This window comes from Scyliorhinus canicula, chromosome 12, assembly GCF_902713615.1.
Source record: "Scyliorhinus canicula chromosome 12, sScyCan1.1, whole genome shotgun sequence".
In the NCBI taxonomy this organism is placed as follows: domain Eukaryota; kingdom Metazoa; phylum Chordata; class Chondrichthyes; order Carcharhiniformes; family Scyliorhinidae; genus Scyliorhinus; species Scyliorhinus canicula.
The window spans coordinates 54,567,597-54,639,317 of NC_052157.1; the positions used below are offsets into that span (position 1 = coordinate 54,567,597).

General features: G+C 52.2%; 1 protein-coding gene across 2 annotated transcripts; it reads right to left on the bottom strand.

Annotated features, from left to right (window-relative positions):
• Positions 1-17,165: 17,165 nt before the first annotated feature.
• Positions 17,166-38,066, bottom strand: gapdhs (glyceraldehyde-3-phosphate dehydrogenase, spermatogenic). 2 transcript variants are annotated; one of them, XM_038813379.1, is made up of 11 exons: positions 37,910-38,066; positions 33,083-33,140; positions 32,681-32,777; positions 32,075-32,181; positions 28,023-28,113; positions 27,582-27,700; positions 24,703-24,784; positions 23,063-23,214; positions 22,449-22,611; positions 18,801-18,898; positions 17,166-17,596 (listed from the first exon to the last, which is right to left on the bottom strand). In XM_038813379.1, the coding sequence occupies exons 2-11, from the start codon at positions 33,109-33,111 to the stop codon at positions 17,524-17,526; spliced, it is 1,011 nt and encodes a 336-aa protein (XP_038669307.1). In that variant the 5' UTR covers positions 33,112-33,140; positions 37,910-38,066; the 3' UTR covers positions 17,166-17,523. The 2 variants fall into 2 exon arrangements, with proteins under 2 accessions (XP_038669307.1, XP_038669308.1); XM_038813380.1 differs by lacking the exon at positions 37,910-38,066 and adding an exon at positions 34,357-34,438.
• Between the last annotated feature and the right edge of the window lie 33,655 nt (positions 38,067-71,721).

The window sequence follows — 71,721 nt, forward strand, 5'->3', positions numbered from 1 at the left end:
TTGATGTATTGTTGATGCCATTGCTTCCCTGCCTCTCTCTGTCAGTCTCCCCCCTGCCCTATCGCTCTCTCTATATATATTATGCTGTCAGTTTTAAAATTTATTTCACTGGATATGGGTGTCACTGGCTGAGCCCAGCATTTATTGCCCATCCCTAATTGCCCCGAGGAGAAGGTGGTGGGTGAGCTGCCTTCTTCAACCGCTGCAGTCCCGCGCGGTGTAAGTACTCCCACAGTGCTGTTAGGGTGGGAGTACCAGGGTTGTGACCCAGCGACAGTGATGGAACGGCTGGTATACTTCCAAGCCGGGGTAGTGAGTGATTTGGAGGGGAACATCCATGCCGTTCCCAGGTACCTGTTGCTCTTGTCCTTCTGGATGGTAGTGGTCGTGGGTTTGGAAGGTGCTGTCTAAGGAGCTCAGTGAGTTCCTGCAGTGCATAATGTAGATGGTACCATCAGCTGCCAGTGTTAGTCGAAGGTGGAGGGAGTGAATGTTTCTGGATTGGGTGCCAATCAAGCGGGCTTCTTTGTCCTGGCCTTACTCCTCGAGTGTTGCTCAAGCTGCACTCATCCAGGCAAGTGGAGAGTATTCCATCAAACTCCTGCCTTGTGTCCTTGTGGATGGTGGATCGGCTTTGGGGGGTGGGGAGGTGAGTTACTCACCTACCCTTGTAGCCACAGTCTTTATATGGCTGGGTCCAGTTCAATTTCTAGAATGTTGACTGTGGGGGATTCAGTGATGGTAATGCCATTGAACATCAAGGGACGGTAGTTAGATCCTCTCTTTTTGGAGATGGGTATTACCTGGTACTTGTGTGGCGCGAATGTAATTTGCCACATGTCAGCCCAAACTTGGATATTGTCCAGGTCTTGCTGCATTTAGACATGGACTGCTTCATTACCTGAGGAGTTGCGAATGGTGCTGAACATTGTGCAGTCATCCACAAACATCCCCACTTCTGACCTTATGATGGATGGGTGGTCATTGATGAAGCAGCTGAAGATGGTTGGGCCGTGGACGGTACCCTGAGGAACTCCTTCAGGGATGCCCTGCAGTTGAGATGATTAACCTCCAGCCACCATAACCACTAATTGTCCTCGGGTCAAACCAGTATTCTCCTACTGAGCTGCTCCTATTTGCATATTCTCTTACTGTGAGCGTGGCGGGGGCTCATGCTGCTTTTGCCATGTTCCAGACACAGTTGTTGACTGGATCAAATAAAAGGTTGTGGGAGCTCATAAAGTCGATTCCTAAAATGTGTTCTGCTGTGTGGGGCAGATCAACTAACACAATGGGGTGCTTTGTGGTTATTGCCGATTTGTATGGATACAGGGGCTGTGATGTTGGCATCATCCACCTCTCTGTCTTTTGCTGCTAACTTCCCTCTTAGCTCTCTGTTCTCTCTCTCTATCTCGCTCACAGCTATCTTACTCGTTCTATCTCTCTCCCCTATCTCTCTAACGACCTCCTAACGTCCTAACCAGAGCGTCCTAACGACCTCCTCTGTGCCTCACAATTGTGCCAGACAGGACACGATTGCCATCGGCTTGCGAGCTTTTCACAAGCTCTTCCTGTGAATCCCTATCAGGTTCTCCCACCAAGTATGTCCTATACTCCCGAGACCTGTTTCTTCAGTCGCACAAAATTTGCTCCAAAGGGGCCATCCTTTCCCTTTGAGGTACTTTCTTATTTCATCTTCCCAAACAGGACACTGTCCTACTCTGCTGGTCGCTGCGACCTCAAATTCCTGTGGGTTCATAAGGCGTTCCATTGCCTTCATTGCCATTTTTCTCTCTATCTCTGGGTTCTCTATTAAATTTGGAACAGGTGGTGATAAAGCGGTGATGTAAACACGGTACGGCTCACGCTATTTTCCAGCCTACAAAACTCACGACAGTTTTACTCAACAAAATCTCTCAGGTTTACCTTATATCCCTGTTAGTACGCATGCATTAACACACTTCCAAATTCTGGAGGATTGACCAGTATTGCTTAAACTCTTGTGGTTCTTCTGTTTCCAATTGGATTTCTGATTCAAAATTTGGGTTCTCTCGGAGTAGGGGGGGGGGGGGGGGGGGGGGGCGGCGGGGGGGGGGGGGGGGGGGGCACTTCTAAGTCGAGTCCCGGCGGAGTCGCCAGTAAATGTTGCTCGTTATGCTTTCCCTTAATTTGGTCTGTTTTAATTACCTTTGCTCAAGAGTCGCCAGGTATCTTTCTGATACCACCACAGGGTTTAAAGCCAAGTACTGATCAATGACTCAATACACCAGTTAGTAAGTTTGAAATCAATACACGTTTATTTACACACACAATCAATTATTACTCATGCTTAAACTCTACTCGCTAAACTACAACTACTACTAAAAGCCTATACTTAGCTTCGGCCGCCCAGTCAGTCAGAGGAACAATGGCCGTTGTCCGATTCTGATACTGCTGGCTTTGAACTGGTATAGAATAGTAGCTAGGAGCGCCTATCTCGTAACGTGCGTTGACCTTAGACTTACTTGGTTAGTGCTTGGCAGTCTCTCGTCGCAGAGAGCAAAATGCCAAGGTGAAGGTGAAGAGGAGTCAGAGTAAGAGATCTTCCAAGAACTTCCAAGAGAGCGAACTGACCTTGGGGACTCTGTTTGATAGCCCCCAGGGGTTACGCGCCCTTCTGGGCGGACCCCGGACTTGGCCCCAATTAATTGGACCAGGTCCCAATCGTCCGTATTGATTTTCTCCAATACCGGAGTTGTTCCCTGATCGTTGGGCAGGCCCTATGTAATCGTTGGCCTGCCTTTGTTTTAGCTTCGACTGGCGCCGGGAAGTCTGTCCTGGCACCGATTGTTTCAATGTTTCCTTTTTGTCCCCGGAGATAGCTCATTACTCTGCTAATGGCTATTGGTTTCAGTTCTATCTGGGTTCTGCAAGTCTTAATACACAGGAAACCTTGCACCTGCTTGTTTTCTCTAGTGCTGTCCATTTTTCCCTGCGCTCTTTGCGAGTGTCAATTTTGGAATCGGGACGTGGCCACCCCAGGTGGCTACACTCTCTTCTCTCTCTCTTTACCTGTCCTTCCCTCCCTCTCCCTCTCCCCTGCCCCCTCTCTCTCTCTCTCTGCCTGCCCTGTGGTGAACTGTGTCTTTGCCAGCTGTAAGTGTGAACACGCTCGGACTGTGAACTGCTGTTATTTCCTGTGGTCTTAATGGACACTCGTTTCCTGGAAAGATGACTTCACACCTACACACATGACCCAATTAGAAACATTCTTCCGACATCGGTCTGACATTTAACCTTTCTTTAAATTCCATGCTCGGAGGCCAGCAGTGACCGCACGGCAGAGGCGGCTTAGGTTTGTGACGGGGAGAATACCCCACCCCTCCCTTTACCCAGTCTGCAGTAAGGAGTGGTCGCCCTGTCCCAGGAACACCCAGCCCACAGTCCAGCTTGCAGAGGGGCAGGAGGCCTGGTCGTTCTGGAGGGTTGGCTGACAGGAACACCCTCTCCGGGGAAATTGCAAAACGCAAGAACTTGAGACAACAATTAGCCAACACACTGCGTTCCTGATCTAACCACATGACTGCCGGCTCACACACACACAAACTGCCGGTTGGATTCATGCCCACAGAAAGGGCTTGGCTTTACATGCCAGTGACACCCACAAATTAAATAAACTCCCCACACACGCTGAGAGTGAATATACACAAATATGATGGAACTGCCTGGCCACCATGTGTACATGTTGGGCCCCATTCTCCAGAAAGAATTCTATTTTTTTAAATTTAGAGTGTCCATTTTTTTTCCCAATTAAGGGGAAATTTAGCGTGGCCAATTTACATCTTTTTGGGTTGTGTGGGGGTGAGACCCACGCAGACAAGTGGAGAATGTGCAGAAAGAATTCTAAGTGTGGTAGCAAGCGGGAACTGCCACAAACGTCTCGGAGCTCGGCCTGGTGAGGTCAGCAGCAGAGTAAAACGTTCATTGGACCACTTAACGAAGCCCCATGGACGTCACGCCGCAAATGAAGGCTCACCACCCACTCCGCCGGGACCGCGCTCGCCAGCCCCCGGCTAACAAGGTCGAGCAGCACTCAAACAGCACTTGCACAGCCAACCCCTTTCAGCTCGCAGCCATGGTGCCGGGGCATCCGGCCCCAAGGTTTGGGGATGCAGACCTGGGGAGGCAACCTAGATGCGGTGGAGGCCTGGAGGGATGTCCTGTTCCCCGAGGGTCCCGGAAGGTGAGCCACAGGGTAGCCAGTGCAGCTGGGATGAAGTGGCAACGGCAGTCAGCTCGGGCAGTGGGACCAAGAGGACTGGTCCAAAGAGGAGTAGTCCAACAGTGCAAAGATGCGTAGGTTAGGTGGATAGGACTTAATAAATAGCGACTAGGGGCCAATAAGCGATTTTCATTATTTTCATTATCACCATGGTGTCCCCCTGCACTGTAAATTCTATGAGATAATTCTATAAGCCTTCCTTCACCCCCCCCCCCAACACCCCCAACCACTGTGAACCACGCGTGGGGCTAACGATGCTCTCTGTGTGTCTCCGCAGGAGAAACTCTCTCACAATCACAGGAGAGAGTCCAGACCGGCGGAGGGGTGACGGACATAAGAATCCTCATGACCTTTAAGAAACGGACCGTGGAGGAGGCGGGGTGGCCGAGGGCAGAGTGGTCACCAATGCGGAGGTTGGCGCACGCTGCAGAGGTGAAGATCCACCGGGCCCCACCGGAGGACCTGTCAAACCTTAATTGCTAATGTCTTACTGACTGACCCACCTCTCTCCCACTGACCACATGTCCATTCTCCTGCAGCTTCTCAAGCCAACGGCTCCGGCCCATCCAGGGTGGCCCCATCCTCTGCTTCCCGTCAGACCACCTCGGAGGGGAGCCTTCAGGGTACCACAATCGATGTGTCACAGCTGTCACCCCCACCCTCCACCAGCGCAGAGACACAGGGCGTGATCTTCCTTCCTCGTTACACTCACCCTCAAGTGTAACGAGGCTGGTGAATAGTGGGAGAGGCCAAAAACGAGAACTGCGCCAGGCACCAAACAGTTTGCAATGTACCACAGGCAAAATCGGGATCATGCCGTAGCTTGGCGAGAAACCAATTATCACCACTTAAGCCCCATTTCCATACAATCAACGGGAGCCACTCTTTATCCAATGGCCTCTCGTCATTCATTGGCCTCCCCAGCAGGTGGTCACGCTGGGGCCGATTAGTACTCCTTTTGAAAAACGTGAACCTGGCGGAAGAGCTTCCATGGGCAGCAGAAGAGGTGAGTAGCCGTCTTTGCTCACAGGCAAAGTGCCCGGGGGCGCTGGGCCTGGCACGCCAGTGCTCGGCGGGGGCATGGGGGACCCTCCGCTGGGGTAGGCCGCCATGTGAGGGTGGCGGGGGAGGCGCTGGGTGGGGTGGGGAATAGGGGGTCAATCGCTCGTGGCACCACCATGCCAATCCCTAGATCCCAACCCCATTCCGGGGACAACCCTTGTCCCTGCCCATCTGCCCCACCGATCACCCACAGCCCCCACTGACTGATGTGGCTGTGCGGCTGAAGGCAATCGCTAATAGGGAATTGGCAATCGTGGTTAAGTGAGCACTTCACACATGCCAAGTGGTTTCCCGTGGGTGGGCCATGTAGCATGTGGGAGTTAATGCCTCACATCCCAACCAGACCGCGATGCCTGCCCAGTGTACCTGATCACTGCGGGAGGTAACTCCACATGGGCAGCAGCCAACTTCCAGAAACCCAGGAGATGGGACACAGGTGATGTCACCCAATGCCAGGCTGGCCTTGATGAGTTTCTGTGGGACATGTCCCGCTCTCAGATGGGAATGGCCGAGGCGCTGCAGAGCATGGCCCAGTCACTGAGGAGCATCGCTGAGGGCATTGGCAATCTGGAGCAGACATTGGGGCCGCCAGGGCTGGCAGAGCCAGATGATGCAGGGGCAGCCAGGGCTGGCAGAGCCAGATGATGCAGGGGCAGCCAGGGCTGGCAGAGCCAGATGATGCAGGGGCAGCCAGGGCTGGCAGAGCCAGATGATGCAGGGGCAGCCAGGGCTGGCAGAGCCAGATGATGCAGGGGCAGCCAGGGCTGGCAGAGCCAGATGATGCAGGGGCCGCCAGGGCTGGCAGAGCCAGATGATGCAGGGGCAGCCAGGGCTGGCAGAGCCAGATGATGCAGGGGCAGCCAGGGCTGGCAGAGCCAGATGATGCAGGGGCCGCCAGGGCTGGCAGAGCCAGATGATGCAGGGGCAGCCAGGGCTGGCAGAGTCAGATAATGCAGGGGCCTTCAGGGCTGGCAGAGCCAGATGATGCAGGGGCAGCCAGGGCTGGCAGAGCCAGATGATGCAGGGGCAGCCAGGGCTGGCAGAGCCAGATAGAACATAGAACATAGAACAGTACAGCACAGAACAGGCCCTTCGGCCCTCGATGTTGTGCCGAGCAATGATCACCCTACTCAAACCCACGTACACTACGGGCAATTTAGCACGGCCAATCCACCTAACCCGCACATCTTTGGACTGTGGGAGGAAACCGGAGCACCCGGAGGAAACCCACGCACACATGGGGAGGACGTGCAGACTCCACACAGACAGTGACCCAGCCGGGAATCGAACCTGGGACCCTGGAGCTGTGAAGCATTTATGCTAACCACCATGCTACCGTGCTGCCCCCAGATGATGCAGGGGCCGCCAGGGCTGGCAGATCCAGATGATGCAGGGGCAGCCAGGGCTGGCAGAGCCAGATGATGCAGGGGCAGCCAGGGCTGGCAGAGCCAGATGATGCAGGGGCCGCCAGGGCTGGCAGTGCCAGATGATGCAGGGGCAGCCAGGGCTGGCAGAGCCAGATGATGCAGGGGCAGCTGGGTCTCGAACCAGCTGCCACTCCGCCCCGTGGACCTATGGACACCGACCGGGAGTAGGGGGCGCTGGGTGCTAACCCAGACCCATACCATGGAATGGGGATGCTGGCCACCAGCTCTCATGAGTTCCACCCCTCTGATGAGGCCGTGTCTTGCAGTGATCACTAGATGGCAGCACTAGAAAGGGGTATATAAGCAGACTCAATCCAAGTTCCCGCCTCTTCGTGTGTACTGTGACCAGTGACAAGAGGTAGAGAGAGTTAGCTCAAAGTGCAAGTGTAGTTATTCTTATTCAATCATGTCTATTTGATATCTAGTAAAAGTATTAGGGAGAGAACAAACTCACAGTTTATTTGTTTAAGTTACTCAATGGATTATTTGCTTTCATTGGAAGGCTACGCGTATTAATCAATGAGTTTAAGAGCATCTTGGTAAGAAGCAAATGAATAACATATATTAACATGATACCAGGGAATTGACTTCAAGAAAGCTTTCTAGATAGATTAGATAAGAATTAGCAAGGAAAAAAAGAAATTTTGTATCGACTATTCGACTTTGCAAGGCTTCACAGCATTCAGATCCCTCGGAGAACAATCGACTTCATGGACCTCGTTCAAGCTCCATGTCAAATAAAACCTACCGATAATCTTAACTCAAATTGGAAATTTTTCAAACAGCAATTCCAAATTGATCTTGAGGCATATGATTTGACAGCCGCCGCTACTGAAGGTAGAAAAATAGCACTGCTATTATCCACGGCAGGACGGCAGGCTAGTGAAATCTACAACTCTTTCATTTATTCTGAAGACAAAAGCAAATTTAATTTGATCATTGCAAAACTTGACGACCACCGCAAAATGCAGACAAATGAGATCTTGGAAAGATTTAGATTTCACGAAAGGCTGCAGAAACATGGCGAACCGATCACCAACTTTAAATTGCTAACACAGACATGTAACTACATAGATTTGCATGATTCGCTGACAAGGGATCCGATTGTATCTGGACTAAACGATTTAACCCTTAAAATCGTGATTGAGAAATGTATATCTCACAAACAAAGCAAGAATCAATATCTAGAATTTTATCATCGTGGAAAGGGCACAAAAGTCAACCACGAGGTCGAGAGTTGATGTTCTTTTGTCTTGGTGTCGAAGATTGATATTGCTGTGTGGATCTGCACTGTGATGCATAGTGATTAAGTCTGGAACATTTCAGACATCTTTTCCCCTGAGCAGGGCATTTATTAAAATGGTGTCACAGGTCTGCACAGTGGTTAGCATTGCTGCCTCACGGCGCTAAGGTCCCAGGTTCGATTCTGGCTCTGGGTCACTGTCCATGTGGAGTTTGCACATTCTCCCCGTGTTTGCATGGGTTTCGCCCCCCACACACACAAAGATATGCAGGGCAGGCGGATTGAACAAGCTAAATTGCCCCTTATTTAGAAAAAATGAATCGGGTACTTTAAAATTTTAAAAATAAAAATGGTGTCACTGACAGCAAAGAAGTACGTTTTGGACGCAGCTATCTTATGCGTGCACACTCCAGCCCGGGACATGCGCACTTCACTCGAAAATGCAAGATTCAAGAAAAGAAGTCTGCGCATGCGCGAACGTGTCTCATACGTCAGAGAGACAACATCATGATGTGCTATTGATGTGGTACCGCCCACTTAAAGGGCAAATGCCCTGCTCAAGGGAAAAGATGTCTGAAATGTTCCAGACTCAATCACTATGCATCGCAGTGCAGATCCACACAGCAATATCAATCTCCGACACCAATACCAAAGAACATCAATGTTCGCAGCATAGATACAATGGAGAATAACAAATCTGAAGAAAATGTTTCAACCGAAGAGGATCAATTTTCCTTAGAGAACACTTTCTTTGTAAGTCTTATTGACAAGACTGAGGAACTTCAAGCAACAACCAACGCTCCTCAACAGATCAACATGATCAACTCCAACACTGAATGGACCTCAACAGTGCAAGTCAACAACTATCCAATTCTGTTCAAGCTTGACACTGGGGCTTCAGCCAACCTAACGACAAGCAAAGATCTCGACTCGAATCCAGGGGAACGCGAGATGATGTAGGCTGCATGTAGGCTGAAACCAGATTGCATCAAAAGGATTGTGCCACTTAAAGGTTGCAAATAAGACGGTCAAGAAGGCACTATGGTTTGAGATCGTGGACAACCAGAAATCTTCACTGCTAGGTGCTCAGGCCTGCAAGGACTTGTGGTTTGTTCAGAGAATCTTTATGAATACTCAGGATACATCATGCATGGAAGATGAGATCCAGCAGATACCTCAAGAATACCCTGACGTATTTGGAGGTATGGGTACTTTACCTAACCAATGTAAGATTTTGCTGATAAAAGATGCAAAACTTGTAATTCGCCCGCCCAGGAATGTTCCAGCTCCTTTGCGCGAGAGGCTAAAATTAGAGCTAGAAAGGCTACAGTCACAGGGGATCATCTCCAGGTTCACGCAACAGACTGACTGGGTCAGTTCAATCGTTTGTGTTAAGAAACCATATGGACATCTCAGAATCTGTTTAGATCCAAAGGATCTGAACAAAAATATTCGTAGGGAAATTAACCTATCCCTAAGCATGAAGAGATAACATGGGAGATGGCGAATGCTTGCATTGTTACTAAACTTGACGCTGCGCAAAGATTCTGGCAGATGCAGCTTGATGATTCAAGTAAATTGCTCTGCACATTCAACACTCCATTTGGACACTTCTGTTTTAACTGCATGCCTTTTGGGATCATCTCCGCTTCAGAAATTTTCCACAGAGTAATGGAGCAGATGGCTGAGCGTATCGATGGTATAAGCGTATATGTCGATGACACAATAATATGGTCAACAACAGGTGACCATGAAAAAGGTGTTTCAAAGAATTCAACAGTGTGGAATGAAACTAAACCATTCAAAGTGGACGTTTGCACAAACATCTTTAAACTTCTTGGGAGATACAATATCAGCTCAAGGTGTCGGACCAGATGATGCTAAAATTTCTGCAATCCAGAACATGAAACAAACACAGGGTAAAAAGGCTGTGTTAAGATTTCTGGGCTTCGTAAACTTCACGTGAAAGTTTATATCCAAGCTGTCGACGAGGGCGTCAGCTTACGCAATTTGATAAGGAAGACCACTGAATTTGAAGGAAACAGCGTCACTAAGATGAACGGGTGGATCCAATTGACAGCTCCAATTCTTACTTTCTTTGACCCAACTAGAACTACCAAGGTCTCCATCGACGCCAGTCAAGACAGGATAGGTGCAATGCTTCTTCAACAAAACGATCAATCAGATTGGGTTCCAGTTACATATGCATCTAGGGTTATGACTACCACGGAGTGCAGGTATGCACAGCTCGAAAAGAAATGTCTGGGACTGCTCACAGGAATAATAAAAATCCATGACTATGTGCATGGGCTTCCTATATTTATAATGGAAACGGATCACAGACCGTTTGTTCACATGATAGATACGAATCTGAATGACATGACCCCCTCACCTACAATGCATTATGATGAAGTTAAGAAGGTATGACTTCACCTTGGTCTACACTCCAAGAAAAGAACTCATCATGGCTGATACACTATCAAGATCAATTGACATTGCAAGTTCACCACCAGAATATATCGGACATATCGAGGCTCAAACACAGTGATGCACGGAGAATCTTCTCATCATCTGATGAGAAGCTACAACTGATTCGTCAAGAAACAAAGGAAGATGCAACTTTGCTAAGAGTGATGCACCATCTCCAGCATGGTTGGCCAAAGGATGATGTTCACAATATCAGAATATATAGACAGAGTTAACAGCAGTTCACGGACTATTGTTACGCAATGACCAAATTGTCATTCCACTGAGTCTACGCTCAGAGATGCTATTCATTCGGGACATCTCGGAATCTAGAAATGCAAGAGGAGAGCACGACAGGCAGTTTACTGGCCTGGCATCAAGAAAGAAATAACTGACATGATCATGACATGTGACACTGGTCAGAAACGGCACAGTGTAAAGTGACGCTTCAGCAACATGAGTTAACAATGTCACCGTGGACAAAAGTAGGCATCGATTTGTTTCATGCTATGGGTCGTGACTATGTTCTCATCATAGACTACTACTCAAATTTTCCTGATGTTGTGAAACTTCCGGATCTTACGTCTTCATCCATAATAAGGGTTTGTAAGGAAACATTTTCAAGACATGGGATTACACACACGGTAATGTCAGACAATGGACCTTGCTTCACGAGCTGGGAATGGACAGAGTTTTCCAATCATTACAATGTTCGTCATGTGACTTTGAATCCACTTTCCATTGTCCAATGAGAAAGTTGAGAAAGGTGTTCACATCATCAAGTATATCATAAGCAAGGCAAATGACTCACAATCTGACATTCACTTAACTTTGCTATTGTACCGAGCAACACCATTAAGCTCAGGACTATCACCAATTCAGATGCTCTTTAACAGAGACGTTAGAATAACGTTACCTGTAATTCGATTCAAGGATCCTGATCATTCGTATGTTCTCAACAAAATCAACGTACTAAACAAAGGCAGTATTATGATCAGCACGCGATTCAGTTCAAAGCAGTGACGAAAGATGGCACCGTCAGACTGAGAAATGCAGAAGGATGATGGTCTGCTCCAGCCACAGTACTCAGGCAAGCAGCACTGCAATCCTACATCGGAAAGTCTGCAGAGGGAGTGCTTTTTCAACGTAATCGGCAAGGCCTACTGAAGGTACAACTTCAAACACCAGTCTTTCCTACATTGAATCTGAATGAATCACTTACTCCACAAACCTTAACTCACAACAAAATACCAGACGACATTCACAAGAACATCAAAACATCCACAACACCACTTCAGCTAAGAAGATCCAATCAAAGAAGAAAACCCAACCATTTAAATTATAAAGATTGGACTCATTAATAAAATATTAATTGGCTTTGTATAATCATCAGTATCACTACAACTTGTACAAATATTCACATCATTGTTTCTTATTGTACAATTTTCTTTAAACAGTCCAGAAAACATGTTAAAGAAAAGGGGGGATGTAGTGATCTGTATATCTGTATATACACAAGGGGTTAATGTATAGTCATAATAGCTAGGTGATCACTAGATGGCAGCACTAGAAAGTGTATATAAAACAGACTCAATCCAGGTTCCCGCCTCTTCGTAGTGACCAGAGGGCGAGAGAGTTAGCTCAGAGTATAGTTAATCATGGTTATTCTTATTCAATCTTGATTATTTAATATCTAGTAAAGTATTGGAGAGAGAGAATGAACTCACAGTTTATTTGTTTAAGTTACTTAATAAATTATTTGCTTTCATTGGAAGACGAGTGTTAATGAGTTTAAGAGCACGTGGTAAGAAGCAAATGAGTAACATGTATTGCAGCAAGTAATATAACAGGTATAAAGAACCCATGATTGGTTCCTGCATGGGTGCAGATGGCTCTGATTTTTGAAGAGTAGGTTGCTTTGCATCATTGAGAGCCTCGGGAGTTGAGCGTGCCAAACATGATGTGGAGAATTTATCTTGAACTCTGGTGGTAACCGTGCTCAATTACCGGGGGAGAAAGGCGAGCACTATCTTACCACATTTTCAAAGCCTTATCCTGCCTCCTCTGGTGGGGCTATCTAGTTATGTCCTGTCAGGATCATCCCCTTCAAACCTGGTTTCCCTTGTATGTTGCCTTTATTTTCTGTTTAAATTTGCATGCTTGGACAGATGCTGGGACTTGGATTTGGGTTGGATTTGTTTATTGTCACGTGTACTGAGGTGCAGTGAAAGGTATTTTTCTGCGAGCAGCTCAAACAGATCATTCACTACATGAAAATAAAATAAAATGAAAATCCATAAAAGGGCAACATAAGGTACACAATGAAAAAACATAGACACCTGCATCGGGTGAAGCTACAGGAGTGTAGTATTAATTTGGACAGTCCATAAGAGGGCGCCTAGGAGTCTGGTAACAACGGGGAAGAAGCTGTTTTCGAGTCTATGCCTTTCAGATGGACTGCACTTTAAGCAAAATTGGACAGAATAGCAGAGGTGCTATATGGTCTGACCTTGGGACATCTGGGCAGATGTGCTGTTTAGTTTGGTCCAGTGATGCCACATTTCGATAGACTTGGCTGTTAGCCAATAGGCTACCTATTTTCCCTGGTCTTGGCCCATAGTCTGTGCTTGTATTCCTGAATGTTCTGCCAAATGAAGGCTACATTTTGCAGAGTGAAGTTCACTTTTTAATTGGAGAGGCGTAGTTCTCATTTCTCTCTCTCTCTCTCTCTCGCTTCACAGCCAGTTAAATCTGCAGGATGATCCAGGTCAGCCCAGCTGCAGGGAGGGTGGGTTATTTGAAAACCTCCTTTTAAAATCTGACAATTGGAGAACTCTAATCTTACCTCAGGCGAGGCTGATAATTGCAAATTGTGACTGAATACACATGCCAGAATGTCCAGTCCGACTGGTAGCTTCCAACACTCCTCGGCCTGAGAAGGGAACAGACTCCAAAGACTTGCACATCAGCAATAAGAGCTGACTTCCATATTTTAAACCCTATAATTTTACCCCTTTCCCTTCCTCTGTGTGCGTTTGGGTGAATGGTCAAGGGGGAAAATAATAAGATTAGCAGCCAATTATTCTAGATTAATTACCTTTTGTGTTTTATTTACAAATCTGGTGCTTGTAAGTTATTGGGGCAGTCAAGGGCCCAAGATCGAGAATGCTTTATAAGAATTATTGGTTAATTCAGTGATGTTAAGACTCTGGGTCAAAGGGTGCTGGAACTCACGACACCTAACCCAGGGTGTCGTACCAGTAACGGCTAGTTACACTGCTGTTCTCCTGTGTATTGAACTACCGTTCCTTGCTTCTCTGTACTGTATTACATACATGTATTTGGGGCAGCACGGTAGCATGGTGGTTAGCATAAATGCTTCACAGCTCCAGGGTCCCAGGTTCGATTCCCGGCTGGGTCACTGTCTGTGCGGAGTCTGCACGTCCTCCCCATGTCTGCGTGGGTTTCCGCCGGGTGCTCCGGTTTCCTCCCACAAGTTCCGAAACACGTGCTTGTTGGGTGAATTGAACATTCGGAATTCTCCCTCTGTGTACCCGGCAGGCGCCAGAATGTGGCGACTCGGGGGTTTTCACAGTAACTTCATTGCAGTGTTAATGTAAGCTTCCATGTGACAATAGATTATATCAAAAAATATATTTGTTGCACTGTTAGTTAAAATGTAGCAGCTCAGGTACTTTTTTTAAAAACATGGTGGCCACAAAATCCTTCGCCTCTGCCCAAGTGGGCAGATGTTTAGTGGGCTGGATTCTCTGATTTCCCCCCAGCTGCACGCTTCTTGGCGATACGCTGTTGGCTGGCAGCGGAATGGTCTCTTCCCGCCACTCGGCAATGGGATTTCCTACTGACACCACGGGAAAACCACGGGCAGGAACAGAGAATCCCAAAGGCCGGAGAATTCCGGCCAATATCGCTCCCGAAAGACTGCCTGCTGACCTTCTACCGCCACACGGTACCCACTCCAAAATCCTGGAAATCCCTCCCTAACAGCACTGTGGGTATACCTACATCACACTGACGGCAGCGGTTTAAGGCAGCAGCACCCACCCCTAAATCCTGGAGATCCCTAACAGCACTGTGGGTATACCTACATCACACAGTTGGTAGCGGTTTAAGGCAGCAGCACCCACCGCTAAATCCTGGAGATCCCTAACAGCACTGTGGGTATATCTACATCACACAGTTGGTAGCGGTTTAAGGCAGCAGCATCCACCGCTAAATCCCAGAAATCCCTCCCTAACAGCATGGTGGGTATACCTACACCACACTGACGGCAGCACCCTCTCCGAACTCCTGAAAATCCCTCCCTAACAGCACTGTGGGTATGCCTACACCACATAAGATTTCATAGAATTTACAGTGTAGAAGGAGGCCATTCGACCCATCGAGTCAGCACCAGCCCTTGGGAAGAGCCCTCTACCCAAACCCACACACTATTCTCGTAAGCTAGTAACCCCATCCAACCTTCTTGGACACCAAGGACAATTTAGCATGGCCAATCCACCTTACCCACAAATCTTTAGATGGTGGGAGGAAACCGGAGCACCTGGAGGAAACCCACAGAGACACGGGGAGAACGTGCAGACTTTGCACAGACAGTGACTCAAGGATGGTAGCTGGGTCTGGCCATTGACACCCACAAACTGAGACTCAAACGGATTTGATGACTGTTGGGATAAGACATCCCATAAGGGGCTGGTTTAGCTCACTGAGCTAAATCGCTGGCTTTTCAAGCAGACCAAGCAGGCCAGCAGCACGATTCGATTCCCGTACCAGACTCCCCGGACAGGCGCCGGAATGTGGCGACTAGGGGCTTTTCACAGTAACTTCATTGAAGCCTACTCGTGACAATAAGCGATTTTCATTTCACATCCCCGTTAGGTTCTGTGGCAGAACCCACGATGTCATCAGCTTGTTTGACATCTGGGCTTTGGACCGATTCTCGTTTGGGATTGGTGGGGAATAGGAGAAGCCAGCTCCATTTGGTCAGCTCGAACAGCCCTGATGCAGCTTGAAGGTTTTCTCTGTTCTCTCTCCCTGCCAGGGGCTCAGAAGCTACCAGTCAAACATGTGAAAGCTCTCTGGTCTAAAAGACAGTAAGAAGTCTTACAACACCAGGTTAAAGTCCAACAGGTTTGTTTCAAACACCAGTACACACACGGTGGGCAACATTAGTGGGCAGGCTTCTCGGCCATATTCTGGTGAGCACCACACAGTTGCTGATGGACATCAGGTGGAGGCCGGAACATCCAAGGGTGCCAGCTGCAAAGGCTATGGGCACTGGAGGTGATGCCAACAATGTGTGGCACCGAGGCCAACACTGCCAGGGTGGCAACCGCAACGGAAAGCCTGCAGCACAAGGTCGGCATCATGGGTAGTGGTGTCCAAGGCATGGCTCAGTCTGTGAGTCACGGGCTGGTTTAGCTCAGTTTTACCTTCGTAAAAGGGTAAAGTCGCCATAGTCCCAGATGACCACAGGCTGCTTTACCCTTTGAGGGGGGCATTTAACTTGAGGTTCACCACACCTCAGGCGAGGGATAAGGTTGAGAAGGCAGGGCCTTCATGAATAACCTCAGCCGGTACGGGGATTGAACCCTCGCTGTTGGCCTCGCTCTGCATCACAAACCAGCTGTCTAGCCAACTGAGCTAAACCGGCCCGTGACTCACAGACTGAGCTATGCCTTGGACACCACTACCCATGATGCCGACCTTGTGCTGCAGGCTTTCCGTTGCGTTTGCCACCCTGGCCGTGTTGGCCTCGGTGCCACGCATTGTTGGCATCACCTCCAGTGCCCATAGCTTTTGCAGCTGGCACCCTTGGATGTTCCGGCCTCCACCTGATGTCCATCAGCAACTGTGTGGTGCTCACCAGAATATGGCCGAGAAGCCTGCCCACTAATGTTGCCCACCGAGTGTGTGTACTGGTGTTTGAAACAAACCTGTTGGACTTTAACCTGGTGTTGTAAGACTTCTTACTGTGCTCACCCCAGTCCAACGCCGGCATCTCCACATCATCTCTAAAAGACAGACAGCAAGCCGAACTGTGAAAGAGATCACTGAAATGGGAAAGTCGTGTCTGTAACATTACTTCTCTGTCCGAGGGGTTGGGAAGAGCTCAAATTGAAGCTTAAACTGAGAGCATTGTTTATGATACAGCTAGACTTTCTGTTCAATAATCAGGCAAAAAGGTCTGCAAATGTTCGGATTTAAAGCCCAGTAATATCTCAGGGAGCAGAGGCTCCATCTGGTGGTACAGGGTTGGAATTGCATCTACCTGAATCCTGTGTAAAATGCCACCCGGTGGTTGAAGGTTGGAACTGCACCGATCCGAATCTCTTGAATGCATTCCTGGAGGCCACAACCACAGCAGCGAAGATGGATCTCAAACCTTTTCTCTTAATTCCCATTTCTTAAAACCCTCTCCATCCCGTAAAATGTTTCTGCCTTGGGGGTCTGGGTGGGACAGTGTTTTGGGGCTAGGTAGACCATTGCCCTGTTAAAACAGTTTCTTAATGTTTTACTTATAAATTCTGTGTCTGTAACTGAGCAGTTAGGGGTTAAATCTCAGGAACACATGAATTATTGATTCATTCACTGATGTTGGTACTCTGAGGCTAGAGCTCACCGTGCACTTGCCCTGGGTGTTGTAATAAGATGCAGAGCCACATTCAACCAAAACAATTAAGAATAGAGTTCATGAGGAGCTTTTTATTTAGAGACATATACGGTTACCCATCTCCGGAATGTTTGTGATAGAATACAATATTTTATTTTCACACACATACACACATGAATGCAGACACACACACACACACACACACACACACACACAAACACAAACTGCAAAGGAACTTGTGAGCTGACATCACAGAGTAAAGGTGGTGATTTAAATTGGGAGCTAAGCAGCCTCCTGACAGCTTTGGTCTGGTTCATCTACACGGGACGCTACACAGAGCTGGAATGAAAGTTCCGCACTTTCCTGTCCTACTAACCCCCTCTCCCTCCACCCCACCTGGGGGACACCCCCACCTCGGCATTGCCCCAGCTCAGTTTTCCTTGTTGAACATGTAGTTGAGGAGGTCGACCACACGATTGCTGTATGCAAACTCGTTATCATACCTGTGGAGAAGTGAAACAAAAAACCCGGTTAATCGTCCTCTCAAAATCTTCCTGTGCACCTTCGCAAGCGCCTATACCTCCTTTTTGTAATATGGAGAACAGAACAGTGCTCCCAGTGCAGTCTAACAGAGATATGGAGACAGGAACTGTACACAGTGCTCCCAGTGTGGTGTAACCGAGAGATATGGAGACAGGAACTGTGCACAGTGCTTCCAGTGTGGTCTAACTGAGAGATATGGAGACCAGAACTGTGCACAGTGCTCCAAGTGTGGTGTAACCGAGAGATATGGAGACAGGAACTGTGCACAGCGCTTCCAGTGTGGTCTAACTGAGAGATATGGAGACCAGAACTGTGAACAGTGCTCCCAGTGCGGTCTAACCGAAAGATATGGAGACAGGAACTGTGTACGTGCTTCCAGTGTGGTCGAACCAAGGGACATGGAGACCAGACAGTGCACAGTGCTCCCAGTGTGGTCTAACCGAGAGATATGGAGACCGGAACTGTGCACACTGCTCCTAGTGTGGTCTGAGGGATATGGAGACCGGAACTGTTCACAGTGCTCCCAGTGTGGTCTAACCGAGAGATATGGAGACCGGAACTGTGCACACTGCTCCTAGTGTGGTCTGAGGGATATGGAGACCGGAACTGTGCGCACTGCTCCCAGTGTGGTCTAACTGAGGGATATGGAGACCGGAACTGTGCGCACTGCTCCCAGTGTGGTCTAACTGAGGGATATGGAGACCGGAACTTACACAGATGGATATTCACAGTGACAGCTGTAGAATGGGAGATGGGATAATTTGTGGGTTGCACAAGCCCCAGGAAGGGCCAGGTTCTTGGATCGGGTGTTGGTTTTAAGTCAGCTCTCGGCAGCTGTTTGAACAGAAACAAGCGGCAACAGTCCCATCCACCATTGTATAGCAGAATGAACGATTCCCTTACCCCGCTTCCTGCAATTGAAGTATTTTACAGCGAGGAGAGCAGGCACGCATAGCAGGAGCCAAGTGGAGTCACACTTGGTGCCGAGCAAAGTCTTACAGAGGGGAGGGGGTGTGGGTGGGTGTGTGTGTGTGTGTGTGTGTGTGTGTGTGTGTGTGTGTGTGTGTGTGTGGTGTGTGTGTGTGTGTGTGTGTGTGTGTGTGTGTGTGTGTGTGTGCGCGCGCGTGCGGGGGGGGGGGGGGGGGGGGGAGAGCTGGAACTCACCAGGAAATGAGCTTTACAAAGTTGTCATTGAGAGAGATCCCGGCGCCAGCATCAAAGATGGAGGAGTGAGTATCTCCCACAAAGTCAGAGGAAACCACCTGGATTTAGAACACAAATATCATAATTAACGAATCGCTTCACAAACCACTCGCCACCTCCCCTCACTCCCACCAACTATCCCCCTCCCACTACAACACCACCCCTGACCTCTGCCCCAAACCCCACCCCTGACCTCTGCACATCCCAAAAGCCATCCACAGCCAATGAAGGACTGTTTCTGAATGAGGAACTTCCTATTATGGGTCCCCCCCCCCCCCCCCCCCCCCCCCATGTTCCCCCTGCTTCACACACATATACATAGAATCCCTAGTGTAGGAGGCCATTCAGCCCGTCAAGTCTGCACCAACACCCCACCCTCAACCTCTCAATCTTCCACCCTGACCCCGTAACCCCATCTAACCTGCACATCTTTCAACACCAAGGGCAGGGAATTCCACAGATTTACAACCCTTTGGGTGAAGTTCCTCCTCGAATCAGTCCCAAATCTTCTCCCCCTTTGAGGCTATGCCCTAGTTCTAGGTTCATCCGCCAAAATAGAAACAACTTTCCTGCTTTGATGTTATCCATTTCCTTCATAATTTTATATGTTTCTATCAGGTTCCCTCCCATTCGTCTAAATTCCAATGAGTACAGTCCCAGTCTACTCATTAGCCAACCCTCTCAACTCCGGAATCAACCTAGTGAATCTCCTCTGCACCCCCTCCAGTGCCAGTACACCCTTTCTCAATAAGGCGACCAAAACTGTACACAGTACTCCAGGAGTGGCCTCACCAACACCGGATAGAGCTTTTAAAAAAAAAAAAATTTGTTCATGGGACGTGGGCGTCGCAGGCTGTGCCACCATTTATTGCCCATCCCTAATTGCCCTCGAGGGGGCAGTCAAGAGTCAACCACATTGCTGCGGGCTTGGAGTCACATGTCGGCCAGACTGGGTAAGGACGGCAGATTTCCTTTCCCAAAGGACATTAGTGAACCAGATGGGTTTTTACAACAACCTCGGCAATGGTTTCATGGTCACCATTAGACATTTAATTCCATCACCAACGTGGTGTGATTCGCACCCGGGTCCCCAGATCATCACCCTGGGCCTCTGGATTATTAGTCCAGCAACAATATCACCAAAACCAACATAACCAACATCCTCCCTGTTTTTGAACTCTATCCCTCTAGCAAATAGCAATGAAGGTCACAAAGTCCATTTGCCGCCTTAATTACCTGCTGCACAAAACCACACCAACTTTCTGTGATTCCACACACAAGGACACCCAGGTCCCTCTGCACAGCAGCATGCTGTAATTATTTACCATTTAAATAATAGTCCATTTTGCTGTTGTTCCTACCAAAATGGATGATCTCACATTTACCAACATTGTACACCATCTGTCAGATTCTTGCCCACTCTCTCTTAAACTATCTATATCTCTCTGCAGATTGTGTCCTTAGTGACATCTGCGAGCTGTGACACGTTACACTTGGTCCCCAACTCCAAATCATCTTTGTAAATTGTAAATAATTGCAGTCCAAACGTATTGGGTCACGGGGATAGGGTGGAAGTGAGGGTATAAGTGGGTCGGTGCAGACTCGATGGGCCAAGTGGCCCCCTTCTGCACTGTATGTTCTATGTTCTATGAGCCCTGAGGCACACCACTAGCCAGTGATCGCCAACTAGAAAAACACCCCTTTATCCCCACTCTTTGCTTTCTGTGAGTTAACCAAAGAGTGGGGATAAATGTGTTTTTCTTGTTGGCGATGGTATCCCGGCTAAATTGCCCCAGTGAAGCAGTTGGCTACCTCGTTGAATGTTTTTAAAGCAAAGATAGATAGATATTTGAACAGTCAAGGAATTAAGGGTTATGGTGAGCGGGTGGGTAAGTGGAGCCGAGTCCACAAAACGTTCAGCCATGATCTTACTGAATGATGTGTGGGCAGCACAGTAGCACACAGTGGTTTGCACAATTGCTTCACAGCCCCAGGGTCCCAGGTTCGATTCCCGGCTTGGGTCACTATCTGTGCGGAGTCTGCACGCTCTCCCAGTGTCTGCGTGGGTTTCCTCCGGGTGCTCCGGTTTCCTCCCACAGTCCAAAGATGCGTGGGTTAGGTGGATTGGCCATGCTAAATTGCCCTTAGTGTTGGGTGGGGTTATGGGGATAGGGTGGGGGTGTGGGCTTGGGTAGCCGGTGCAGACCCGATGGGCCAAATGGCCTCCTTCTGCACTGTAAATCCTTTTTAGAACAGTACAGCACAGAACAGGCCCTTCAGCCCTCGATGTTGTGCCGAGCAATGATCACCCTACTCAAACCCACGTATCCACCCTATACCCGTAACCCAACAACCCCCCCCAACCTTACTTTTTTTTTAGGACACTACGGGCAATTTAGCATGGCCAATCCACCTAACCCGCACATCTTTGGACTGTGGGAGGAAACCGGAGCACCCGGAGGAAACCCACGCACACACGGGGAGGATGTGCAGACTCCGCACAGATAGTGACCCAGCCGGGAACCGAACCTGGGACCCTGGAGCTGTGAAGCATTTATGCTAACCACCATGCTACGGAGCAGGCTTGAAGGACCAGATGACCTACTCCTGCTCCGAGTTCTTGTGTTCTTATAATGCTTATGCCAGTACTGAATGTTTAAACTTTGCCTTTTCGAGTGTTAATAAAACCAAGGTTCCGGTTGGCTTTTACAACCTTCTGAACCGGTCTGGTTACCTTCAATGTTTTGGTACAAACACTAATTGCAGGTGTCTCAACCCCTGCCTCCCTGTCAGAAACAGGCCTCATCCACATTGCAGCTCTTGTCCCACACAAAGGATTAACGTCCCCCATAAAAGATCAACTTCTGTCACAGCCTGTTAGACGATAGCAAAATACTATACTATACTGATGACTCCTATATAGAGTGCATTTGCTTTCAAAGATACTGAAAACGGAATCTAAACATTGTTAATAACTTCATTCCCCACACTCAGGCTGCATTCTCGTGAGAGCTCAGGAGGAGACTAGCCCGTCTGTACATCCCCTACCCAATCCCCAGCTCAAAGGTCAGGCCCCTCTGCACATCCCCTACCCAATCCCCAGCTCAAAGGTCAGGCCCCTCTGCACATCCCCTACCCAATCCCCAGCTCAAAGGTCAGGCCCCTCTGCACATCCCCTACCCAATCCCCAGCTCAAAGGTCAGGCCCCTCTGCACATCCCCTACCCAATCCCCAGCTCAAAGGTCAGGCCCCTCTGCACATCCCCTACCCAATCCCCAGCTCAAAGGTCAGGCCCCTCTGCACATCCCCTACCCAATCCCCAGCTCAAAGGGCAGGCCCCTCTGCACATCCCCTACCCAATCCACAGCTCAAAGGTCAGGCCCCTCTGCACATCCCCCTCCCCTTACCACATTCACAGCTCAAAGGTCAGGCCCAAATGCACATCCCCCCAAACCCATCTACAGCAGGAGGCCAGGCCCCACCGCACATCCCCCCCCCCCCCCCCCCCCCCCCCAAACCCCATCCACAGCTAAGAGGCTAGGCCTCTCTGCAACCGCCCCCTCCACACCCCATCCTTCAGGGATAGAAAGGGGAGCCGGCATCGGGCACCTGGTGGTCGGTGTATCCCAGGATTCCTTTCAGTGGCCCTTCTGAGGCCTTCTTCACAACCTCCTTGATCTCAGCGTAGGAGGCCGACTTGGCAAGGCGGCACGTCAGGTCCACAACAGACACATCAGCTACTGGTACACGGAACGCCATCCCAGTCAACTTTCTAGAGAGGGAGAGAGAGAAAGAGAGAGAGAGAGAGAGAGAGAGACATTGCTGAGATCATCTGACATTTCCTGTGTTATTTAGGATCTCCAGCATATGTGGGTATTTTGCTTTTAAAGACAGGAAGACCGCAGCCCAATCGCCCCCCATTCTATTGGTGCCATCTCAAAGTTTACCAGATGCAGGATGCATCACCTTTTGAACATTCACTCCCTCCACCAGCAACGTACAATCAATACCCAGATCCTTCTGCTATCTCTCCCCATTTAAATAATCTGCTGCTTCCCTGTCCCTCCGACCTCCCGTTCCACCACCTCTCAGGAGGTGAACAGTCCCTAATTCTTCCAAAACCTACCCTCGTAAATGTCACGATGGGCACCGTCACATTGACCGACCGACTCCAAGAGTACTTGCCGAGATCGCACGGCCTGGCTCTGCTCCTGGTTACCTACCCGTTGAGCTCCGGGATGACTTTGCCCACAGCCTTGGCAGCACCGGTGGAGGCTGGGATGATGTTCTGGCTGGCGCCACGCCCATCACGCCACGCCTTGGAGGAAGGGCCATCCACAGTCTTCTGGGTCGCAGTGTATGCGTGAACCGTTGTCTGTCATGAAGCATCAGAAGAGACGCAAAGAAAAAATAAATAAAAAATCGGATTACACAGAAACCAAACCGAAAGAAAAAATGAGAATGGAGCAGAGCCAACACAGAATCCGACCATTCGGCCCATCTACCCCCTGGTGTTTCTGCCCTACGTGAACCTCCTCCCAAGCCCCTCTTCCGTCTCCCTTCACCCCCCGCCCTCCCAACCTGACCTCACTATCTCAATCTATTCCTCACTCCCTCTTGTGTTTATCCAGCTTCCCCCTGAAATACTCAATACGATTCACCTCAATCACTCCCGGTGGGAACGAGTCCCCCATTTTCTGGGTAAAGAGGATTCTCCTGAATCCCCCATTGGGCGATCAGTGACCGCCACATATCGATGGCTCCGTTTCCCTCAAGACCCTCGCACAACTACAAAAAATGATCCACCTCCAAGTTTCAAGTCTCAACGACCTCTCCCAACCTCAGCACCGTTTGTGTTTCTGGGAGAAGGGGTTGCGGAGAGTTTCAGATTTCTGCTTCCCCTCGTGCGAAGATCCTGACTTCACCCCCGAAATGGCCTGGCTCCAATTTGAAGCTTCTGCCCCCTTGTGTCACCGCTCAACCCCACCCGAGGAACCACTCTCTCTCTCTAAGCGACCCCATCAAATCTTCTAGTTGCTTCCAATTGTAGAGGAGCTGGGTTACGTTGCACCTGGAGTCCTGGGTGCAGATTTGGTCCCCTTACCTCAGAAAGGATATTATTGCCATTGAGGGAATGAAGGGAAGGTTCACCAGCCTTGTTCCGGGGATGGCAGGCTTACAAAGAGAAACTGGGTCTTTATTCTTGAGAGATTTGGAGAAGAAGAACGAGAGGCGATCTCATTGAAACTTACAAAATAATTAAAGGGAACAGACAGGGGTCGATGCTTCCCCTGGTCGGGGAGTCTAGAACCAGGGGAACTATTTCAAAATGGGGAGGGGGGGGGGGGGGGACCTGGATGAGGAGAAATCTCTTTACAGAGAGTTGTGAATCTTGGAGAATTTGAACCCCAGAGGGTGGTGGAAGCTCAGTCACCGAGTACGTCTAAAGCAGAGATCTGTAAAGGGCTACAGGGACAGTGTGGGTATAAAAGCCACGGTTGTATTGAATGGCGGAACAGGCTCGATGGGCTGAACGGTCTCCTCCTGTCCCAGTCTACCTAATTGTTTTAAAGCTCATGGATTAGATCAAGCCTTAATCCTCGAGACTGGCGGGAATACAGGCCTCATATAATCTGAACCAAGGTCATCCTCACCGAGATTGGGGATGATTGCAGAATTCTCTCGGGAGCTGCTGATCATCAAACTCGATCACGGGTCTGGGACCGTTGAAGGGCGTTGCACAATTCTGGTGTCTAATGACAACCAGAGACAAAATCCTTGCATCAGAGGCAGGGCCCTCACAGCCACTCCCTCAGTTTAATTAATATCGCATCAACCAATCTCGGCTCGGAGCCAGACTCACCATTAAACCCTCGACAATTCCAAAGTTATCCTCGATGACCTTGGCCAGCGGAGCGAGGCAGTTGGTCGTGCAGGATGCATTACTGGGGAGAGACAGAGTTAGTATCTAAATGTTGGTCTCACAACTTCCGGAGTCCATCTTGCATCACTTCCTCTTTCAACCTCCTCTCCACCCTCCCCCAGCCATCCCAATTCTGTTCACCAGAAACAGCTGACAAAATTGACCTGCTTGCATAGAAGGTGCACCCTATTTCTCCCCGCCACTCCTGCACCCCCTCCCTCTACGCCCCCCCCCCCCCCCCCCCCCCCGCCCCATCCCAACAACAAGCAATTAAGTTAAGTTAATGATACACTGTACAGCAGTGGGTGGGCAACCTGTGACCTTGGTTTTTTGGGGGGGGGGGGGGGGGGTACACTCGCGGACCATGTGGGCTCAGAGTGCGAGTCTCCGAGACATCATGTTGACCGCTACCCATGGTCACACTGTCGCATTCCGCTGGTTTCTACCTGCGGAGCTCCCAGGTGGCACAGAGAGACCACACGCAAGTGAAACGAGATATCCACTGATCGTGCACTACCATTGACAGAGAACCATGCCCCCCCCCCTCTGCATCCAAGTCTAAATAACTCTTATTTTTACCACTTGTTGTTTGATTATTTCAAGAATGGTAAAGCATTTGTATTTTTACAAGGTGCAGACTTGATGGGCCGAATGGCCTCCTTCTGCACCGTACGGATTCCAATGTCATGGCTCACCACCACCTTCCCCGGGGGCAATTTGGGATGGGCAATAAATGCTGGCTTACCCAGCGACGCCCAAATCCCACTGAAGCGGCCAGAAATGTTCAGTCATTCAAGGCTGGGACTCAGGAATAATCGCAGGTTATTTGAAATGCATTTACAGGATGTGGTGTTGCTGGCTGGGCCCAGCTTTCATCATCCATCCCTAGTTCCCTTCAGAAGGTGGTGGTGAGTTGCCTTCTTGAACCGCTGCAGTCCCATGTGGTGTAGGTACACCCCCAGCGCTGTTAGGGAGGGAGTTCCAGGATTTTGACCCAGCAGCGAAGGAATATTTCCAAGTGGGCAACACGGTAGCACAGTGGTTAGCACAGTTGATTCACCGCTCCAGGGTCCCAGGTTTTGATTCCCAGCTTGGGTCACTGTCTGTGCGGAGTCTGCACGTTCTCCCCATGTCTGTGTGGGTTTCCTCCGGGTGCTCCGGTTTCCTCCCACAGTCCAAAGATGTGCGGGTTAGGTGGGGTTATTGGGTTGCGGGCATAGGTTGGAAGCGTGGACTTAAATGGTGTGCTCTTTCCAAGGGCCGGTGCAGACTCGATGGGCCGAATGGCCTGCTTCTACACTGTAAATTCTATGATTTTATGAAGTCAGGATGGTGAGTGACTTGGAGGGAAACCTCCAGATGGTGGGGCTCCCAGGTATCTGCTGCCCCTGTCCTTCTAGATGGCAGGGCAGCAGTGGTGAGCGCTGCTGCCTCACAGCGCCAGGCACTCAGGTTTGATTCAGACCTTAGGTAACGGTCTGTGCTGATTCCAACCTCAGGTAACGGTCTGTGTGGAGTTTGCATGTTCTCCCAGTGTCTACGTGGGTTATCTCCGGTACTCCGGTTTCCTCCCATAGTCGAAAGATGTGCAGGCTAGGTGGATTGGCCATGATAAATTGCCCCTTAGGGTGGGGTTACAGGGCAGGGGATTGGATCTAGGTAGGTCTTTCGAAGTGTCAGTGCACACCCGATGGGCCGAATAGTCTCTTTCTACACTGTAGGGGTTCTGTACTAGTGGCCGTCAGTTTGTAAGGTGCTGCCTAAGGAGCCTTGGTGAGTTGCTGCAGTGGATGTTGTAGATGGCACATGTGTGTCAGTGGTGGAGGGAGCGAATGTTTGTGGAAGGGGGAAGCAATCAAGTGGGCTGCTTTGTCCTGAATGGGGTCGAGCTTTTGGAGTGTTGTTGGAGCTGCACTCATCCAGGTAAGTAGAGAGTATTCCATTACACTCCTGACTTGTGCCTTGTAGATGGTGGACAGGCTTCGGGGGGTAATTTGTCTCACGATTCCCGGCTCCTGACCCGTTCTTGCAGCCACAGTATTAATGTGGCTGGGTCCAGTTCAGTATCTGGTTACTGATAACCCCCAGGTTGTTGATTGTGGGGGATTCAGTGATGGTAATGCTTTAAATGTCAAGGGGTGATTGTTAGATTCTCTCTCGTCATTGCCTGGCACGGTGCAAATGTAACTTGCTACTCAAGCCTGGATATTGTCCAGGTCTTGCTGCATTGCACGTAGACTGCTTCAGTGTCTGAGGAGTTGTAAATGGTGCTGAACATTGTGCGAACATTCCCCACGTCTGGTCTTATATTGGAAGGGAGGTCATTGATGAAGCGGCTGAAGTGGTTGGGCCTAGGACACTATCTTGAGGAATTCCTGCCCTGCAATGGTGATTGACCTCCAACCACCACAACCATCTTCCTTTGTGCAAGATGTGACTCCAACCAGCAGAGGTTTTTCCCCCCGATTCCCACTGACTGCAGTTTTGCTCGGGCTCCTTGATGCCTTACTCAGTCAAAAGCTGCCTTAATGTCATTACTGGGGTCACCGCCCTCAACACATCAGAGTGCAGGAACGCTCAACAACAACTCAATTGGCGTAAACAAGGATTGACCCAACCCACCCCACAGGGTGGGACCAATCCCATCACTGAGCCAATCAGCATCATCCTTTCCCAAAACTCAAACACCAACCTCATTCTCCTTTTACTTCTTCCCCCCCACCCCCAGATCCCTGTCACCTCGAGGGCTTGTGGTTGGGTTAGTTTGACCCTGATGCACTCCCGCCGCCACCCCCCCAACCCCAGAGACAAATTCTCACCTCACAATATTCATGCTGGATGGATCATACTTGTCTTCATTCACTCCCATCACAAACATGGGGGCATCAGGAGATGGGGCAGTCACCACAACACGCTTGGCTCCACCCTGTAAATGCAACTGAAACACAAAAATACCACAAGGGAACTCACCATCACTGATTTTATTTCAGGCTTCCAACATCTGCGGAGTATTGATTTTACAGATTTATTTTAATTGGGTATGTGGAATCAAGATCTAAATCAACCAGGATCGGATTGAACGGAGGAACAGGCACGAGAGACTGAATGGGTCTCCGCCTGTTCAGTCTCACCTTCCGAAAGTACTCCTTCCCCCGCCCACCCTACCCCACCTTCCGAAAGTACTCCTTCCCCCGCCCACCCTACCCCACCTTCCGAAAGTACTCCTTCCCCCACCCACCCTACTCCAGATGTCGACTTACTGAAGCTTTCTCCACAGTCAGGAACACACCAGTGGACTCCACGATGTACAGAGCTCCCGAATCTCCCCAGGGAATTTCTGCCGGCTTCATACTGCAAGAAGACAGAGACAAAGTTTGTACGTGCAATAAATCCAGATATTTCTACCAAACCTCCCCAGTCCAGTGTGAAGTCTTCCAGAATCTTGGAGTCAGGAAAAACAACTGCATGGGCTTGGGTGGAAGCAGATCCTTGGGAAGCAGTTTGAGATTCCTCTTACTAATTAAATGCTTTGGGGAATGGGTACCGAGGCAGGCGACAGCAAAACCGCCAACCTTGTCCATCCCAGGGGAGGGTGAAATCCAGGACAACTGCACTGTCCCGCCTCAGCTGAAAGCTCGGGACGTGTGACTCGAGTTTGGTTACGAAACATTGGCATGAAAGAGTTGGCCTGGGTGGGGTGCTCTTTCAGAGGGTTGGTGTAGACTCGATGGGCCGAATGGCCTCCTTCTGCACTGTAGGGATTCAATGACCTGGTCAACTGGCCAGAACTAGGGGCAGTTGGACAAACGGTCTTGGAGCGCAGGTCTGGTTCACAGTGACTGTCATCAGGGCTGTGATGACTCATTAGTAACACAGACAGTAGGAGCAGGAGGCAGCTCTTCGGCCTTTCAAGCCTGCTCCACCGTTCTAAAATGCTCATTGGCTGATCCTTGATCTCAACCCCACACTCCTGCCCTTAAGAGTCCAGAAATCTTATTTTCTTCAATATATATATATTTAGTGACAGTCCTAAATGACCTATCTGTATCCTGACTCGGAGAGCCCTTGTTCTGGACCCTGTCCCCAGCCACAGGAAACAACATCCCTACATCCAGTCTGTCAACACCTTTCAATACGATCTCCTCTCATTCTCCTAACCTCCAGTGAATAGAGGCCCAATCGACCCGCTCTCCTCAATCGCTCCTCAACACAATTCCACCATCCCAGGAATCAGTCTGGTAACCCTTCGCTGCTCTCCCTCTGTGCCAATTTCTCAGATAAGGGGACACAATATTCCAGGTGTGGTCTTGCCAAGGCCCTGTCCTGCCGCAGCAAGACATCCTCGAGGTGCAGAACACGTGAAGAGAGATCTGTGAAGATCTGAAGTCTTGTTGCAACACAACCCAATTGGTTAACATTTTGAAGTGGGCAGAGGCACGGATAGACCCGGAGGCAGATGCACCTCAGCAAAGGCAGCAGGCCAACCAGAGAGGACTGCTCTCAAGGCATTACAGAATTCTTGACTTTTACAAATGGAGGGCGATAACAAAAACAGCAAAGATACGTTGACTCAATCCCGGGCCGGCCATGCTTCAGGAAGGACTTCAGGGCCTCGGAGAGAGTGTTCGCGAAGGGAGATTTCCTGGAACGCTCTCGGGGATGAGGGGCCTTCAGCTCACGAGGAGAGACGGGGAGAAGCTGGGATCGTTCTCTGACCCGAAAAGGTTGTGGGGGGTGGGGATCAGACAGAGTCAGCGTGGATTTACGAAGGGGAAATCACATTTGACTAATCTACTGGAATTGTTCAAATATACTGGTTACTTCCTCGATGAAGGGGAGCCAGTGGATGTGGTATGTTTGGATTTACAGAAGGTTTTTCCCACAAAGTCCAGGCATAAGAGATTAGTGTGTAAAAAGCGCATCGGATTAGGGGTCGCATATTGAGATGGTTGCCAGACCGGAAACAAGAAAGAATTAACAGGTCTTCTTCTGAATGGCAGGCAGTGACTAGCAGGGATCAGCGCAAGGACCCCCAGCTATTCACAATATTTATTAATGATTTAGATGAGGAAATGAAATGTAAAGCACGAGATTTAACTAAAAGGGAACAAAGTCACGTAGCGAGCGTGTTTAGGCGCGGATTTCCCAGTGCCAAGAAACACACAGCTATACAACTACACTCACATTAGACAAGGGGCTTAAGTAGGAGGCCACACAGCCCTGTTTTCTACACGAAGGAGCTCTCTGCTTGCCAGAACTTCAGCATAGCGCGAGATCGGGAGGCCATCTTTAAATGGCGTTCAGATCTCTGACCCTGATACGACCCACCACCCAAGCCCCAATGCACTATGGGAGTGCCCCCAGCCATTGGCAGTGTCAGAGTTGGATGATCATAATTAATGGCAGAAGGGCCGAATGGCCTCCTCCTATTTTCTATGTTTTTAGGAGGGAGGTTTGGATAGAATCAACAAGGAGAAAAAAACAAGTGTTTCCAGTGGCAGGAGGGTAGATAACCAGACGGGGAGTCTGGAAAAGAACAAGAGCGAGGCAAGAGACAGACAGAGGCACACCCACACTCACCAGACAGGAAAAGAAACAGGAGAGAGAAAAGGGGAAAATAACAGAGACACATACACAGAGTGACACACACCCACACACAGGAAAGAGAGAGAGAGAAAGAGAAAGAGAGAGAGAGAAAGAGAGAGAGAAAGAGAAGGAGAGAAAGAGAAAGAGAAAGGAGAAAGAGAGAAAAAGAGAGAGAGAGAGAAAGAGAGAGAGAGAAAGAAAGAGAGAGATGAAAAGGGAGAGAGAAAGAAACAAAGAGACAATAGACAGACAGACTTCGACAGAGAGACACAGGGTTTCACTGCCTCAGCAACTGCCCAGATAAACAACCGCCCCATCTGTCAGAGCGATGTCCTTGCGCCCTTGAACAAAGCTGTCCAAAGGCAAATTCAGGAAGATAAAGGAACTGTCTCTACTGTGGGTCCAGAGGTCACAGCAAACCGATTCCGAGCTTCCCATGGACCGGGGGGGGGGGGGGGGGGGGGGGGGTGCTCCTCGACAGCGCTGCAAAGATCTTCCTCCTCGAGTCTCTAAAGGTTAGGCAGGATTAGGGGAATGGAGCAGGCGGAGGGGGAAATAGTGGGCCTGGGCAAGGTGCTCTTTCAGAGGATCACCGCAGATCCGATGGGCTGAATGGCCTCCTTCTGCGCTGTAGGGATTCTGTGATTCTACGACCTCTAACCCTGGGAGGTAAAAAATCCCCCCCCCCCCCCCCACCCCCCCACCCCGGGACAACTCTGGTAAATCTCCCTCCATAACCCTCTCGAAGGCCCAGCGCATCCTTCCCAAAGTGCAGTGGCAGCCAGGACCGAGCTTCAGATCAGGCTTCAAACCAGAGGCAGCTGAAGGAGTGGATGGGGATTCTCTCCCCGAGAGATTGCGAGAGCACGCGTGTGCCCTAGAACTGGCATTGGGCCATACTGGCACAGGCCATACATCAGGGCAGTGGGAAAGTAGTCAAAATCTCTCTTCCCCTGTCGCGGCCCATCACGGATTAGCCTCTGGGCTCACGCGAGCAGCGACAAAAGATAAAAAAGACACAAGGGAGCTCAATCACCATGGTGACAAAGCTCTCAGGAATGCCAAGGCCTCGTCCTCACTGGAAGCTGCACACAGAACCGATTAAATCAGCTCGAGCAGGATAGACACTCGCACCCCCCCCCCCCCCCCCCCCCCCCCCTCCCTCCCTCCCTCCCCCAGGCGATGAGTTGCTGCTGTGTGCAGTGACCTGGAGAGGACATCGATGATCAGCAGCATCTCAGGTGGTGATTCAGTAGGCCCGCCCCCTCGGCCTCCAAAGCCGAAGGAAGGTCGAGTCGCAGTCTCAAATCTCAACTGCGTCAGGCAGGTGGTGCGGAAAAGCAAAAAGTGCAAACGATATGGAAAAATAAGGTTGGCCGCATGGTTAACAGCGAGGGAGGAAAGATGTAGGTATACAGGTCGGGGGGAGGGGCGGGGGGAGGTGCAACACTCAGAGCGGTGAGCCGCAGGGCTAAGGAGTCGAGCGCAGCAAGGTGGGAGGAAACTGGACTGCACTTCACTGACAGGCAAACCGACAATGGGCAGAATGGGCTCCCGAGTCATGGTTTTGCTAGAATTTCGGAGACCCCAACTCCGAGAGAGATGGGCACAAAGGCCGGCAAACAGCTTCAGTCCCGAGCGGGCAGCGCCCCCGGAAGGCCAGCGCCACCTTGCCAGAGGCCCATCGGAATCCAGTTACTTCCCCAACCCCTCACCAATTACTTACCACTGGAAGACAGAGATCGGCTGCCCATCCACCACCAGCTTGTCATCATCCACCTGCACCTCGCCACGGTAACGGCCGTGTGTGGAATCATACTTGAACATGTAGGCCTAAAGGAGAGCCACTGTCAGGTCAGGTATCAAACTCACTCCTGTTGATAATTTGCCTCCTTCTAAAAAAAAAACAAACAACCCCCTCCCCACCCCAGGTGCCCTCCTCCAACAGGCAGGAGTCCTACGCAGCAGAATGGATAATGGGCCACAGGCTGGGGTGCAGAGGGCGTGAGGCGATCCTTCTGCCACTGTCCCAGGAACATCACCTGTACCAGTGCTGGAACACCCCCTACCTGCCAACCCGAGCCCCGCGCAGGCAGACAAGGAGGAAACCGAGCACGGTGCCGAGATTCTAGAAGTTTCCGTGGGGGCCTCAGCCAGGCCGCAAAGTTTTACAACAAAAAGTCCCGGGACACGGGGGGGATGGGAGGCCTCTACCTCCCAACATATCAAATCCCACCCAAGCGAACCCCCCCCCCCCCCCCCCCCACCACCCCCTCCTCACATCTTCTCTCCCACCCCCCGCCCCTCTCACTGATGTAGCAATTGTTCTTACCATGTAGTTCAGATCGATGAAAGGGTCGTTGATGGCCACAACACTAATCCCCTTGTCCAGACATGCCCGCAGGACCAATCGTCCAATCCGGCCGAACCTGCAAAGATACAGGTGACCGAGTGAGCACACATATCGTGGGAGGTCAGCGACGCTATCTGAACTTTCAACTTTATCCAACCCTTCACAAAACGCACATCTTAAAGACCCGCTAGTGGTTACCAATGGGATCTTTCCACTTGTGTCCGGGGAGGGGGTAGTGTGAAGAGCAGGGAGAGGAAATAAATTTCCAACTAATTGGATAAAACTTTCAAAGAGTCAGCGCAGAAAAGAGGGCTGAATGGCCTCCTCCTGGACCATGCTCTGATCCTTTCAACATCAAACAGTTGTAATTTCATCATTTACCCATTAATCCCGACAGCCAGGTCTCCCATTGTAGACTTTCAAGGTGATTCAGGTAAATCTGGAAGACAAATTTTTTTTAATTTTATTTTTAAAGTGATTAAACAAGACATTCTTGCAAAGCCAATCAAATAAGTAATACCCATTTATACAGACTTCATTTCCACCTCCAAACTTCATCATGTGGGCTTAATAGACAATATGCAGACTCTGGACTTCACTGAAACACAGTAATCTGTCTCCATCGAGTACTTTCATGAAATACAACACACCAAACACCAGGTGTTACAGAGGAGTGTCACAGCAATGCCACAGCTACAGGTAAAGGGGCGGTGGTTAGGGAGCATTTAAAAACGGGAGCACGAGAGGGCTAGAGAAGGTAGATAGGTTGTAGGGGCAGGAGGAGGTTACAGGGATAGTGAGGGACTGGACATTACAGAGATATGGAGGGTTGTCGGGGCTGGAAGTAGTTACAGAGAGAAAGGGTTGTTGGGGCTGGAGAGTGTGTTATCGGGGCTGGAGGAGGTTACAGAGATAGGGAGGGTTGTCGGGACTGGAGGAGGTTATAGATGCAGAGAGGTTTATAGGGGCAGGAGATAGGGAGGGAGGGAGGGAGACGCTGCATTTTTGTTTTTTAAAAAAGAGGCACTGTCAAGCCAGGAGACAACACCTGCCTCTTAGCAAGGGGTGAAGGGAGGGAGTTAGGACACGGAGGCTGTAGGTTTTCAGGCGAGTGTGCAGAGGGATAGTCAATTGCGGAGGCAGAGGCAAGCACCTCAGCAGCCGATGAGCTGAGACAAGTGGAGTCAGGTGGCGGAGGTGCCATTTTATACTGTCCTGCTAGCCTTGACAAAATGCCGGATGACAGGGGATGATTCAGCAGCAGCAGCAGCAGCAAGAGGAGGAGATCGTTCTCATTCTCACTGTCGCATCATCACCCAAACAGCACCGCGAGAAACGGAAAAACCATGTCAGCTCCCCAGAGACTCTCACAACAGCTACCCTAACCCCCAGCCAGAGGAGGCAAGCACATCCTAATCTTTAAAAAATAAACAGTGAATTGACCGGCTCATTCACCACGGACAATTTTCTTGGCGTTTTTTTTCCATATAAAAAAAAAGAGAAAAAGCCATTAGGGGTGGCGTGCTGTTGGCACAGCTGGTAGGATCCCGCTGTGCGCTGTTTGGGGGGGGCGCTGCATTTCCCCATCGCCACCGGCTGTGAACCGGTCCGCGATGCCCAGCACAATTCGCAAAGGTAAATTTCTCTCAAAGAATCTTTGGATAAAAAAAACTCTTCAGGGGACAGGAAGCTGCTGTAAACCACTGGGCAAGGCAGAGGGTGAGGGAGATGGGGCACCCACACAGGCAGGGGCACCCACACAGAGCTGCAGCAGGTTGAATGATAAAATCAGACAGGAAGTGCAGCCAAGTCGACAATTGAAAAAATAAAGGTAGGGGCTTAGCTGACGCAGATCATATGATCTCTCCGTTCAGCCTCAGGACGTGCACAGAGGGAGGTAACAATGTGTCAAGTTTACACAGACAAGTGACACAGACAGCGAGGGATTGTTTCGAACGAGGAACACATTGTATTGCTCAGAGGACGATTTACAGTCTGCGGGAACAGTCACACAACATCTACACTGGGGATTCTAAATCAGCCATCCCTCTGCTGGGCCAGACGCTGAAACTCCCTCCCTCCCTCCCCCATAATGGTGCTGTGGGTGCGAGGTGGCGTCTCGCCCTATCCAGCAGCAGGTAGAGATGGGCAATAATCTCTGGGCCAGCCAACAACGTCCTAAATACATACATCGAAAACAGGAACAGGAGGAGGCCATTCAGCCCTTTGAGCCTGTTGCACCATTAATATGATCATGTCTGATCATCAAGTTCAATACCCTGATCCTGCCTCCCCCCACCACCATATCCCTGGATCCCTTTAACCCCAAGAGCAATATCTAATTCCTTCTTGAAATTACAGGTTTTGGCCTCAACCACTCTGTGGTAGCAAATTCCACAGATTCACCGCTCTCTGGGTGAAAAACATTTTCCTCACCTCAGTCCTAAAAGATTTGCTCCATCTCCTCAAACTATGACCCCTAGTTCTGGGCTCCCCCACCATCGGGAACATTCTTTCTGAATCTACCCGGTCTCATCCTGTTAGAATTTTATAAGTTTCTATGAGATCTCCTCTCACTCTTCTAAACTCCAATGAATATAATCCTAACCAATTTAGTCTCTCCAACGACAATCCGGCCACCCCAGGAATCAGCCTGGTAAAACTTTGCTGCACTCCCTCCGTAGCAAGAACAGCCTTCCTCTGATAGGGAGACCAAAACTGCACACAGTACTCCAGGTGTGGCCTCACCAAGGCCCTGTATAATTGCAGCAAGACATCCCTGCTCCTGTACTCCAATCCTCTCGCTATGAAGGCCAACATGAATTTTATTTAAAACACACAGCAAGAGCAGACACGCACAGCACTTTTGTATCCCAAGGGCAATTCACCTCGAGAAGAACTGGCACAACTCAACATTCCAAAATTAAGCCGAACCCAAGCATCACGTCAATCACAGCTTTCACTTTTAAATTGTGACTTTTAGTCAGTCAACCATCGCACGTTAACCTCATCATTGCAAGGTGATGGAGCGGAGCGTAGGGGGAAGTACAGCAGGGCTAACCGGGCAGCACCTTCACAGGGCTAGCACCAGCTCAAATGGGCTTCTCCGATGCAAAAACTGCCCAAAAGACAGTTTGTGGGCAAGGTGCCAATTGGAAAAAAAAATCAATTTTGCACGCTGCAGGAATTTAAGATTAATTTTGCTTCTGCGATTAACCCCTATCAAGGGATTAAAAAACGCTCTAGATCACCTGCTGACCCAGATTCTCAACCTACAGAGTAAGGCAGCACCATCAGACCCGCATCCCTCACAGCCCACACCCACTCCCCTCACCACCCACATCTACCCCACTCCCCTCACCACCCACATCTACCCCACTCCCCTCACCACCCACATCTACCCCACTCCCCTCACCACCCACATCTACCCCACTCCCCTCACCACCCACATCTACCCCACTCCCCTCACCACCCACATCTACCCCACTCCCCTCACCACCCACATCTACCCCACTCCCCTCACCACCCACATCTACCCCACTCCCCTCACCACCCACATCTACCCCACTCCCCTCACCACCCACATCTACCCCACTCCCCTCACCACCCACATCTACCCCACTCCCCTCACCACCCACATCTACCCCACTCCCCTCACCACCCACATCTACCCCACTCCCCTCACCACCCACATCTACCCCAGTCACCTCACCACCCACACCCACTCACCTCACCACCCACATCTACCCCACTCCCCTCACCACCCACATCTACCCCACTCCCCTCACCACCCACACCCACTCCCCTCACCACCCACATCTACCCCACTCCCCCTCCATCTCACACAGCCCACACCCTCTCCATCCCTCACAGCCCACAACCCCCACCCTTCTCCAGAGAGGCCTCAGCTTCCAGACGGAATGGGAACGGGGGGGGGGGGGGGGGGGGGGGGGGGCGCTGTTTAAATCTGCTGTTCACACACACACACTGGGGCTGTGGATGCTGCAAGGTTTAATCTGTCACAGGTTATTTATAACTGCCGCAATATCACTGCAGTTCTTCATCCTATTCCCCAGAACCACCTCCTCCAGCTCTCTACCCACCCCCCCACCAGCATTTAGTAGACCCCATCTCTCTCCCTAGTATTCCCCCTTCCCCCACTTTCTCTCTCTACCATCACCCTGTCAACTCTCTCTCTCACAGCCATCATCTGCATTTCCCCAAAATCTCCATCTGCCCTGCCCCCAACCACTGAATTAAACCACCCCCTACATTTCCCCCCACACACTACCCCTATATTTTCATTTCTCACACCATTCCCTGCACCTGCTCTACTTTCCACCCCCACCCCCCCCTCTATTCCCCACTCTCTGTCCAGTCAGTACTCACTCTGTCCCCCCCCCAACCTCACCAGTCAGCACCCACCCTGGTCTCCCTTCCCTCAGGCAGCACCCACCCTGGTCTCCCTACCCCCGGGTCAGCACCCACCCTGGTCTCCCTCTACTCGATCAGCACCCACCCTGGTCTCCCTCCCCTCGGTCAGCACCCACCCTGGTCTCCCTCCCCTCGGTCAGCACCCACCCTGGTCTCCCTCCCCTCGGTCAGCACCCACCCTGGTCTCCCTCCCCTCGGTCAGCACCCACCCTGGTCCCTGGTCTCCCTCCCCTCGGTCAGCACCCACCCTGGTCTCCCTCCCCTCGGTCAGCACTCTCCCTGGTCTCCCCTCGGTCAGCACTCTCCCTGGTCTCCCTCCCCTCAGTCAGCACTCTCCCTGGTCCCCCTCTACTCGGTCAGCACCCACCCTGGTCCCTCTGCCAGCACCCACCCTGGTCTCCCTGCCCTCGGTCAGCACCCACCCTGGTCTCCCTGCCCTCGGTCAGCACCCACCCTGGTCTCCCTGCCCTCGGTCAGCATCCACCCTGGTCTCCCTACCCCCGGGTCAGCACCCACCCTGGTCTCCCTACCCCCGGGTCAGCACCCACCCTGGTCCCTCTGCCCTCAGTCAGCACCCACCCTGCCCTCAGTCAGCACCCACCCTGGTCTCCCTGCCCTCAGTCAGCACCCACCCTGGTCTCCCTGCCCCCAGGTCAGCACCCACCCTGGTCTCCTCTACTCGGTCAGCACCCACCCTGGTCTCTCTGGTCTCCCTGGTCACCCTGCCCTCAGGCTGCACCCACCCTGGTCTCTCTCACTCACTCACTCACTCACCGCTCGTTATGGAATCTCCGCAGTTTCAGCGCCTTTGCTGCAGGATGGAATTTATAACCCAGAATCTGCACTGACGTCGGGCGTTGCCAGGCGATCGGAAGTCGCAAGTTCCCCGCCCCTAAGGCGGGGCAGGCTGGGAAATGTAGTGTAGTAAACCCCCAAAAACTTTGAGACTTTGAGAGTAAAACAGAGGCAGAAAGAGTGAAAGAGACAGAAACAAAGAGAGAGAGCGCGGGGGCGTGACAGAGAAAAAGAAAGAAAGACAATGAGAGAAAGATATATAGAGAGATAAAAATAGAGAGAGCCAGACAGAGAGAGAAACAGAGAGAGAGAGAGAGGGAGGCAAAGAGGTGAAGAGAGACAGAGGGAGATGAAAATGGAGACAGAAGCAGTGAAAGAGGGAGACAGAGAGAGAGATAGACAAAACAGAGAGAGAATTAAAGAGATGGAGCCAGTGAGAACCACTTAGTGAGACAGAGAGAGTGAGACAATGAGAGGGGGACGGAAAGGGGGATGGCGGAGAGAGAGTCAGAGAATGAGAAGAAGATGGGAGACGGATAGAGGGGGACTGAGTGAGGGGATGGAGAGATGACAATAGAGAGCAGGAAACAGAAAGAGTGTGGTAGTCACCACTAGTGGTATTACTTGTATTACGGTAAGGCCAGTATAGTAGAGGTACATGGGTAAATCCCTGCCTGCTGGCTCCGCCCAGTCGGCGGTGTATAAATGTGTGTGGTCGCCGGTGCTGCAGCCATTCTGCTTCCAGCTACAGGAGGCACAACATCTTTGCTCAATAAAGCCTCGATTGTTCCACTACTCTCGTCTTTGTGGTAATTGATAGTGCATCAATTTAGGGAAGACAGAGAGAGGGATTCAGAGAAAGGGAAACAGAGAGAGGCAGAATGGTAGAGAGATTGAGACTGTCCATCATTTGTTCAAAGAACCAGCGACACCTGTACACTCTGGGCTGTTGCGGGACTTCCCCTCTGGGTCCCTCCCTGGCCTGATGGGCAGCTGGGTCCTCGGGGTGTGGGACGGGGTATGGCACATGGTCCACCACCTCAAGCATCCATGACCTGTCGAATGCACTTGTGCCCTCTATCTTGTGAGATGCCGCACAAGTCCCTACCGGAGTCCTGGAATGATCCTGAGGCATAAACATTCAAGACTGCGGTGACCTTGACGGTCACTGGGAGTGGATATCCTCCTCTTGCACATGATGCCAGTTCATGCATACTACATTACCTGGACAGGCTGCTGGTCCCCTCCCCGGTGCACACACATACTCTCTGGTCACGTTTCAGCTGGTCACTCTGGTCTCTGGCCCAGTTCCTGGGTGTTCTGATGTTGGCCACTGCATTCTATGTGTTGAATCCCGCAGTATTCAGGCACAGAGTTCAGGCATCCCAATCTGATTGGGATGTTGGGCAATAACCCCCACATGCTACATGGCACACCCACCCATGGGGATCCACTTGGGATGTGTCACGTGCTCACAACTATGATTGCTAACTTTCCCATTAGCAATAGCCTTCAGCCACGCGGCCAGCGGCCTCCCATAGTGGGAGTTATGGGTGGTTGGTTGGGCAGGCGGGCTGGGGCTGGGGTCACCCCAGGAATGGGAACACATAGTACAGGTTTTGGCATGGCAGACCCATGGGCGCTGAGACATCCATCACCCACCCCCCTCCCCCCGCCCCCCCCCCCCATCCCAGCCCAGATCATAGGCGACCTACCCTGCCCGCTGCCCCGCTACCTGTCCTGCCCCGCAACAACCTCCTCGATGGCGGTCCACCCTGACCGGGGTTGAGCCCCCGGTGGCCACCCCACCCCCCTCTAAAGCACCAGAGCAGCAACCACAGTGCCCCTGGGCACTTTTCCTGTGAGCGATGATGGTTAACCACCTCCTCAGCTTCCCCTTGACAGCCATTCCATGAGATTCACATTTTTAAAAGGGTGTATAATCGGCGTGACAACGTGCTGGGGATTATTGGTTTCTCGCCACGCTGCGACAGGATTCTGATTGTGCCAACAGGAGTGGGTTGGTTAGATTGCAAACGGATCGGCCCATGGGGCAGTTCTCGCTTTTGGCCTCTCCCTCTATTTAACGACCTTGTTGTGCAGCATGGCCATTAAATTGTTTTCAGCACTGGCAGCTGATTCCCAAGATCGGGCCTCTATTTTGAAAGGGCGCTCTGATCTCTAAGTGAGCTTCCCACTCCCCCCCCCCCCCCCCCCCCCCCCCCCCCCCCCCCGCACCCCCTCTCCACCAACGGGCAATGTCACCCCCCCCCACACAGATGGGCATTACCCCCCCTCCCAAGTGAGGACACCCCGCAATGGGGTCTCAAAGGGAACACCTCTCTTCAGGCCCCACGCCTCCTGACAGGACCCCCTTCCAGGACCCCCATCCATCACACCCTCCAACCTCCCAGAGGCCCCTTCTTATCTGCCCTGCATCCCCCCCCCCCACCCTCATACCACTCCTCCACCCTCCTTTCATGGGCATCCCCCCCCCCCCCCCCCCCCCCCCCCCCCCCCCCCCCCCCCGCCTTGGGCCCTGACCATTGTTAGTGCCACCCGGGCACACTGACAGTGCTCCTGTTGGCTTGGTAATGCAAAGGTGCCAGGGTGGCAGTGCTAAGGTGCCAGCAGGGCAGTGCTAGTTTGCCTGCCCTATCCAGGGGGAGGGGCAGGGAGCCACCCTGCATTTTCCCTGGCCACCCAGGGGCTTCAGAAGACATCCCGGGTGCCGTTGCCCATGGCCACTTTAGTGTGGGCCAGCACTGAACAGCACCTGGCTGCGGCCTCACTGGAGAGGCTGGTGGATCCCGGGGGAAGCCAGCAGATCCTGTGTAAGCTTGCCTAAGTAGGTTTAAAGACCTACTTGGGCACTCGCTGTTTGGTCACGCCTCCTGTGAGCGGGAATCTGAATTTGACGCCCCGGGGACTTAGGTATATCCCCCGAGATGTAAGGCTGCCGGGAAGCCTGAGGGAGGCCTCTCCCGGAATCCACAGGCCGCACCGCGCTCTCACTCGAGTGCAATGCGGCCGGTAGATCATGCCGTCTCTCTCTCTCTTGTCTGTCTCTGTCTCTGTCTCTCTGCCTCTCTCTTTCTGTCTCTATCTCTGTCTCTGATTTATCTGTCTCTGTCTCTCTGCCTCTCTCTTTCTGCCTCTATCTCTGTCTCCGATTTATCTGTCTCTTTCTCGATGTCTCCGACTCTGTCTAGGACATACGAGTAGGAATAGGCCATTCAGCCCCTCGAGCCTGTCCCGCCATTCAATGAGATCATGGCTGACCTGTGACCTAATTCCATATACCTGCCTTTGACCCAGATCCCTTAATATCTTTGCTTCACAGAAATCTATCTCAGATTTAAAATTAACAACTGATCTAGCTTCAACTGCTATCTGTGGGAGAGAATTCCAAACCATAAGACCAGACGATCGGAAGACATAGGAGCAGAATTAGGCCCCTCGACTCATCGAGTCTGCTCCGCCATTCAATCGTATTTTTCTCATCCTTATTCTCCTGCCTTCTCCCCATAACCACTAATCTAACAACCAGCTGAGGGCTTGCCCTCAAAGCAGCCACAGAGCAGGGACAACGATAACAGCAGCAAGAGTCCGGAGAGGAAGATCCAGAGCGCAGGCACACGGAGCGAAAGGGAGCCCACTCGCCGACGGGGCAGTGGATGGAGCTCCTTACACAGCAGACCCATAAACACAGCCACTCCATCAAGGAGGACCTCATGGTCACCATAGGTCAGCCATAGAAATTGTGCTGGTCCCCTTCAAAGAGGCGCTGGAACAAACGGAGTGGAGACCTGGGACTCAGGAGACGACAGTGCAGGAGCTGGAGAAAGCGGCCATGGACCAGAGGGATCGGATCACCTGGCTCGAGTCAGAGGTGCAAGGTTGGTGACGACCCTGAGAGCGCTCAAGGGGAAGTTGGAAGATCAGGAGAACAGGTCTTGCCGCCAGAACGTAAGGATCATCAGAGTACCTGAGGGCATAGAGGGCAGAATCCTGATGGAGTAAGTCATGCAGATGCTTAGAAATCTGGTCGGTGGTGGGGGGGGAAGCCCTCAGAGGTAGATCGGGTCCATAGGTCGCTCCAGCAAAGGCCCAAAGCAGGAGAACCACCACGAGTGATTATCGCCAAACACCACAAATACGAGGACAAGTAGCGAATTCTGAACTGGGCAAGAAGCACAAAGACCTGCAGATGGGAGAGACATACAATCCAAATCTATCAGAACATTGGGGCCGACCTGGCCAAGCGCCAGGCTCAGTTCAATGGGGCCAAGGCGGCTTTATTCAAAAACAAAGTGAGGTTCAGAATGCTGTACTCTGGGTAATGTACTGCAATAAGGAACATTATTTTGCCATGCTGGAGAACACTGATGACTCATCCAGAAGAACTGGGCAAGAAGCACAAAGACCTGCAGATGGGAGAGACATACAATCCAAATCTATCAGAACATTGGGGCCGACCTGGCCAAGCGCCAGGCTCAGTTCAATGGGGCCAAGGCGGCTTTATTCAAAAACAAAGTGAGGTTCAGAATGCTGTACTCTGGGTAATGTACTGCAATAAGGAACATTATTTTACCATGCTGGAGAACACTGATGACTTATCCAGAAGAATGGGCTGGGAAGACAACAATAGAAGACGTATACACATCATGAACAATGTGTCTTCAATCTCCAGGCTGAGAACAAAATGGCTGGAGGGTAAGGCGAGCTGGTCCCAGATGGGGAGCCACCATGCTGCCGGGTATGCTGGTGTGCAGAAAGAAGTGGAAGGGGAGTGTGTGGGGGGGGGGGGGGGGGGGGGGGGGGGGTGCGCAGTGCAACTCCTGAAAAGGAGGGAGCGCCTGGTAGAAAGCCGGGGCAAAAAGACAAATCACGGAGAAGGGGGATAAGGGTAAAGGGGGGGGGGGGGGCAAGGGAGGGAACGCAAAAGGGATATGGGATAGGGGGCATGGCAAGGGGAGAAGGGCTGGGGGGGGTGGGGGGGGGGGGGCGCTGGGGACCAGTGTGGAGAGGAAGGGGGAGGAGGAGGGTAGAATACTGGTTGCAACAGGTTGCACATAAGACCATAAGACATAGGAGCAAAATTAGGCCACTCGGCCCATCGAGTCTGCTCCGCCATTCAATCATGGCTGACATTTTCTCATCCCATTCTCCTGCTTTCGCCCCATAACCCCATATCCCCTTATTCATCAAGAACCTATCTGTCTCAGTCTTAAAGACACTCAGTGAATTGGCCTCCACAGCCTTCTGTGACGAAGAGTTCCACAGATTCACCCCCTCCTCTGGCTGGAAAAATTCCTCCTCATCTCTGTTTTAAAGGATCGTCCCTTTTGTCTGAGATGGTGCCCTCTGGATCTAGTTTTTCCAACAAGTGGAAACATCCTCTCCACGTCCACTCTATCCAGGTGAGGTGGCCAGAATAAAGAAGACCATGGTGGTCATCTTGGGTGGCCCATAAACAGAGGGAAACCTCGGTGTGCAGGGACACGCCCATGTGGTTAATACAGCTGATCCCGCACGAGGAGGGGAGGAACAGAAACCCCCATCAGAAGTCACCTGGAACATCAGGAAACTTAACGGGCCAGTGAAAAGATCGAGAATCTTCGCCTGAGTGCCGACATAGTCTTCCTCCAGGAGACGCACCTGAGGGAGAAGGACTGACTGAGGGTAAGGAAAAGCTGGATGGGACAGACCCACATGAGGGCGGCATGGTGGCGCAGTGGTTAGCATTGCTGCCGCACGCCGCCGAGGACCCAGATTCGATCCCGGCCCTGGGTCACTGTCCGTGTGGAGTTTGCACATTCTCCCCATTTCTGCGTGGGTCTCACCCTTGTTATGTTCATGTACTGTGATGATAAATTAATCAGTGTACGACAGAACATCTAATTAAAGATTCATTGTTTAATTTGAAATAAACTGTGGGTAGACTGAACGATTGCTAACAAAACTGTGGAGTTATTAACCATGCTACTAACAGATTCTGTAACTCAAATCAAACTGCTCTGACTGGTTCCATTGTCCTGTTCCTCTTGCATGACACCTAGTTTTCGGAGGCTACAGACACTTGTTATATACACTGTTACTGCATATCATTACACCCTCCACAACCCAAAGATGTGCAGGCTAGGTGGATTGGCAACACTAAATTGCCCCTTAATTGGAAAAAAAGAATTGAGTACTCTAAATTTTTTTTTTAAAAGGACAGACCTACCAAGAATGCTACGAGACGAGGTCTCGAGGGGTGGCCATATTGTTTAGTAAAAGAATGGCCTTTATAGCGACGAATACTTTGTGTCCTGGAAGGGGCACCGGGGCACATATACTTGGGAAAGTATATGTCCCCAACTGGGATGACACTGATTTCATCAAAAAGACCATGGCAGAAATCCCTGACGTAGACTCCCACCAACTCATCATGGGGGGGGGGGGGGGGGACTTCAACTGTGTACAGGACCCAAATCCAGCTCCAAATCAGAGAACGAATCAATGATGGTAATGGAACTGAAATCCTTGATAGAGCAGATAGGGTGACTGGACCCATGGAGGTTCAACCACCCGAGGGAGAAGGAGTTCTCCTTCTTCTCCCAAGTCATAGAGTTTACAGTACAGATGGAGGCCATTTGGCCCATTGAGTCTGACCTTGGAAAGAGCACCCTACTTAAGCCCAGGCTTCCACCCTAACCCAGTAACCCCACCTAACCTTTTGGGTGTGGAGATGTCGGCATTGGACTGTAATGGGCACAGTAAGAAGTCTTACAACACCAGGTTAAAGTCCAACAGGTTTGTTTCGAATCACTAGGTAGGGTGATCTTTCGAAGTGTCGGTGCACACTCGATGGGCTAAGTGACCTCTTTTTGCACTGTAGGGATTCTATGATTGTATGTCACCCCTCTGCTGTGCAATGTTGTGGAGGATGCAGCAGGCCACCACGATGTGGGAGACTCTCCTAGCACTATACTGGAGGGTCCCTCCTGAGCGGTTCAGACACCTGAACCACATCTCCAGGAGGCCGAAGCACCACTCGATCATGCTCCTGGTCGCTGCATGGATACCGTTATAGCGGGTCCCACGCCAATCTGTGGCCTCTGGGTAGGCGACATCAGGCACGATCGCAGCGGATAATTCCTGTTTCCCAGGAGCCAACCCCTCAGCTGGGGGTGCACCTCGAAGAGGCTGGGAATCGTCAAGTGTGCCAGGATGAAGGTATCGGGCGCAGATGCACATGATCACACACCTGTTGCATGTTCATCGAGTGAAAACCCTTTCGGCTGGTGTCGAGCGGCCTGTCATCTGCAGGTGCTTATAGGGTGACATGCATCCTGTCGATCGCCCCCTGGACCCGGGCAATGGCGGAAAACCCCGCTGCCCGGCATCCTGGTGGGCTCGGTCCACATTGAAATGGCTGTATTGTGCCGACTGGGCATATAGGGCCTCCGTGATGGCGCAGATGCGTCTGTGCACCGAGCTCTGTGAGGTAACGGACAGGTCACCACTCGGCACCTGTTCAGGGCACCGTCACCTTGATGGCCACCGGGAGCAGGTGTCCTCCCCCACACCCCCACAGTGCCAGGTGTGACATCATCTGGCAGATATGCAGCACTGTGTCTCTGCTCAGCCGGAGTCTTTGACAGCATGCCCACTCCGGCAGGTCCTCGGCGCCCACATCCCATGAATGAATAAAGAAAAAGAATAACAGGCGCTGCCGGTAGACGCGAGGCCTCATGCGGCTCCTCCTATGCCTCCTCCTCCTAGGCCTGTTGGACGGTCAGCTCTCCATCCTCACCAGCTGCCTCCTGTTCCGCTGCTGCAGATTCCTCCACCTCGAGCAGCTCCAACTCGTACAGCCACAGGGCACCACCTCCTGCTACACGCTGTTGGATTCCTCCAACTGCACCTGAAGGTGCTGGATACTCGCCGACAACCCCTCATGTAGTCCCTGGCTCTGCCACTGGATCTCCATGATCGATAGGACTGTCCATTCTAAACACCCAAAACCTATCTGGACGGCAGCTAGTTCCTCGGGTCCGCCTGCCCTCTGACCGTCCATCACCTCGGGAGTTCCCACCTCCACCTGTTGTGCTGGAACGTATGTGTGGTGCGCACCAGAGTATGTCCCAGGAGCCGCTTCACTAAAGTGCCTGACCGAGGTGAATGTCTCTGGGATGGTGGAGGGTGTTGGAGACAGCTGTGACGGGAAGTCAGTGTCAACATCGGACTCGAGCTCTGAAGTGTCTCTCCGAGTCGGTGTCATCATCGCTGCTCGCACTTTGGGGGGGGGGGGGGGGGTAGTCTGGTTGTGGCTGGGGCGGGGGGGGGGGGGGACAGCAGATTGACCCACCTCATCACCAGCAGGTCCTACAAGTCAAAAAGCAAAATGCATGATTAGACATGGGCTGGGGGTAATGGAGGTGTGGGGGTGATGTGGGGGAGATGGTGGTCTGGGGGTGAGGCTGTGGGAGCGAGGGCAGTTTGAGGGTGTGAGGGTGGTGTTGTGGGGGGGGGGATGGGTGAGTTGACACACGTGCCATGGGAAGCTGCAACTCAGCGGGGTCTCACTTCCTCGCCCGATGCCGATCTCCACTCTGGCGACTGCCCTTTCCTCGGGCTTGTCCACCACATCCAGGGCCCGTGGCTCTGCCGCAGTGAGGGGCCTTGGTCCGGCGATCCCCCTCCAGTACCGGCAACCCCGAACAGGCGCCAGAATGTGGCGACTAGGGGCTTTTCACAGTAACTTCATTGAAGCCTACTCGTGACAATAAGCGATTATTATTATCATTATCAGTCTTCTCCCACTCCCTAGTGGTTATAGGTGTCTTCTCGTGGGGGGAGGGGGGGAACAGAAAACGCACAGTGTTAGACAGTCCAGGTGCATGCAGACCAGGGGGTGTGGAGGTGATGGCTTCAGTAGCCAGGGCACCTGGCCATGGCAGCTGGTATGGGTGCCGGCATGTGTGCAGAGTGGGGATTCAGTAGCCCTCCTGATTGGGGTGTGCGGGGATGGGGTTACCGGTGTGTAGGATGGGGATTGATGTCAGGGGCACAGTGCTGCCCACACACCCTGGCTGCCATGAGGAGGAGTGCAGTTTCTTATGGCACTGCTGGCCCACCCGGACAGTGCTGCTGGTGGCACTCACTGCCTCTGCCACCTGTGCCCAGGCACAGTGATCGACGACGGCTGGCAGCCTCCTTCCCGGGCCGGGTACAAGGTGGCCCGCCTCTCCTCCACGCCGTCCAGGGGCGTCTCCAGCACGGTGTCTGTGGCTCCTCTCCTAGCTGCCATCTTATTGGCTGGGATGGTGTGTGTGGTGAATGTATTATGCCAATAATCCACCATTGTATTTGTATCTGTGCTGTTGCCCTTGTATTTGTATCTGTGTTATGCTGTTGCCCTTGTGGGCTTCTCCTATGGACCATTGTATGGCATTATCCATAGGGGGACATGTTGGGGCATGAATGGGTGATGCGACCATCAATTCACTCAGAGACACGAGTTGAAGTAAACTGTGGCTTTAATCGACTTACAACTGGGCCTGCCTGCGACTAGCTGAACTGAAGGCGGACTCGCAAGACCGTAGCACTTTATACTTCCGGTTGTGGGCGGAGCCATGGGCGGAGCCAAGGGCAGAGCCCTGTACATGCTCCTCATCTCCCCCTGTGGGCAGAGCCGCGCAACAGCTCACGGATGGAGCCCACAGGGACACAGTGACATACAGTGTGAATTTATGTTATACATTCACCACATTCACCCCCTGTTAAAAAAATCAAGTCCGGCGGGGGTGACGGGTCTCTAAGTTCAGTCGGGCCGGCGCTCGAATCATGCGTTGGGACTGACGGAGCACCGGAGTTGCAGCCGTTTCGGATGGCTGTGGACAGATGGTCGGTGGGAATCCGAGGGTGGACTCCGGGGGTGGTTCTTCCAGAGCTTCGTTCCTGACCGGTGTGACGGGTGAAAGGGGGCGCAGGAAGCCAGTAGGTGCAGGCGCGCAGGGCGTGGGAGGTCGGGTGGTGTGTAGTGTGGGGGGTACCTCGGCAGTAGTGGTGGTAGTGGTGGATCCTGCAGGTGCCAGGTCCTGGAGGGAAACGGTGTCCTGTCGGCCTTCGGGGTGCTTGATAAATGCATAGTGGGGGTTTGAATGCAGGAGTAGGACCTTCTCTACCAGCGGGTTTTATGTGTCCGGACGTGCTTCCGAAGGAGGATAGGGCCCGGTGTCCTCAACCAGGATGGAAGCGAGGCCCCCGTGGTAGTGCCCCTAGGGAAGACAAATAATCGCTCGTGAGGAGTCTGATTTGTGGCCGTACACAGGAGGGACCTAATTGCATGGAGCGCGTCGGGGAGGACCTCCTGCCAGTGGGAGGTCGGGAGATTCCTGGACTGTAGGGTCAGTAGGACGGTCTTCCAGACCGTCGCATTCTCCCTCTCCACCTGCCCGTTCCCCCTGGGGTTGTAGCTGGTAGTCCTGCTCGAGGCGATGCCCTTGTCGAGCAGGTACTGACGCAGCTCATCGCTCATGAAGGACGAACCCCTGTCACTGTGGGCGTAGCTGGGGAACCCGAACAGGGTGAAGACACTATGCAGGGCCCTAATGACTGTGTGGGAGGTCATATCGGGGCATGGGATGGCAAACAGGAAGCGAGAGAATTAATCTATGATATTAAGAAAATAGATATTATGGTTGGTCGAGGGGAGGGGCCCTTTGAAATCAATACTCAGTCGTTCAAAGGGCCGGGAGGCCTTTACCAGGTGGGCCTTGTCTGGTCAATAGAAGTGTGGTTTACACTCCGCGCAGATCGGGCAATTCCTGGTGACAGCTTTAACCTCCTCGGTGGAGAAGGGCAGATTGCGGGCCTTGATGTAGTGGGCGAGCCGGGTGACCCCCGGGTGGCAGAGGTCATTGTGGATAGCCTGTAGTTGGTCGTCTTGCGCGCTGGCGCATATCCCGCGGGACAGGGCATCTGGGGGCTCTTCCCCGGACGGTATACAATATCATAATTATAGGTGGAGAGTTCAATCCCCCACCTCAAGATTTTGTCATTCTTGATTTTGCACCGCTGCGAGTTGTCGAACATAAAGACAACCGATCTCTGGTCGGTGATGAGTGTAAACCTACCAGCGAGGTAGTGCCTCCAGTGCCGTACGGCTTCCACAATGGCTTGGGCTTCCTTTTCGACTGAGGAGTGTCGAATTTCCGAAGCGGAGAGGGTTCGGGAAAAGAACACTACTGGCTTACCTGCCTGATTCAGAGTGGCGGCGAGAGCGACCTCGGGGGCGTCGCTCTACACCTGGAATGGGACGGATTCATCCACCGCCCGCATGGCGGCTTTGGCGATGTCCTCCTTAATGCAGTTGAAGGCCTGGCAGGCCTCGGCTGACAGTGGGAAGAGTGTAGTCTTAAATAGTGGGTCGGCTTTGTCCGCATACTGGGGGACCCACTGGGCGTAGTATGAGAAAAATCTGAGGCACCTCTGGAGGGCCCTGGAACAGTGGGGGAGAGGGAGTTGTACGAGGGGGCGCATACGGTCAGGGTCGGGTCCTAGGACCCCGTTTTCCACGACATAGCCGAGGATGGCTAGTCTGGTTATGCGGAAAACGCATTTCTCCTTATTAAAGGTGAGGTTGAGTTTTTGGGCAGTTTGGAGAAATCGGTGGAGGTTGGCGTCGTGGTCCTGCTGGTCATGGCCGCAGATAGTGACGCTATCCAAGTACGGAAACGTGGCCCGCAGCCCGTACTGGTCCACCATTCGGTCCATTGCTCGTTGGAACACCGAGACCCCATTCGTGACGCCAAAGGGAACCTGGAGGAAATGTAAAAGGCGGCCGTCTGCCTCGAACGCCGTCTAGTGGCGGTCCTCCGGGCAGATTGGGAGCTGGTGGTACACAGACTTCAGATCCACCGTGGAGAAGATGCGGTACTGGGCGATCTGATTTACCATGTCTGCAATCCGGGGGAGGGGGTACGCATCGAGGTGCGTGAACCGGTTAATGGTCTAGCTGTAGTCAACCACCATCCGGAACTTTTCCCCGGTATTGATGACCACCACCTGAGCTCTCCAGGGGCTATTACTGGCCTCTATGACTCCCTCACGTAAGAGCCGCTGGACTTCGGCTTAAATAAACACCCTGTCCTGCAGGCTGTACCTGCTGCTGCGAGTGGCCACTGGTTTGCAGTTAGCGGTGAGGTTAGGGAAGAGTGGAGGGGAGTCAATTTTTAGTGTTGCTAAACTGCATGTAATGAGAGGGGGAAGGGGTCCACCGAAGCTGAGTGTTAGGCTCCTGAGGTTACACTGGAAATCCAGTCCTAGGAGGAGAGGGGCGCAGAGATCTGGGAGTACATACAATTGGAAATTGGAGTAGTTGGCGCCCTGTATCGTTAGTGTTGCAATAGTGCGCCCTTGTATCTGGACAGAATGCGACCCCGAGGCGAGGGAGATAGTTTGCTGTGTCGGAAATATCGGAAGCGAGCAGCGTCATACCAGGTCTGGGTGAACAAAACTCTCGGTGCTCCCAGAGTCGAAGAGGCACGGTGTCTTGTATCCGTTGATTTGAACGGACATCATGGAGCTTTTGAGGTGCTTTGGCCACGACTGGTCCAAAGTGACTGCACTGAGCTGCGGGTAGTCGGTGGCATGGTCAGCGGTGCTGGAGCGGCCCCGGATGACTGCCGCGGAGGTCGTTGTCATCGAGTGGCATATCAGGTGATGGCCAAGATGGCGGCCCCCATTGATCGCACGTGGCGGGCGGTGAGGAAGATGGCGCCCAAGATGGCGACCCCCATGAATCGCATATGGCTGGCAGCATGGGGGAGGATTGCCAAGATGGCGGCCCCCATTGATTGCACGTGGCGGGCGGTGAGGAAGATGGCGCCCAAGATGGCGACCCCCATGAATCGCACATGGCCGGCAGCGTTGGGGAAGATTGCCAAGATGGCGGCCCCCATGAGTCGCACATGTTGTGCGGACGCGGAGTCGGCAGACATGCTGCCACATTGCGGGGTCTGCGGGCCTGTGAGTTGGAGGGGTTAGTGTTCGAGTTGGAGTTTTTAGTTTAGCCAGGCAGACCGTTGCAACGTGTCCTTTCCGCCCGCAGCTGCTGCAGGTCGCTTTGCGGGCCGGGCAGTGCTGCCGGGGGTGTTGGGGCTGGCCGCAAAAGTGGCATGATAGCCCTCCGTGGTGGGCGGGTGGGCGCGCAGGCCTGAGGCAGTCTCTGGTCGGGGGTCCACGATGAGGTCGCATGGTCGGCCGGGAACGAGTTTAAGCTTTGAAAAGCGACATCTTACGAGGTCACTAGCGTTACCGTGTCTTCCAGGTTCTGGGCCCTTTTTTCGAGGAGACGCTAGCGGACATAATTGGACCGGATCCCTGCAATGTACACATCTCGGATGGCAAGTTCCATATGCTGGGAGGCTGTCATGGCCTGGAAGTTACATTCTCGTGCTAGAGCTTTAAGGACGCGCAGGTAGTCTTCTAGCGACTCTGCAGGGCGCTGGCGGCAGGTTGTAAAGATGTGCCGCGTGCAAACGTCATTTACGGGCCGCACGTACAGGCGGTCGAGTATCGCGAGGGCCTCGGTGTACGAGTCGGTACTATCAAGTTGAGTTGAAATACGATGGCTCACCCGTGCGTGGAGAAGACTGAGTTTCTGCTCTTCTGTAACAGCGGAGATAGTCGACGCACCCAGGTAGGCCTTGAAGCACCGAAGCCAATGCAGAAATATTTCCTTCGCTTCTGCGGCCTGTGGATCGAGTTCTAGTCGATCAGGTTTGAGGGCTGATTCCATGGTAGTTTTTCAAGTCGATTAAATTGATGCGACCATCAATTCACTCAGAGACACGAGTTGAAGTAAACTGTGGCTTTAATCGACTTACAACTGAGCCTGCCTGCGACCAGCTGAACTGAAGACAGGCACGCAAGACTGCAGCACTTTATACTTCCGGTTGTGGGCGGAGACATGGGCGGAGCCAAGGACGGAGCCCTGTACATGCTCCTCATCTCCCCCTGTGGGCAGAGCCGCGTAACGGCTCACAGATGGAGCCCACAGGGACACAGTGATATACAGTGTGAATTTATATTGTACATTCACCACAATGGGCTCCGCCTATGGTTCCTCCCCTTGAAGGGAGGTATAAAGAGCAATCGACCTGTCGGCAGTTCTCAGTATTGGATCAGTCGCAGGCAGGCACTGTTTTCAGTTGATTAAAGCCACGGTTTACTTCTCTTTTCCCGAGTGAATTGATGGTTGCATCAGTGTATGTGGGGAGTGAAGTGTGTATCTGCGGCTGCAGCTTGTCAGCTTCCTGAGTGTCAATCGAGAAACCGGCGAATCCGGCACCGATTCTCATTGGAATCGATTGTGTTCCACATGGCGCCGGTTCTGGACCTGAACACTCTTTGAATCGGTCCAGGTGTCGGTTTTGCTGTAATGGAACTCTATACATCCTGCCCGGTGTCAACACTTAGTCTCAGGACTGGGAATTCAACCGCCTGTCTTTGCCTCTCTATCTCTGTCTTTATCTCTGTACCTCTGTCTCTCTCTGCCTCACCCTCTCTCTATATAGAGATATTATCTCTCCAGGTATCTCTATCTCTCTCTCTCTCTATCTTTATCTCTATCCCTCTCTCTGTTTCTTTCTTTCTCTCTCTTACTTTCAGCTATTCCAAGTCTCAAAGTTTGTGGAAGTTTACTAAACTTCATTTCCCAGCATGCCCTGGGCTAGGGGCAGAGCGAGGTAACTACTGACATCAGTGCAGATTCTGGGTTGTAAATCCAATCTTGCAGCAGAGGCTCTTAAACTTCTGAGATTCCTGACCCAAGGGCTGCACGGTAGCATTGTGGTTAGCACAATTGCTTCACAGCTCCAGGGTCCCAGGTTCAATTCTGGTTTGGGTCACTGTCTGTGCGGATTCTGCACGTTCTCCCTGCGTGTGCGTGGGTTTCCTCCGGGTGCTCCGGTTTCCTCGCACTGTCCAAAGATGTGCCATGATAAATTGCCCTTAGTGTCTAAAATTGCACTTTGTGTTGGGTGGGGTTACTGGATTATGGGGTAGGATGGAGGTGTTGACCTTGGATAGGGTGCTCTTTCCAAGAGGGTGCAGACTCAATGGGCAAAATGGCCTCCTTCTGCACTGTAATTTCTATGAAATCTATGAAGTGACGAAGACCATAGTGGGTGCTGGCCAAGGATAGGGAGGCTACGCTGAATGTTGACCCGAGGATAAGGATAAAGACTGAGTGCTGACCGAGGGTAGGGAGACAAGGGCGGGTGCTGACTGAGGGCAGGGAGACAAGGGTGGGTGCTGACCGAGGGCAGGGAGTCCAGGGTGGGTGCTGACCGAGGGTAGGGAGACAAGGGCTGGTGCTGACCGAGGGGAGGGAGACCAGGGTGGGTGCTGACCGAGGGCAGGGAGACCAGGGTGGGTGCTGACCGAGTAGAGGGAGACCAGGGTGGGTGCTGACCGAGGGCAGGGAGACCAGGGTGGGTGCTGACCGAGTAGAGGGAGACCAGGGTGGGTGCTGACCGAGGGCAGGGAGACCAGGGTGGGTGCTGACCGGGGGGCAGGGAGACCAGGGTGGGTGCTGACCGAGTAGAGGGAGACCAGGGTGGGTGCTGACCGGGGGCAGGGAGACCAGGGTGGGTGCTGACCGAGTAGAGGGGGACCAGGGTGGGTGCTGACCGAGGGCAGGGAGACCAGGGTGGGTGCTGACCGAGGGCAGGGAGACCAGGGTGGGTGCTGACCGAGTAGAGGGGGACCAGGGTGGGTGCTGACCGAGGGCAGGGGGACAAGGGTGGGTGCTGACCGAGGGCAGGGGGACCAGGGTGGGTGCTGACCGAGTAGAGGGGGACCAGGGTGGGTGCTGACCCGGGGGCAGGGAGACCAGGGTGAGTGCTGACCGAGGGCAGGGAGACCAGGGTGGGTGCTGACCGGGGGCAGGGAGACCAGGGTGGGTGCTGACCGAGGGCAGGGAGACCAGGGTGGGTGCTGACCGAGGCCAGGGAGACCAGGGAGGGTGCTGACCTAGGGTAGGGCGGGTGCTGACTGAGGGCAGGGAGACCAGGGTGGGTGCTGACTGAGGGCAAGGAGACCAGGGTGGGTGCTGACTGAGGGCAGAGGGACCAGGGTGAGTGCTGACCGAGGGCAGGGATACCAGGGTTGGTGCTGACCGAGTAGAGGGGGACCAGGGTGGGTGCTGACCGAGGGCAGGGAGACCAGGGTGGGTGCTGACCAAGGGTAGGGAGACCAGGGTGGGTGCTGACCAATGGCAGGGAGACCAGGGTGGGTGCTGACCGATGGTAGGGAGACCAGGGTGGGTGCTGACCGATGGTAGAGAGACCAGGGTGGGTGCTGACCGAGGGCAAGGAGACCAGGGTGGGTGCTGACCGGGGGCAGGGAGACCAGGGTGGGTGCTGACCGACGGCAGGGAGACCAGGGTGGGTGCTGACCGGGGGCTGGGAGACCAGGGTGAGTGCTGACCGAGGGTAGGGAGACCAGGGTGGGTGCTGACCGAGGGCAGGGAGACCAGGGTGGGTGCTGACCGACGGCAGGGAGACCAGGGTGGGTGCTGACCGAGGGCAGGGAGACCAGGGACCAGGTTGGGTGCTGACCGACGGCAGGGAGAGCAGGGTAGGTGCTGACCGGGGGCAGGGAGACCAGGGTGGGTGCTGACCAAGGGTAGGGAGACCAGGGAGGAAAGTGAATCAGGGGGAAAACTCTCTGCTGTTTGCTGTCATACCTGGCACAAAGGAAGATGGTTGTGGTGGTTGGAGGTCAATCAGCTCCAGGCCATCACTGCAGGAGTTTCTCAGGGTGGTGTCTTCGGCCCAAACATCTTCAGCTGCTTCATCAACAATGTCCCTTCCATCATAACGTCAGACGTGTTGACTGCACAATGTTCAGCACCATTCACAACTCCTCAAATAATGAAGCAGTCCATGTCCAAATGCAGCAAGACCAGGACAATATCCAGGCTTGGCCTGACATAGAACATGGAACATACATGTGGCATGAATGTTACTTGTGCTCACATTCTGTAAATAAATTCTTGAAAACCTCCGATTATTTCTGATTTCCAGCCTTGAACTTCTGAACTTTTTTGTGAGATCTAGGCTTCGCTGGCTGGGCCAGCATTTATTGCCCATCCCTAACTGCCCCTTGGGAAGGCGGTAGTGAGCTTCCCCTTTAGAATCGTACAGTGAAGAAGGAGGCCATTCGGCCCATCAAGTCAGCACAGACCCTCTGAAAGAGCAACCTAAACTTGTCCCACTCCCCAACCTTATCCCAATAGCCCCACCTCCCCTGCACCTCTTTGGACTGTGGGAGGAAACCGGAGCACTCGGAGAAAACCCACGCAGGCACGGGGAGAAGGTGCGTACTCCACACAGGCAGTCACCCCAGTCCCAAATTGAAAATGGGTCCCTGGCGCCGTGAGGCAGCAGTGCTAACCACTGTGTCACCGTGCCGTCCCTTGAACTGCTGCAGTCCGAGGTGTGGCTACTCTCCGCCTCCCAGGATGTTTTGGTTTGGTCAAACCTTGGGGTTTCCATGCCGACCTCTGGAGGCCTGTATGAGTATCTGCATGACTGGAGTCACCGATCGGCCGAGTCTGGGTAAGAATGGCACAGGCATGTATCCTGAAGGAGTATTAGTGAGAACCCTTTTGGGGATTTTATATTTTTTCAATAATTCCACACCACTTCCAGCTCAGTGTGTCCCGATCCCATTCTATCCTTGGCGGAGAGCAGGTTGGAGGGTGGGACGGGCGGGAGGGAGGTTTCGTCACCCTTGCTCTCTAAATGTATTCGTCCAATGACAGTCCACAAATTGAGTGGGTGGTTTTTGTGCCTGGAACTCTGTAAAAAGCCTGGCTCTTGATTGTCGAGCCAGCGACTCCCAGAATGAGGTGGCTACTTAAGGCAACGATGGGTAACCTTGGCGTTTGAGTGGGCCGCATGAGTGGCCCTCCATTCATGTGAGCCACAAGATTGAAATCGGGCTGGTTCTCTCACTGTGACCCCATGAATATGATTAAACACATTAAATACACACCAAATATTTCACAAGATGTTTTTCAAAAAATGCTTAATCATTCTTGCATTAATCGAACTGGAAGTGGTAAAAACAAGAGATATTTAGACCTGGAGGCAGAGGGAGGGCATGGCTCTCTGTCAATGGTTCTACGCTATCAATGGATACCTCACTTCACTCGCCCTCGCTATGTGCCACCTCACTTCACTCACCCTCACTCTAAGCCACCTCACTTCACTTGCCCTCGCTATGTGCCACCTCACTTCACTCACCCTCGCTCTGAGCCACCTCACTTCACTCGCCCTCACTCTGAGCCACCTCACTTCACTTGCCCTCGCTCTGAGCCACCTCACTTCACTCGCCCTCGCTCTGAGCCACCTCACTTCACTTGTCCTCGCTCTGCGCCACCTCACTTCACTTGCCCTCGCTCTGACCCACCTCACTTCACTTGCCCTCACTCTGAGCCACCTCACTTCACTTGTCCTCGCTCTGAGCCACCTCACTTCACTTGCCCTCACTCTGAGCCACCTCACTTCACTTGTCCTCGCTCTGAGCCACCTCACTTCACTCGCCCTCACTCTGAGCCACCTCACTTCACTTGTCCTCGCTCTGAGCCACCTCACTTCACTCGCCCTCGCTCTGAGCCACCTCACTTCACTCGCCCTCGCTCTGAGCCACCTCACTTCACTTGCCCTCACTCTGAGCCACCTCACTTCACTTGCCCTTGCTCTGAGCCACCTCACTTCACTCGTCCTTGCTTTGTGCCACCTCACTTCACTTGTCCTCGCTCTCTCTCTCTAAGACCTCCGGTCTCTCATTGCCCCATCCGTCTCTCTCCTGTTCTCTCTCTCCCCTGCTCCCTCTCTCTCCCCTTCTCTCTCTCTCTCTCTCTGACTCTCTCTCTCCTGCTCTCTCTCTCTGTCTTTCCCCTGCTCTCTCCCTCTCTGCTCTCTATCTCCCTCCCAGCTCTCTCTGTCTCCTCCACTCTCTCTGTCTCCCCCATCACTCTCTCACCAACCTCTCTCTCTCTGCACCCCACTCTCTCTGCCCGCGCTCTCTCTCTCTCCCTGGATCTGTCTCTCTGTTGCTCTTCCTGCTCTCTTACTCTCTTTTCCCTGCTCCCTCTCTCTAGTCTTTCTCCTGCTCTCTCTCCATCTCTCTCTTCTCTCTCACTCCCCCCATTCTCTCTCTCTCTCCCCATTCTCTCTCTCTCCCCCATTTTCTCTCTCTCTCTCTCCCCATTCTCTCCCTCTCCCCCATTCTCTCTCTCTCTCCCCCATTCTCTCTCTCTCCCCCCATTCCCTCTCTCTCCCCCATTCTCTCTCTCTCCCCCATTCTCCCTCTCTCTCCCCCAATCTCTCTCTCTCCCCCATTCTCTCTCTCTCTCCCCCAATCTTCTCTCTATCTCCCCATTCTCTCTCTCTCTCCCCCCATTCTCTCTCTCTCCCCCATTCTCTCTCTCCCTCCCATTCTCTCTCTCTCTTGCTCTCCCCACTCTCTGACTCTCTCTCCGTCTTTCCCCTGCTCTAACTCTCCCTTCTTTCTCTCTCTCTTTCTCCCTGTCTCTCCCCGCTCCTTCTTGCTCCCCCTCTCTCTCCTCCTCTCTCTTCACCCTTCTCTCTCCCCCTCTCTCTTTCCCCTCTCTTTTTCTCCCCCATTCTCTCTCTCTTCCCCAGCCATCTCTCCCCCTCTCTCCCCTTTCTCACCACCCCTCTCTTTACCCCACTCTTTTGCCCTCTCTCCCCCCCCTGTCTTTTTCCCCTCTTCTCTCTCCCCTCTCTCTCCCCCTCTCCCCCCTCTCTCTCTCCCCTCTCCTCCTCTGTCTCCACTGTGATGATATGCAAAAAGCAAGTGTGTACATAATGTTATTCACAGAATTTACAGTGCAGAAGGAGGCCATTTGGCCATCGAGTCTGCACCAGCTCCTGGAAAGAGCACCCTACCCAAGGTTAACACCTCCACCCTATCCCCATAACCCAGTAACCCCACCCAACACTCAGGGCAATTTTGGAGACTAAGGGCAATTTATCATGGCCAATCCACCTAACCTGCACATCTTTTGGACTGTGGGAGGAAACCAGAGCACCCGGAGGAAACCCACGCACACACGGGGAGGATATGCAGACTCCGCACTGGTAGTGACCCAAGTCGGAATCGAACCTGGGACCCTGGTTCCTGGACCCTGGACCATGCTATCCACAATGCTACCGTGCTGCCCTGCATGACCTCTGACCAGTCGATGGCAGTGTAAACCCACCACGTGACCCTGTACCTGGTAGTTGGGAGTAGGTCGTGCTAGTAGACAGAGGTATTTTGCAGTGGCTCTACAATAGTGGTTCATTGTTTTATTTATCCTAGTTATTGTATTGCAATTGTTTCACAATAAATTATTTGAACTAAATGTTCTGTAGTTCATCATTCACTTCGGCCAGGCTGCAGAACATGACATGGTACCAGGTATGATGATTTACTAAAATCCTGTACGGAAACATCCAAACCACTAAAGATAACTTTGAAGGAAAATAAAGAAAACGCATCTTTGCTACTAACCTTTTTTTTTTATAAAAATAGCCGGCATACATATTTTACATTCCCCAATATGGCCGAGGCACATGTTTATAGGCATTTATTTATAGTTTGGTTTTGGGCCTTAGCTTGCCATCAAACCCCCATAACGAACCTGTAACCCCCCCCCCCCCCAACTATTCTTCCTCTTGTTCGTTGGCCACAAACAGGTCCCGGAACAGTTGCATGAATGGCTCCCACGTTCTATGGAAGCCGTCGTCTGACCCTCGGATGGCGAATTTGATTTTCTCCATTTGGAGAGATTCCGAGAGGTCGGACAGCCAGTCTGCAGCTCTGGGCGGTGCTGCTGACCGCCAGTCAAACAGGATTCTACGGCGGGCGATCAGGGAGGCAAAAGGCAAGGGCGTCCGCCCTCCTCCCCAGGAATAGATCTGGCTGGTCTGAAACCCCGAAGACCGCCACTACGGGCAATTTAGCATGGCCAATCCACCTAACCCGCACATCTTTGGACTGTGGGTGGAAACCGGAGCACCCGGAGGAAACCCACGCACACACGGGGAGGATGTGCAGATTCTGCACAGACAGTGACCCAGCGGGGAATCGAACCTGGAACCCTGGAGCTGTGAAGCATTTATGCTAACCACCATGCTGCCGTGCTGCCCACGTAGTAGGAAGTAGGAATGAGTAGGAAGAACCTACTCATACGGTTTCTCGTTAAGTGGGCTCTATGTACCACTTTTAGTTGCGTCAGTGTGAGCCTTGCGCACGTGGAGGTGGAGTTGGCCCTATGCAGTGCTTCGCTCCAGAGTCCCCTCCCTATCTCCATCCCCAGGTCGTCCTCCCATTTCCTTCTTGTTGCGTCCAGTACGGTGTCGTCCCTATCTACCAGTCGGCCATACATGTCACTACAGTTCCCTTTCTCTAGGATACTTGCGTCCAGTAGGTCTTCCAGTAGTGTCTGTCGTGGCGGTTGTGGGTACGTCCTTGTCTCCTTTCGTAGGAAGTTTTTGAGCTGCAGGTACCGTAGCTCGTTCCCCCCAGCTAGCTGAAATTTCTCTGTCAGTTCGTCCAGTGTTGCGATCCTGTCGTCCGTGTATAGGTCCCTGACTGTCAGTGTCCCCCAGTCCTGCCTCCACCTTTTGAAGGTGGCGTCAGTCAGTGCTGGTGTGAACCTATGGTTGTTGCAGATGGGAGCCTTGTCCGACATTTTGGTCAGGCCAAATTGCTGCCGCAGTTGGTTCCAGGATTGGAGGGTGGCTGTCACCACTGGGCTGGTGGAGTGTTTTTTGGGTGGGGATGGGAGTGCTGCCGTGGCGAGGTCCCGGAGGGAGGTCCCCATGCAGGAGGCCTCCTCCGCACGCACCCACTCGGCTTCTGGCTTCTGGATCCATCCCCTTACTCGCTCGGCTGTTGCCGCCCAGTGGTAGAATTGTAGATTCGGGAGGGCGAGCCCCCCCCTGGATTTTGTTTTTTGTAGGACCTTCTTTGGGATCCTAGCATTTTTACCCCCCCCCATACGAACGGCATGATAAGTTTGTCCAGCGCTTTGACCTTTGCTACTAACCTTGCTAGCAATTGGCATCTGGTGATCAGCGTGAGGTAAAACCTCGAAGCCTGGGGTGGAAGACATCGAGGCACCTCAACAGATTCGGATGACTGGTAATATAGATGCGAATTTGAGGGTGTTTAAACAACAGTTTAAACTCATATGTTTCAGCCCTTGGTTTGCAGGCACAGCTCAATTCGAGATGTGAGATCGATGTCGATGTAAAAAACAAAATTCACAAGTTGAAATTTTCTGTGGTGGCGGCAGACCGTGAGTCTTTAGTTGGAGTTGAGGCGTGTGAGGAGCTACAGCTAGCCGACAGTACTGCAACAAGCCCTCGTCCCTCAGGATACTCAGTACTGAATGATTTCCCTGAAATTTCCCACGGTTTTGGTAGTTACAAGATTCAATTGAAGGAAAATGCGAAGCCTGTGATTCAGGTGGCGGAATGTGTGCCCACGCCATTAAGGGATAAACTAAAGGCAGAGCTTGAGAGAATGACTGCCTTGGGTATCATTAGGCGTATTGAAGTCCCTACAGACTGGGTTAATTCCATGGTCTGTGTAAAGAAGAAGTTGGGACTGTTTACCTCTGAGAGGTGGTGGCTGAGTGGTGGAACGGGAGGTCGGAGGTGTGGTGATCACAAGTTAACTAGATGCAATACAACTGAGCAAACACTAGAGGGAGCACGGGAGAGCCATATAAATACACCGGGACAGGAAGTGAGGACACACTTCACGGAAGGCAGAACTGATCGCAGGACACAGACACACAAGCAGGCAGGCAGCACTTGAGGTAGCCGTATGTTAAGCTCTGAAGAGAGAACGAATTCACAATAAAGCATCTTCTCCACATTTGAGACTACGAGCTTTATTAAGACACGAGGAACAACACATGGTACCAGCAGTGGCTTCAGACGCTTACTACAGGACAACTCAGCTGCAGACACAGAAAGAAAAATGGCATGGAAATCTCCTGCTGGACATTCGACTTGGGAAGACATCACTGATTTGAGGATGTGCCTTGGATATCCACTTCAGCTGGACACGACTGGAAATGTAAGAAATGTCTGGAAAATGTTTAAACAATGGTTCGATTTAGGTATCATAGCAAATGATGCAGCAGCAACCTCAGACAAAATTAAAATAGCAATGCTCATCGAAGGACATGAAGCTAGGAAAGTTTATAATGGATTTAAATACTCAAAAGGTGAAGACAGAAACAGCTTACAAACGATACTAAACAAATTTGAAGAGTACTGTAAGGAATTTGAACAGCAAGGCATGCTCAGAAGCCAAACTGCAGAGAGGCTGAGTGATGCAAAACTTAAAAAATCACGAAAAGAACAAGAAATCGCGAATGAAAAGGACAGATCAAAAAGAAGAAATAACATGAATTTTTCACAAAGCCAAAACGCTGAAATCCAGTCCAGATCGGAAAGAAAAGGTAACTTACAACTTTTAGAAAGAAAAAATGCTGAAATCCGCGATAAAATGGCGTCGGAGCACATTTTGCAGTCTCGGGCAAGCAAAGAACTACAAATTGCGTCTGCGCATGCGCCGGAACCGGAAGCCGCGCATGCGCAGTTAAAAAAGGTCGCGTTGCCGATCGTTATGCGCATGCGCAAGCCGCGCATGCGCAGTCTCAAAAAGTTTTGGGCGCGGATCGTTATGCGCATGCGCAAGCCGCGCATGCGCAATGGACACAAAACCGCACAGTGAAGGAGGAAGGCCGATGTGCGCATGCGCAATTCATTCCTACGCATGACGTCTGAGCATCCCGACCACGCCTACTTAAAAGGGAAATGCCCGAAAATTGAAAACAAGACACTTAAAGTGGTAAAACCAAATTTTCTTGCCTCAGAACACAGAAAAACGCCTGAACTTAAACCAACAGTTAAAAACAACTTGCACAACACCCTGAAAAAAGCAGTCTGCACCACCCAAAGTGAAGAGAACAAAAAGAATTCCGAAACAACAAAAGATGTCCAAAACAGTCCAAAGATGTGCGGGTTAGGTGGATTGGCCATGCTAAATTGCCCGTAGTGTAAGGTTAATGGGGGGATTGTTGGGTTATGGGTATACGGGTTACGTGGGTTTAAGTAGGGTGATCATTGTTCGGCACAACATTGAGGGCCGAAGGGCCTGTTCTGTGCTGTACTGTTCTATGTTCTATGTTCTATGTTCTATGATTTGTTTTTCGAAGATTACCTCTCAGACATGGCTGAGTCAGTCGGATATGCTAATCACAGCATCAGCGACACGGTCGCAAAGTACAACACGAACCAACTCGTGGTAGATGAATCCAACCAAGATGATTTGGTTTTCGAAGAATACTACTCAGACATAGCTGAGTCAGTCGGATATGCTGATCACAGCATCAGCGACACGGTTGCAAAGCTCAACACGAATCTACTCGTGGTAGATGAATCCAACACCATGATGCCATGGCAGCTCGTCGATACATTGGATGACAGCAATACCCAAGACGAAGACGACGCCACACAGAGAGCACAGAAAGACTCCACAGAGCGAGCGATGACATGCTCCACAGTGCGAGTGATGAAAGACTCCAACAGGGATGCAAGCAAACACTCCCTGGCGAACACCAAGCATGAACAAGACCATGAAGGTAAACCCGCTGTATCTGACCAACCGCAAGCAGACTATGAAAGTCTACCAAGCTCACATGAACAAGAAGAAGACAACGTACATCTACCCACTGACACCATGCATGAACAAGACCATGAAGGTCAACCCGCCGTATCTGAGCAACCACAAGCAGACTATGAAAGTCTACCAAGCTCACATGAACGAGAAGAAGACAATGTACCTCTACCCACTGCATGCGAAAACAGTGACAAGGTGATCACACTCGACGTACAGGATCACAGCGAGACTGACAGTTCTCAGCTTGTCTGTACAGAAGCACAGAGTCGGGCCACCCAACAGTCCAGAGAGACAACGCCGAAAGAAAACATACAGATTTTGACTCCAGAAGAGGAGCACCTGGAGTCCAGAGCGACCACGCCAACAGAAACCATGCAGATTTTGACTCCAGAAGAGGAGCACCTGGAGTCCAGAGAGAGCACGCCAACAGAAACCATGCAGATTTTGACTCCAGAAGAGGAGCACCAAGAGTCCAGTGAGACAACATCAACAGAAATCATGAAGATTTTAACTCCAGAAGAGGAGCACCAAGAGTCCAGAGAGACCACGTCAAGTGAAATCATGCAGATTTGGACTCCAGAAGAGGAGCGCCAAGAGTCCAGAGACACCACGTCAACTGAAATCATGCAGAATTTGACTCCAGAAGAGGAGCGCCAAGGGTTCACAGACACCACGTCAATTGGAATCATGAAGTTTTTGACTCCAGACGAGGAGCGCCAAGAATCCAGAGAGACCGCGTCAAATGAAATCGAGAAGAAGTTGACTCCAGAAGAGGAGCACCAAGAAAGCAAAGATGAGGAAACAAATCCTCCATAAATGATTGATGTCACCAGCACCGATGCAACATCAGATCATTCTCACCATTCTCGAGACGAAATGTTCAATGACTCAAATTATCCATATGGGACACTCATAGAGCATAACAAGAAAAACAAAAGCCAAAAGAAGCACAGCAGAAACGAGAACAACAACAGCAAGAACAAAAGCAACATGAAGTGCGACAAGAAGAACAACAATAGCAAGAAGCACAGCAGAAACGAGAACAACAACAGCAAGAACAAAAGCAACATGAAGCGCGACAAGAACAACAAAAATCGCAAGAAGCACTGCAGAAACAAGAACAACGACAGCACCAACAAAAACTACAACAACGACAAAAACTACAAGAAGAACAACAAAACCAACAAGAAGCATAACAAAGATAACGACGACAAAAACAGCACCAAGAACGGCAACGAAAACAACAAAGTCAGGAACAAACATAGCGACAACGATAAAGACAGGAACGACAGAAACAACAGCAATGAAACAACGACTTATACACAATGGTACTACTCGGCACATGAAGGACAATGCCACAGCACACTGCAAAACAATGACAAGACTACAAACATGCCATGGGATGACAACGAATCGCACAAACTCACATCTGCTCTAGAACAAGCAAGCACACCAGCTTTCAAGGCAGATGAGATAATACATCGATACCACAAGCACAGAAAAAAGTCCATGTCAGTCAATATCAGTGGTTCGACCATGCAAACACCTCGGGATGACGCATTGGTTACTTAAAATAACAAGGAACACCAACAACATTCACAACGGAGTTGCAATATCAATATCACCACGTCATCAACAACAAAAAGAAAAAAAACTCTGAACAAATTCATCAAGTTTGGACTCATAAACGTTTTTATTAAGATTGGACACATAAATACATTGGCTTTGTAAAATATGCAATAGCACCATCACTTGTATAGATACGCATATCATAAGTAACTGTTTTGTACAATTTTCTTTAACGATGTACAGAAAATATGTAAAGAGAAAAAGGGGGATGTGGTGATCGTAGATTGACTAGATACAATACAACTGAGCAAACACTAGAAGGAGAGCTATAAATACAACGGGACAGGATGTACAATTTTCTTTAACGATGTACAGAAAACATGTAAAGAGAAAAAGGGGGATGTGGTGATCACAAGTTAACTAGATGCAATACAACTGAGCAAACACTAGAGGGAGCACGGGAGAGCCATATAAATACACCGGGACAGGAAGTGAGGACACACTTCACGGAAGGCAGAACTGATAGCAGGACACAGACACACAAGTAGGCAGGCAGGCAGGCAGCACTTGAGGTAGCCGTATGTTAAGCTCTGAAGAGAGAACGAATTCACAATAAAGCATCTTCTCCACATTTGAGACTACGAGCTTTATTAAGACACGAGGAACAACACAGGAGGGACAGGGAAGCAGCAGATTATTTAAATGGGGAGAGATAGCAGAAGGATCTGGGTATTGATTGCGCGTTGCTGGTGGAGGGAGTGAATGTTCAAAAGGTGCCGTATCCTGCATCTGGTAAACATTTCAAAGTCGCATCAATAGAATCGGGGAGATTGGGCCTGGAGTCTTCCTGTGTTTGAAAGCAAAATACCCACAAATGCTGAAGATCCTAAATAAAACAAAAAATGACCAGATAATCTCAGTGGTGTAACGTTCTGGTGCTTGGCCGGCCGGAATAAATGCACAAAAGAACGTTTAGTTCTAGTCTAGTTAAAGTTTTTTGTTGAACAATTGCGTGTGTTCGATAACCATAAGAATATTAACAAAAACTATTATAAATAATCTAAGAGCTGGAGATAATAGGGAGAGTCGGGGCAGGGAGCCTCCGCCTGGGGGGGCTGGAAGGAGTGGGAGACGTGTGCACATGGCTGGCCAAAAAAAGGAGATGGCTAGTTGGCAGGGTGGGGGGGACGGATAGTCCCCGATCCGGCTGATCACGTGGAATGTGAGAGGCCTAAATGGGCCGGTCAAGAGGGCCCAGGTATTTGCGCACTTAAAGGGACTGAAGGCAGACGTAGCCATGTTTCAGGAAACACAGCTGAAAGTTGTGGATCAGACCAGGCTGAGGAAGGGATGGGTAGGGCAGGTCTTTCACTCCGGGCTGGACGCGAAGAACAGGGGGGTAGTAGTTTTGGTGAGCAAACGGGTGACTTTCGAGGCGGTGGGCATTGTGGCGGATAAAGGGGGCCGGTATGTGATGGTGAGTGGTAGGCTGCAGGGGGACGGGGTAGTGCTGGTGAATGTATATGCCCCAAATTGGGACGATGCAAGGTTCATGAGGCGGATGCTAAGTCGGATCCCGGATTTGGAGGTGGGGAACCTGATTATGCGGGGGGGGGGGGGGGGGGGGGGGGATTTCAGCACGGTACTGGACCCGGCACTGGAATGGTCTAGGTCAAGGTTGGGTAAGAGGCCGGCTGCGGCCAAGGTCCTGAGGGGGTTTATGGATCAGATGGGGGAAGTGGATCCGTGGAGGTTTGCACGGCCAAGGGTGAGGGAGTTCTCCTTCTTTTCCCACGTGCACAAGGCCTATTCACGGATAGACTTTTTCGTGGTGAGCAGGGCACTGATCCCGAGAGTAGAGGGGACGGAGTAATCGGCTATTGTGATTTTGGGTCACCCCGCATTGGGTGGACCTGGAGTTAGGGGAAGAGAAGGGCCAGCGCCCGCTGTGGCACATGGACGTGGGATTGTTGGCGGATGAGGAGGTCTGTGGGCGGGAGGTCTGTGGGTGGGTCCGGGGGTGTATACAGAGGTATATGGAGGCCAATGACAACGGGGAGGTGCCGGTGAATGTGGTCTGGGAGGCGCTGAAGGCGGTAGTCAGAGGGGAGCTGATCTCCATCAGAGCTCACAGAGAGAAGAGGGAGAGGAGGGAGAGGGATAGATTGGTAGGAGAGATACCTTGGGTGGATAGGAGATATGCGGAATTCCCCGAGGAGGGGCTGCTGAAAGAGCGCTGGAGTTTGACTTGTTGACGACGGGGAAAGCTGAGGCCCAGTGGGGGAAGGTACAAGGTGCAGCGTATGAATATGGGGAGAAGGCGAGTCGGACACTGGCGCATCTGCTGCGAAGGAAGGAGGTGGCTAGGGAAATTGGGGAAATCAGGGACGTGGAGGGAATACGGTGCGGAGTCCAGCGAAAATAAATGAGGTCTTTCGGGACTTCTATGGGAACTTGTACAAATCAGGGGGGAGGGGATGCGGCAGTTCCTGGATCAATTGAGGTTTCCGAGGGTGGAGGAGGAGCAGATAGAGGGTTTGGGTGCCCCGATCGGGATGGAGGAGCTGGTTAAAGGGTTAGGGAGCATGCAGACGGGCAAGGCCCCGGGACCGGATGGGTTCCCGATTGAGTTCTATAGGAAGTTCTCGGAACTGTTGGCCCCGTTGCTGTTGAGAACCTTTAATGAGGCGAAAGAAAAAGGAACTGTTCCCCCGACGATGTCGCGGGCTCTGATCTTGCTTATTCTCAAGCGGGACAAAGACTCGCTGCAGTGTGGCTCGTATAGGCCGATTTCACTCCTCAATGTGAATGGCAAGTTGTTGGCGAAGGCCCTGGCCACTAGGATTGATGATTATGTCCCGGGAGTGATACATGAGGATCAGACGGGATTTGTAAAGGGCAGGCAGTCGAATGCAAATGTGCAGAGGCTCCTGAATGTGATTATGATGCCCTTGGGGGGGGGGGGGGGGGGGGGGGGGGGCAGAAGTGGGGAGGCAATGGCTGCGGAGAAGGATTTTGACCGGGTGGAGTGGGAGTACCTGTGGGAGGTGCTGGGCAGGTTCGGGTTTGGGGAGGGGTTCATAGGGTGGGTTAAATTGTTGTACCAGGCCCCGGTGGAGAGTGTATCGATGAACCGGTTGAGGTCAGAGTACTTTAGATTGTACCGTGCCCCCTGTCCCCCCTGCTGTTTGCTTTGGCGATTGAGCCGCTGGCCATGACGCTGAGGGAATCTAGAAGCTGGAGGGGTTTGGTCCGGGGGCGGGGGGTGGGGGGGGGGAGGGGGTGGGAGGAGCACCGTGTCTCACTATACGCGGATGACCTGCTTTTATACATCGCGGATCCGGTGGAGGGGATGGGGGAGGTCATGAAGACCCTCAGGAAGTTTGGAACTTCTCGGGGTATAAACTTAACGTTGGGAAGAGCAAGCTCCCCGTGGTGCATGCGAGGGGCCAGGAAAAGAGGTTGGAGGAGCTGCCGCTCAAGATGGTGGAGAGGAGTTTTCGGTATTTGGGTATCCAGGTGTCCAAGATTTGGGGGATCTTGCATAAGACCAGGGACCAGGGTGGGTGCTGACCGAGGGCAGGGAGACCAGGGGGAGTGCTGACCGAGGGCAGGGGGTCCAGGGTGGGTGCTGACCGAGGGCAGGGGGTCCAGGGTGAGTGCTGACTGAGGGCAGGAGGTCCAGGGTGGGTGCTGACCGAGGGCATGGGGTCCAGGATGGGTGCTGACCGAGGCCAGGGAGACCAGGGTGAGTGCTGACCGAGGGCAGGGAGACCAGGGTGGGTGCTGACCGAGGGCAGGGAGACCAGGGGGAGTGCTGACCGTGGGCAGGGGGTCCAGGGTGGGTGCTGACCAAGGCCAGGGAGACCAGGGTGGGTGCTGACTGGGGGCAGGGAGACCAGGGTGAGTGCTGACTGGGGGCAGGGAGACCAGGGTGAGTGCTGACTGGGGGCAGGGAGACCAGGGTGAGTGCTGACTGGGGGCAGGGAGACTAGGGTGAGTGCTGACTGGGGGCAGGGAGACCAGGGTGAGTGCTGACTGGGGGCAGGGAGACCAGGGTGAGTGCTGACTGGGGGCAGGGAGACCAGGGTGAGTGCTGACTGGGGGCAGGGAGACCAGGGTGAGTGCTGACTGGGGGCAGGGAGACCAGGGTTGGTGCTGACCCGGGGGGACGGCAGGGAGACCAGGGTGGGTGCTGACCAACGGCAGGGAGACCAGGGACCAGGGTGGGTGCTGACCGAGGGCAGGGTGACCAGGGTGGTTGCTGACCGAGGGTAGGGAGACCAGGGTGGGTGCTGACCGAGGGCAAGGAGACCAGGGTGGGTGCTGACCGAGGGCAGGGAGACCAGGGTGGGTGCTGACCTAGGGCAGGGAGACCAGGGTGGGTGCTGACCGAGGGCAGGAAGACCAGGGGGAGTGCTGACCGAGGGCAGGGAGACCAGGGTGGGTGCTGACCGAGGGCAGGAAGACCAGGGGGAGTGCTGACCGAGGGCAGGGGGTCCAGGGTGGGTGCTGACCGAGGCCAGGGAGACCAGGGTGGGTGCTGACCGAGGCCAGGGAGACCAGGGTGAGTGCTGACCGAGGGCAGGGAGACCAGGGTGGGTGCTGACCGAGGGCAGGGAGACCAGGGGGAGTGCTGACCGTGGGCAGGGGGTCCAGGGTGGGTGCTGACCGAGGCCAGGGAGACCAGGGTGGGTGCTGACTGGGGGCAGGGAGACCAGGGTGAGTGCTGACTGGGGGCAGGGAGACCAGGGTGAGTGCTGACTGGGGGCAGGGAGACCAGGGAGAGTGCTGACTGGGGGCAGGGAGACCAGGGTTGGTGCTGACCGAGGGTAGGGAGACCAGGGTGGGTGCTGACCGAGGGTAGGGAGACCAGGGTGGGTGCTGACCGAGGGCAAGGAGACCAGGGTGGGTGCTGACCGAGGGCAGGGAGACCAGGGTGGGTGCTGACCGAGGGCAGGGAGACCAGGGACCAGGGTGGGTGCTGACCGAGAGCAGGGTGACCAGGGTGGGTGCTGTCCGAGGGCAGGGAGACCAGGGTGGGTGCTGACCGAGGATAGGGAGGCCAGGGTGGGTGCTGACCGAGGGTAGAGAGACCAGGGTGGGTGCTGACCGAGGGCAAGGAGACCAGGGTGGGTGCTGACCGAGGGCAGGGAGACCAGGGTGGGTGCTGACCGAGGATAGGGTGACCAGGGTCGGTGCTGACCGAGAGTAGGGAGACCAGGGTGGGTGCTGACCCGGGGGCAGGGAGACCAGGGTGAGTGCTGACCGAGGGTAGGGAGACCAGGGTGGGTGCTGACCGAGGGCAGGGAGACCAGGGTGAGTGCTGACCGAGGGCAAGGAGACCAGGGTGGGTGCTGACCGAGGGCAGGGTGACCAGGGTGGGTGCTGACCAAGGGTAGGGAGACCAGGGAGGAAAGTGAATCAGGGGGAAAACTCTCTGCTGTTTGCTGTCATACCTGGCACAAAGGAAGATGGTTGTGGTGGTTGGAGGTCAATCAGCTCCAGGACATCACTGCAGGAGTTTCTCAGGGTGGTGTCTTCGGCCCAAACATCTTCAGCTGCTTCATCAACAATGTCCCTTCCATCATAACGTCAGACGTGTTGACTGCACAATGTTCAGCACCATTCACAACTCCTCAAATAATGAAGCAGTCCATGTCCAAATGCAGCAAGACCTGGACAATATCCAGGCTTGGCCTGACATAGAACATGGAACATACATGTGGCATGAATGTTACTTGTGCTCACATTCTGTAAATAAATTCTTTAAAACCTCCGATTATTTCTGATTTCCAGCCTTGAACTTCTGAACTTTTTTGTAAGATCTAGACTTCGCTGGCTGGGCCAGCATTTATTGCCCATCCCTAACTGCCCCTTGGGAAGGCGGTAGTGAGCTTCCCCTTTAGAATCGTACAGTGAAGAAGGAGGCCATTCGGCCCATCAAGTCAACACAGACCGTCTGAAAGAGCAACCTAAACTTGTCCCACTCCCCAAACTTATCCGAATAGCCCCACCTCCCCTGCACCTCTTTGGACTGTGGGAGGAAACCGGAGCACTCGGAGAAAACCCACGCAGGCACGGGGAGAAGGTGCGTACTCCACACAGGCAGTCACCCCAGTCCCAAATTGAAAATGGGTCCCTGGTGCCGTGAGGCAGCAGTGCTAACCACTGTGTCACCGTGCCGTCCCTTGAACTGCTGCAGTCCGAGGTGTGGCTACTCTCCGCCTCCCAGGATGTTTTGGTTTGGTCAAACCTTGGGGTTTCCATGCCGACCTCTGGAGGCCTGTATGAGTATCTGCATGACTGGAGTCACCGATCGGCCGAGTCTGGGTAAGAATGGCACAGGCATGTATCCTGAAGGAGTATTAGTGAGAACCCTTTTGGGGATTTTATATTTTTTCAATAATTCCACACCACTTCCAGCTCAGTGTGTCCCGATCCCATTCTATCCTTGGCGGAGAGCAGGTTGGAGGGTGGGACGGGCGGGAGGGAGGTTTCGTCACCCTTGCTCTCTAAATGTATTCGTCCAATGACAGCCCACAAATTGAGTGGGTGGTTTTTGTGCCTGGAACTCTGTAAAAAGCCTGGCTCTTGATTGTCGAGCCAGCGACTCCCAGAATGAGGTGGCTACTTAAGGCAACGATGGGTAACCTTGGCGTTTGAGTGGGCCGCATGAGTGGCCCTCCATTCATGTGAGCCACAAGATTGAAATCGGGCTGGTTCTCTCACTGTGACCCCATGAATATGATTAAACACATTAAATACATACCAAATATTTCACAAGATGTTTTTCAAAAAATGCTTAATCATTCTTGCATTAATCGAACTGGAAGTGGTAAAAACAAGAGATATTTAGACCTGGAGGCAGAGGGAGGGCATGGCTCTCTGTCAATGGTTCTACGCTATCAATGGATACCTCACTTCACTCGCCCTCGCTCTGCACCACCTCACTTCACTTGCCCTCACTCTGCACCACCTCACTTCACTCGCCCTCGCTATGTGCCACCTCACTTCACTCGCCCTCACTCTAAGCCACCTCACTTCACTCGCCCTCGCTCTGCTCCACCTCACTTCACTCGCCCTCGCTCTGAGCCACCTCACTTCACTTGCCCTCGCTCTGAGCTACCTCACGTCACTCGCCCTCGCTCTGTGCCACCTCACTTCACTCGCCCTCGCTCTGAGCAACCTCACTTCACTCGCCCTTGCTCTGCTCCATCTCACTTCACTCGCCCTCGCTCTGAACCACCTCACTTCACTCGCTCTCGCTCTGCTCCACCTCACGTCACTCGCCCTCGCTCTGAGCCACCTCACTTCACTCGCTCTCGCTCTGCTCCACCTCACTTCACTCGCCCTCGCTCTGAGCCACCTCACTTCACTTGCCCTCGCTCTGAGCCACCTCACTTCACTTGCCCTCGCTCTGAGCCACCTCACTTCACTCGCCC

Coding starts and splice junctions, on each gene's coding strand:
- gapdhs (XM_038813379.1), bottom strand. CDS start 33,111: ATGGGAGACCTGGCTGTCGGGATTAATGG. Junction 32,182..32,680: donor TCATCGATCTGAACTACATG/GTAAGAACAATT, acceptor GCTCTCCTTTAG/GCCTACATGTTCAAGTATGA. Junction 17,597..18,800: donor TTTGTAAAGCTCATTTCCTG/GTGAGTTCCAGC, acceptor ACTTCTCCACAG/GTATGATAACGAGTTTGCAT.